Below are 71,142 nucleotides of genomic sequence, written 5' to 3'. Positions count from 1 at the left end.
TTTCACGCTTTTACGCGTCGAACTCTTCGATTGTTTTAAAAATATATTGAAGATTTTTCTTTTTCTGCTTTCTACATAACGATTTCCCCCCTAAGTTTGAAGAATTAGTGGCTATATTCAAAGGTTCGTACGTTCAACTGCATCAGTTCAATTTCATACGTACTTGTAATAAATTTTTTGGCAGTTTCAGACTTTTCAGAGATTGTAGGGATTGATAATACTTCTATGATCCTGTTATTAGATGAGACTTTTTTTTTTTTTTTGCTAATTGGAAATTTGTTTGTTAGAATTGGAAAAAGCAACTAAATGCTTTTGTGATTTAATTTTATGTTTATGAAGATCAAATCTTTGGTCTAGCATTTTGTCTGGCTATCGCATGAAGTGTTCTTCTTCCTGAAAAGAGAAGTCTTTTCTAATCGAGTATTAGTTTGGTTTTATTTAATTAGTTATAGAAAGTTAATGAATTACTTTCCAGGAAATTGAAGTAGTGATAACGTATGCCAATGTTATGCATGTATTTTAAATTGTTCTTTGAGTGAATCTGGTGAACGTTGATGTGCCATATTACTTGTGAGAAAGAGCTTCTAAGTAGTTCAATAAGTCTGTCATCATTGTGACTTTGCATTGAAGTTTGTTTATGTTCTTGGATTTTTATTATTGGGTCAATAAATCACTCATTTACTTCTTGAGAAATGTCATTGTTGTGACTTGTAAGTGGCAACTGTTAATGGTTAGTAACTTGGTATAAGTTGTACAGATATGTGAGGCTTGTCATCTTTGTGTGGTAGAAATTCGATAGTAGGTGCAACAAAATTTTATTCACTCCCTTTTGATGTTGCACATATATTTGAGTTGGAATTAAGAAGTAAATTAATTTTCTAGTGTTTTTATTTATTTTGCCACCACTTCCTAGAATGAAGGGGATCAGGGGAGCTTAACTCTTGCAAGATAATTGAATCTTTTAATGAGAATTCCTATAGGTATACTTTGTTGTTTAAATGTATTTGCAGCCAACTAGCTGTATATTGTTACCTTTGCTGCTAGATGAAGTGTGAAAAAACCCATATTTTTCCTGATATTCTCATACCTCAGTTGGCAGAAAAACGTGGTGCATTATCAGAGCTCTGATGTGTTTCCTGGGTGGGTGGAAATAACATACTGTAGGTTGTCTGGCACCATTGGCTCCCACCTGTTATGCCTTTCCATGCAATTATCCATATGCGGAATTAGAAATTTTACTTTGCTTATCTATTTTATATAATTCGATTTGTGGGTGGTTTGAAAGTAGAAGGATTTTGTATTTTGCATGATCTTCTTGACCTTTTAGCTTGTCTATCCTAAGCATTAAAAGATTCTATTTAGTGACTGACTTTCCTTTGGATGTCATTTATGTAAGTCCCACAAGTCAACCGTTTAAGTAAGTATTTATTTCAACAAAGCTAGTAGAATTCCTTTAGAACTGTCCTCCATAGGTCTGAAAAACGCAGGTAGATATGACCCTTTCGGGAAGGAAATTTACCAGAATACAATTACTCTGTAGCATATGTTGCAGGATTATAGGCAGAGCTTGAACCATTACTGAAATTTGTTGATTCATTGAATCAAGTCCTGTTTTGGGAAGTGTAAGTGACAATGGAAAAAAGCTCTTCTTCTACAATAAGCAGAGAGCACAAAAGTTTATGGAGGTAAAGGAACCATAAAGCTTTAGGATTTTACCTTTGATGTATTATGTCCTGACCTTCTTTTAAGATGCAGAAAGACTAGATGTCACCGCTATGGGCACAACTTTATTCGCAACGTTCTGACAGCTCCAATAAATGTCTGTGTCATGTGTCTCTGAATGTATGAATGTGTTTGTGTGAACTCATTTTTCCATTTTTTGTTTAAAATTTCTTCCAGAGGATATGGATGACTATTGAACGTGACTGATATTCTCATTATTGTCGTGATGCGTAAAACCTATTAGTGTAAAAACTTGTGGAAAGGGATGTGTTGACTCCATTTCTTGCTAATTCTTTGGGGACTGCAGGAATTTGTAAACATAAATGACTGTTTATGAGCTAGATCCTGACGTAGTGAGGTGGAATCTCCACCTTATAGATGTTTGTTCTATAAACAACGGTGGTTCTCTCGGAACTGTTACTCAGTATGACAGGGATTTTTCTCAAGATGGATACGTGAGAGAAGGTTATTGTGAGCCTACACATGTTAACGTGGAGAATGATGAGGTAATTGCCCGTGCCCTTCAGGAGGAACTATCACGACTTTCAGTCGTGGATTCTGTAGAATCTTCACACACCGAAGAAGAACATCGAAATGCGTCAGTTCTTGCTCAGGATTGGATTGCACCGTCAAGGAGAAATTACAATTTTGGTATAGAAGAGGCGTTAGTTTTATGTACATGGATTAGACAGCTCTGCTTTGCATACTTATGTTGATAATACTTTGGAATGTGCAGCACTTGATGGCAATGGGGAAGACACAGATAGTAACGGAATGATAACATTTTGCCCTCGCACAGCTGCATCATCCAATTGGGGGTATCAAGAAGTTTCACCGGAGATAGAGGATGAATCTCTTCTTGATGGTGAAGTTGGGAAACGGCTGAATCAGTTGGCTGCCATCCCTGTGAGTTTTACTTGTAGCTAAAAAATTTACTCTTACTGATTTTAGAGACAGTACTTACAAAATATTCAGGATTTCTGAATAACTGCATTGCTTGAATTATTTTCCGACGCCAATGATAATTTGGGGTTTCTGTATTTGGATATTGGGATTTCTGCTTGCTTTTTGCATTAGCTGTAAATGGGATGTGCTTTTGGAATTGCAATCGCGACTAGTCATAGTTGGACACTATCTTCTTATAGTTTCTGGAAAAGTAAAGTAGGGTTCCAGCTTTTTAGTAGTGTATGTTGACACAGAAACAGTTTATTAGTAAACAGGCATAGGGTGAGCAAGTCTGTTAAACATCAACTCACCTTAAGGTTAGCGTAATGCTCATGAATTCGCATCCACAGCTAGAAAATAAAAGCCAGATCAGCAGTAATGAACCAGTTCCTTGTTAACTTCAGCTAAAAGCCAGATCAGCAGTAATGAACCAGCTCATGAATTCGCATCCACAGCTAGAAAATAAAAGCCGGATCAGCAGTAATGAACCAGTTCCTTGTTAACTTCAGTTTTAGCTTTAAGAAGAATACAGGAGAGTGAAAGGGAGACTGCCATCATCTTCCCCTTGACCTAAGAAATTGCTAATCAGTTGAAAGCATTCTTTGTTGTCTGAAGAGGAAAAATATGTCTTCAGCTGTTGCCTTTCGGCATTTTATTTTAGAGGAAGGACATACCATTGCTTTTTTATTCTGTGGCATATAATCGACTCTTTCACTTCTCTGTTCTATTCTTTCCTCTTAAGATCTAGAAATCAGGCACTTGTTTGTTGCTGTTTTAATTCCTTGATGTAGTAGAGGAAGGATTTTCTCCATATTCCAATTTCCCAATTTCTTTTATTTAAAATATTTTACTTTGTGCAAAGTGAGGGAAATGGTAGACTAGATCAGAAGTACTAACAGGTTACATGTGATTAGGCCAATCTTAAGTCATCCCCAAGGTTGTGTTACTGATGTTCTTATACGGAAACCTAGAAATCTTATAGCTGTAACTCCTCATGCGCAGTATCCTTTTTGGGACCTGTGTGCTTGTCCTTGAAAGAAATGCTAAAAAGCTTTATCTATAGTTGGTCACTTCATTATGAGCTATAGTGGTTTTTTTTCATTTTTCTTTATTTTTATGCCATAAATTTCCAGCAGCCAAATACAAATCTATGGTTCATGCAGCTGCTGAGGGGTTGATGTGTGGGCCATTTCAATACTATGTGATATTCTGGCATCCATCTTTATTCTTTGATGCTGTTTATGTAGTTCCTTTCACCCCCCCCCCCACCCCCCTTTTTTTTTTCCTTGTGAGAAGGCGAAGTGGATAATTCTCAAACATCCATTTTTTCCCTTTCCTGTTTTAGTTCTATGCCATTAATTTCCGAACAACTGGAATTACTTTCAACTCTGATCCCTGGTTTTTTCAGCATGTTCCCAAAATCAATGGAGATATACCCTCAGTAGATGAAGCCACGTCAGATCATCAAAGGCTGATGGACAGGTAACTTTAACTTCTTTCCACTTATAGTTTTTTGCTAGCAAAAGGAGTTGTGGACTTGTCAGACTAAGTTATGTCAGGTACTCTTTATCTTTGTCTTCTCCAAGCTAGCTAGCGAGTGCCAATGAATACTCTATGAGATGAAGTTTCTGAGAGTTTCAAATGCACTTAACCTCTCCTTGAGACAGTGTTTTGTATGTCAATTGTGCATGCATATGCCACTTAAATGTAAAAAAGAATATCTTGCATACATATGCCACTTATATGTAAAAAAAATTATTTCTCCCTTCATTTGCCTTGCTTAGCATTTCCTCCCAAACTTCATTTCAAAGCATTCCTACAGACGGAACTCTTTTCCCAATTTAGCAAATTTGCTTGTTAAAATCCCATCTAATAGAATCAGGTACCATACTTTAGGGTACTTATTCATAGTCGTTAGGTGTTTTTTCTTATCATGGTGTGTTAATTTAGATACTGCTACCACTATTTTTATTCCACATTCTTTGTTTCTGGTAAGGAAACAGTATATTAATCCCTATACAAGTTATGCAATCCTTATTTTGTATTGGAAAAAAAATTGGTACTTTAACAAGGCATAGACGTGCAGCCCACGTGTCCGGGAACTGGCACACACACACACACACACATATATTTATATACACACACATACACATACATATGCATATACATATACATATACATATACATATACATATACATATACATATACATATACATATACATATACATATGTATGTATGTATAGGGAAATAGAGAAAAGCTTTCTTCTAATTGCTTTGTATAATGATGGATGTATTTTTTATAAGAACGTTTTTTCTGTAGGTTGGAAGTATATGATTTATTTGAGTTAAAAGTATCCGGAGATGGCAACTGTCAGGTTCGTTTATTTTCATCTTTTCTAATACCTCCTTCCTGATCACTAGAATATTACAATATATTAATTCCTTTTTTTGGGACTAAAATCACTTGCAATGGATTAATTCTATAGAGAATAAGATATCTTTCTTTCAAATCTCTATAAAATGCATTTTTCCGCTTTCTTTCTATTTTTCTCCTAGTTCTTAGAATTTTTGCATTTATCATGTCAGTAGATTTTATCCCTATTTATCGCACCATACTTCACATGGGTGAGATCCCCACTGCTCTCTGTTGCCTTCTGAAAATATTAATGTCCATTCTGTATTATCTTGCTAGGTTCCACATCCAATTTAATCCGGGGAAACTTGAAAAAGTGACCTTTTCTTTGATGCATGATACTTCTGGAGTTGCCTTTTTGCTCTTGATCTGTCCCTTCTTTTCTTTCTCTTTGTCCCTCTTCCCATCTCTTTTGGTGCTGTGAGTGACACATTCTTATCTATGTTAGTGTTTGGTTATACAAAGAAGGAGAATCAATCCCCTCACTTAATTCAACATAACTTTTACATTGTTTAGTTGCTTGAATAAGGAGAATTAACCTCCTCGGTAATTTTTCCTTTTTTATGAAAAATACCTGCATAAGTCATGCAGGAATCTATATGTCACGGGTTCGAGCCGTGAAACCAGCCATTAATGCTTGCATTAGGGTAGGCCTTGGAGTGCGGGATGCCTTGTGCACCGGTTGCCGTACAAAATAAGTCTCGCGGGAATATATGTATTATTTTATGCATGGTAGAATGTGGAATAAGAATACTGAATTGGCAATACATGAATTAAAACTACTTAAACCTCAAAGATGCCCTTATCTATTCAGACATATTATTTTAATACAATAAACCATACATCTAACAAGAATTAATCCCTGCACTGTAATCCCTACAATACTATCCCTGCATTTCTGCTCCTTGTACTACTAATCTTTGCTTAATATTGTCTGTATAACTAGTTTTTTAACCAAGCGACTCTTTAGTGAATTACTAGCTGGATTGTGTTGTTCTTTCTTTTTTTTTCTTTTTTTTTTTTTGGGGGGGGGGGTGGTTAAAGGATTGTTTCACCTTTAGTTTGGAAGTAAACTTGAGAGATCTACTTTTTAAATCCTCACCGCTGAGAGGATATTCTAGGGGATTGAAGAGGTAAAGCTTTTTTCTGCCTCCATTTCAGTTGTATCAGAGACGGGTCCTTCACAACCGTGTTTTTTCAAATCCTATCTTGTGCTCTATTACGCATGATATGATATATGAGGTAACACTTGTTAACTTCTTAATGCTTTATGACATTTTTGCAGTTCCGCTCATTGTCAGACCAAATATATCGCAGTACTGAGCATCACAAATTTGTGAGGGAACAAGTTGTTAAACAGGTTCTTCTCAAATTTTTTTGTTAGTTTCAACCTCGTTTAAATACTATATAAAGAAAAAAGGAAAAAGTTATCTGTCAGCAAAAGGACTGCTCCCTGCATCCAAAAAAAAAAAAAAAAACTAGGAAAGTATAGGCACAAAGAGGCAGTCAAGCAACCCAAAATTTACATATGCATACCTTTTCTAAGACAAAGTTACATTAAATCATTACTATGCATTGTGATCGTGTCCTTCTATTTACTTCTTCATAACTATTGATTACTTCTAATTGTTGTTATTATTAGCTCAAGTTCCGCAGGGAGTTGTATGAGGGTTATGTTCCGATGGTCTATGATGAATACTTGAAGAAAATGAGCAAGTAATTACTGAAGCTCCTTACACTTTTTTTCCCACTTTTTAATGATTACGCTCTTATTTAAGTACTCCTTCTAAACAGGGCTGGCGAATGGGGTGATCATATAACTTTGCAGGCTGCTGCAGATTCAGTATTGTCCTCTTGCCCTCTCCTTGTGTTCTGGTGTTTTGGGTTTCCATAGTAATTTGTTGAATGGATTTGTTTTTGTTTAGAAATTACTCTAGCATATATTGACAAAAATGATAGTTACTTGCAAGTTGATTGATTGGAGCACCACAATTTTGCTATTATGGTAGTTTTGAGGTCTGTTGAACTTAATTGGTAATTTGGCAGGGCATTAAGTGAATTATTTACCAGCTAGCCTTCAGCTCCATTTTAGATGTTTCAACAGGGGTCTGGTTCTTGCTTAGTCACCCGTGTTTGGATTAAACCGGCTTCAGTTCTTTCTTAAAGGATGGATCTTTTAAGTGGAGAAAACTCTTTTGGACTGGAAGGACAAAGCTCTGAAATCAAATAGTTGTATAAATCTCATTCTTAGTGTGTTCCTCAATACTATTGTTATGTTGAATCCTATTAAGACAATGAACAGGAGTAGTATGGCAGTAAAAGTTTATATCTTTTTAGAAATTTTTTAGGCAGCCTATATGTTAGATCAAATGTAGTGACTTTGTATTCAATGAGTCTACTCCACCAGTCTTCGTTCTTGATGCCAGCTGCTTTGATGGCTTAGATGTGTCTGAATGAGACGTTTATGGAATTCCGGTATAAATCCTCTTTTGAAATATTATAATATGAAGAGCTTACGTGGCGACATAAATATGCACTTAGGTTCTCGGGATTTCTAAAGTAAAACCCTTGGATTTTACACTAAATTGCTAGTGGCTTCTTGATTTTTTCCGACAGAGAGAGAGAGAGAGAGAGAGAGAGAGAGAGAATTGCCAGTAACTTGAGTTACTTTGGGCTTGTAGTCATTGACCAAAACCTTGTTGATGGATTTAGGTCTTCTTGATGTGAATGTTAGCTGTGACCTCTTCTGTTTTATGAAGTAGTCTCTCGACTAAGAATTTGTGAGTTCTGTTTTTATGACCTAATTATTCGAGCTAAGTAAACAAATAGTTTGAATATTTGAATTCGACAAATCATAGGTTTTCACAGAAGTTTATCTATAAATTCATAAGAAATGAGAAATGTATCCTAATAAGATCTGTTATTAGGAATTTCTTGGTGCTTGTTGAGGAATTTCAAAATGTATTTGCTTATCATCCCTTTTGCAATGTGGCCTTTGATTTTTATCTGCCTGTACAGAGCATAGAATCCACTACTATTTACAAAAAACAAACATAAGCTTGTTTTATGTATTGTGAGAGTTTTCTTTTGGACTTGTATCAACCAGAAGAAATGGAGTTGATTTGGTAATTCACTGGTATTTTCTGTATTCCACAAACAAGTGCAAGGAGGATGAAATTAAGGCTCTTGATGATTTCTGGATGAGATTAAGTTATTCACACTATGGCCCATGCATCAGATGTCAAAACTGCTAAGAACACATATAGTGGCAAGATGAACAAACCCTCTAAAGCGTGGGGACTCTTATTATCTATGGATTTTGATTACGGGGCTAACCTCTCAAAAAACTAAAGACTGGTTACTTTAGAATCAAGATGATGTTCCTTAATGATTCTAAAATGTAATACATCTTATTCCTTATTACCAAACTTTGGGGTTTCTTACCTATTTTTGTGAAAGATATAGTAACCGTTATTCCAGATTTTTAAATTCAGAAGCAATTCCGTTAAATTCATTTGCATCTTGAAAGCAGCTGTTATCCTTGCTATTATAATAATTACTGTATGGAAAACAAGCAGTATACCGCTTAGAGCACCATACAGCAGTTAAGAATAAAAATGTTGCTATTATAGGGTCTCATTATTCACTTTATTCTGGATAACAATGCATGTCACGGCTATGTTCTTTTATGCTCTCCCAAACCCCAATTTTTGCTAGAAGTAGCTGATTAGGCAGGGTCGTCGCCACTCTTCCATTTGATTCGTTTAGATTGATTATGAATTTTCTTTCAAGGAATCTCAGTGCTCAGACAATGGTTAGGAGTTCCTGAGTTGGCATCCTTAATGAAAGAGACCTTTGATTGGTTCCTGCCAACCATTTTCCTTTCTTTTCCTAACACAGAAAATCCTATTTTCTCTCTCTTTTGTTGTCTATTGTCATATGATGGCGATCTGCTATTCTCTCAATTCAGGTGTGTATTTTAAATTTTCAATTGGTGACTGACGTTTGTTCCAATGTTATTACAGTATGGTGTTAAGATATTTGTCATTACTTCATTTAAGGACACCTGCTACATTGAGATTCTTCCACAAATTCAAAAGTCAAAGAGAAGTAAGTTTTTTTTAATCAATTGAGTGTTTTTTCCTGTTGTACATTTTAGATATCCAAGTAAGCTTACTTTATTTATTTTTCCTTTTTTTTTGGGTGAGAGGGATCAAAGTTAGCGTTCTTCTTTCCTTTTCGTTTGTGCGCTTGTGTGTAGTCTTGTTGTATGGTAGATTTATTATACTTAAGAAGAAAAGAAAGCTATAAGAAAGGTAGGATCCTAAAATTGGCAACTACAGTAGTTTCTAGGTCGATTCACTTTCATCACTGTTGCATAGAGCTGCTGATGTAGGATGAAAAGGAGGAGAGAAAGACCAGGTCTAAGAAGTGAAAATTGAATCAGAGTAGATAGGGAGATCAGAATATGAGGATCCTTGCTGGGGCTATCCCCTTTAGTACTGTGAGTTGAGAAACCTTTTGTGACATGAATACAACTGTCTGAAGTACAAGATGACAAATAGTGAGAGAAGCTAGAAGCAGCACTAATTCTGGAAGGAGAAATCTACATGGGTATTGGTGTTGTAATAAGGGATGGCAATGGGGCGGTGCGGGTGGGGGGGGGGGATAATCTTATGCGGGGCGGTGTGGGTTTGATCTTATGCGGGGCGGGGTGGGTTTGATCTTGTGCGGGTGTGGGTTGAAACTGTTTTTTCAAAAACTAATGCGGGGCGGGGCGGTTGCTGGTTTCCTCGTAGCACTGAACTTGGACTTTGTATATAAGCTCCAATTCAAGCTTTCCTGTTTCCATTTTCAAGTGATGCCCCCTCGTTCTATTTCTTTATTTCATTCAATCTCTCGATTGTGGGAAATGAAAATTGTGAGAATCAAAGAATTTCTTTTTCAGTTATTGCTGATCACATTGCTCCAGATTATCAAAGAACATTATTGTCCACTCCTTTTCGCAGCATTTGCCTAACTCTATGATAAGTACGTTCAAAAGGGAAATTTTAAAAGACAAAGATTTATGTAAATATATGTCCTAAGAGTAATTAATTAGAAATGCATGCACAGATTTATAATCTCTGAAAATAAAAATATAATATTTGGATCCATATGAGGGGTTTAAAAAACTGAAAAAGGTGAAATATTAAACTTGTATTTTTTTAGCGGAAAAAAAAATTTGCGGGGGCGGGGCGGGGCGGGTTGAAATTTTGCGGGTTAAGCTCCAACCCGCCCCGCCCCATTGCCATTCCTAGACTTGTATATGGGAAGGAATTAACACTAGACCTTGGATTCTAGTATACATGGATATAACACTGAAGACTGAGGAAAATTTAACACATTATCTTCCTCTTGTGATAAACACACCTTCTTGTTCTATTTCTGTTCATTCTTTCTCAGAACCTATAACAGTTTGTCCGGTTCTAATTTCTTTTTTCGTGTGAGGGAAGCACCAATAACATTAGTGCTGCTAATTTAGCACATTATCTTCCTCCGGTGAAGAATATGTCTTGTTCTCTTTCTTTTCTCTCTCTCAGAAAGACCGAATAATATGTCTTTTTAATTTATGCAGTCATTTTTTTGAGCTTTTGGGCTGAAGTGCACTACAATTCAATCTATCCGCAAGGAGGTAAATGAGTATTGTCATTCTTTCCTTTTTGTGGTAGAGAATGCATTTAATATCTGCGCCATGCTCTTTTATTGAACGGATATTGTTTTTACATCTTATTCGTATCCAACATACTTTTGACCTAGTAAAAGAAATGTTCTAATTAGTCTCTGATGTATGTTTACAATTTTCTGAAAAGCTCCCATTATCTTGGACTCCACCACCCTCAACCCAAAAACTACTCTTCCACATTTGCCAAGGTTTGGAGAAAAGAAAAACCACTCTTCCACGTTTGTCGAGGTTTTGAGCTTTCCTCCTCAAACTAATTGTGAAGTACCATCATGTTTTGTCTAAAAAAAAAATTATTGGCTATATCTTCTGTTCTTAATTAGTGGCCTCGCATCTAGTTTTTCCCTATACTGTGGCTCGGAGTGCCTGCTGGGAAGTCCTATATAAAGACAATTAGCTGAGAATTCAGTGATCTTTTAGGATTCTTTTAACTGGTTTTGTCGGACCAGAAATTTAGGTTGAACCGGTATACTTCCAGTTTAAGGATTTGCTTTGACAGGACAAGTTTAACAAGATAGTTACATAGCGGATTTACCTGGCTAAGAGGGTTCATCTTTTTCAGTAGTAGCAGTAGGGATATAAAATGCAGTATTGGTTAAACGGTTTCCGTTTGTGCTAATTTATTACAGAGTTTCCTGCTGGAGAGACCCGAAAAAGAAAAAAATGGTGGTGGCTAGGCTGAGACTTGAGAATAGCATTCGCCAGCTTCTTTTGGATGATTAGAACTTAGAAGAGTTCTTTTCTGGAACAGAGCACCTTATCACGAGGATTAGGGGCACTGTGACAACACCTTCGGATTGTATATAATTTTTTTAATTCTTTCCCTTAGGTAGACAACAATTTTGCCATTTCACGGCCTTCATTCTTTGTGTATATATTATTTCTTATTTTCAGTTAGCTCTATCTATTATTGATTTATATATATATGCAATGCTACTTTACACCAGTTACCTGCAACTTGCAAGATTCAATTCTTGCTTCACTATCACCGCTTGATGTCTGCCGTATAAACTTTCTTAAAAAGATATAGATTGAAAAGGAAAATGTAAAGGTTTGGACTTGCAACTTAACGACTGTAGGTTCCCGCTACACTTTTAGCTAATAGGTTTTATTAATCTTATAAAAGATCCTTCATTCTATGTGTCACGATTCAAAACCCTTTCCTATCCCGCATTTGATGGGATAACAATCTCGAGAACAATAATTTCGAGATAAAATACTATTCTCTCCGGTTCACAATAAGTGATCATTTTACCTTTGGCACACCCATTAAGTAAATACGAACTCCTGGAGAGAAAAAAAAGATGTATTCACTAAATTAACCTTAATTACTTGTTATCTTGACACATTGGAATATGTAAATAAGGGCAAATTTTGAAAAAATAAAATTAACTTCTTGATTATGTAAATGAACACTTATTTTGAACTAAAATAAAACAGTAAAATGGTCGCTTATTGTGGACTGGAGGGAGTAAAAGGACAAAGATGTCTTTCTTCAATGGTCGTCTTCCAAAGTCCTTTGAAAATTTAGGGTTAAAATTCAAATAAAATTTATCTAATGTAAATCAAATATGTTTTGTGTTATATCCTGTATATCTCATTTCTAGTGCAATGAACCAAACATCTTATAACGATCCGACCAGTCGTTTTGAGAATTTACGTTCCGTTCGATGGCTTAAAGTCTTGAGCAGCTTTGTATTATGTGTTCTGACTTGCGGGTGTGACCGAATTCAGTTATCGGATGATTCGGAGTTAATTTGGAAGAATGATTTTGTTTTAGAAGCTTAAGCGGTAAGAGTTGACAAGAATTTTGACTTTGAGAAAATGACTCCAAAATGGTGTTTTGAAGATTTCAATAGCTTCGTATAGTGATTTTGGACTTAGGCGTGCGTCTGGATTTGGATTTGGAGGTCCGTAGGGTAATATAAAGCATTTCGGCGGAAGTTGGAAAAATTGAAGTTTTGGAAGGTTGAAAGGTTTGACCAAGAGTTGACTTTGGTGATATCGGGGTCGGAATGCGATTCTGAGGGTTGGAACAGCTCTGTTATGTCATTTGGGACTTGCCTACAAAATTTGACGTTATTCCGGGTTGATTTGTTAAGTTTCGGCGTGAGTTTTAGAAGTTGGAAGATTTGAAAGTTCATGAGCTCGATTCATGGTGCGATTCGTAGTGTCGACGTTGTTTGATGTGATATGAGGCCTCGAGCGAGTCCGTGATAGGTTACGGAACTTGTTGGTGTATTAAGACGAGGGCCCGGGGTCTCGGGTGTGTTTTGAATGGGCTACGACCTTTTCTCCATGATTTTGGATTGTTGTTCTACTGGTTGCTGGTTTCCTTCATCGTGATCGCACCAGCTCTTCCGCGATCGCGTAATGTGATTTTTGGAGGCAGATAATATTTGTTCTTCGCATTCGCATGTCTCTGTCCGCGATCGCGTGGTTGTGCATTTCCCTTCAACGCATTCGCGTTTAACCGTACGCATTCGCGTAGCACAACCCCAGTTGGTTCCCTTTCGCGAACGCATTCTCCCTTTCGCGGTCGTGTAGTGCAGTCCTTTGGTGTCATAAGCTTTCCCTCTTCACGATCGCACTCTTCTGTACGTGATCGCGTAGCATTAATTTTTGGACAGTGGTCATTTCCTCTTCGTGATCGCAGTTGAAATTTCGCGATCGCGATGTTTAATCACTAGGCAGAATATAAAAATACTCTATTCCGAGGGTTAGTCATTTTTAACATTTTTGGAGTTGTAGAGCTCGATTTTGAGCGATTCTTCGTGTTTTTTCAAGCAAATCATTGGGGTAAGTGTTCTTCACCTAGAATTTATTATATTTCATGATTCTATCTTATTTTTATCATTAAATTAGTGTTTTGAGTTGAGGAAAAATGGGGATTTTTGAAGAAAACTTTCAAAGTATAAAATGATGATTTGAGGGATAAATTGGTATCAGAATTTGATAATTTTGGTATAATTGAACTCGTATCGGAATGGGTGTTCGGATTTTGTAAAATTTGTCGGGTTTCGAGGTGCGGGCCCGGGGGTCGACTTTTGGGTTGATGTTTAGTTTTTGATAAAAATTGAAGCTTTATTATCCGTAATAGTTTCTTATGAGTTTTATTTATGCTTCGAAGTTATTTTGGCTAGATTTGAGCTGTCCGGATGTTATTTCACTCGAGAAGTTCATTTTAGAGTAACGGTCTATCTTCTTTGAGGTAAGTATCTTTTCTAACTTCGTGTGAGGGAACTACCCCTTAGGATTTGAGTCTTTTATGCTAATTATATCATGTAAAGTCCGTGTACGCGAGGCGACAAGTACGTGCTCGGGCTTATTTATGGAAAGTTGACCTTCTAGGGCTCTTAGGTTCTTATATTCATTAGATATGAAGTTGTTTGTTATGTTAAGTTCCTCATTTACTAGTTTCACATCCACATGTTTTAATTGGAATTAATTGCTTCATGTTCCACTTTTATTGCCTATTTGACTCTCGTGTGCCTTAACTGAAGTTGTTGCATCTTCAATTACCTTGCTACCTTTTCTGTTGCTTATCCTTAATTAAATTGTTGTATTGCTTCCGTAAGTTGCTCAAACCTAAATGAAGTTAGTTATCCTCTATCATAGTCGTCTCATCCTTATTTGGAATTAATGACTCATGTTATTGATAAGAAGAAAATATCATGCATATATAAGTATCACGTTTAATTTAAATACTAATATTTATATTTTATTTGCAAGAAATACCATAAATAAGTAAGAGAAAATAAATAAATCAAGAAGAAAAGAAAAAGAAAAATATAGAAAAGAAATCAGAAGCTTGAAACGTGACTCAAATTTGCCTTGTAAGCCCGTGAAGACTAATTGCAAGGAAAGGAAACCAAAGTTATGCAAATCCGAAGAAAACGTGATGTAAAATCACGTTTCCAAAAGCTTTCAAGTGCACCTATAAAATGGGAACTTGGAGCTAGTTTAAAGGATATGACGGAGGAGCAGAAACTATATCATACATTACTTTCTAATTATAAGATTTTTTTTAATATCAATTTCTTTAATTATCTAGGGTAGGAAATTACTCTAGTTCCTATTTTTAATTAAATAGGGAAATTATTCTTTTTGAATATTTCCTTCTATTTTCTTATTTAATGGGTAAGAATATTTCCGTTGTCACTAATAATTTCAATATGGAGTAACTTTTCTTGTGTTGGGAAAATGGAGAATCTTAATATTTCTATATAATAGTAGATATTATCCTTCAATTTCATGTGCTTGAGCTGAAGCTTTTCATTTAAATTTTATCTGTTTTATAGTTAGGTGTTATTTAATTTGTTAACATCTATCTATTTCGTACTACATATTAACTTATTATTAATTTTGTAATCGAAAGAGGCGGAAGAAGCAATATAGTAAATTTTGTTATTGATAGATGTTAAGTTTTATTTAATAACATCTAGCTCTTATATGTTAAAATTGATTCTATACTTATTTGTAATCGTAAGAGGCGAATATTGTAGGAATCAGTTATAATAAGTAGGGTAACCGAAATGGACCTACTAAAAAATGGGAACATGTTTCAGTTCAAGCATATATTTCTGGGTCTTTAATATTACTATTTTAACGATTAATTTGTATAACCGAGAGAAGTGCAATTAATTGTTCAACTTAAGTAATAAAATATAAATGTAATCGTGAGAGGCATTTATATATTTATGAGAAATAGAAATTGAAGGATAATTTTATCTATTATATAGTAGAAATATTAAGTGAAGTTATGATCCCAACACCTTATTATTATATTTGTGAAAAATAAAATATTTTCTATCACTTTATTCATATATTTTTAGTTAACTAATTCACAACTCAACTCTTCCTGATTTTCTCAAATAGTAATTAAAACAAGAAACGTCTGTAGAATAGATAAACCAATCTGTGTGGGTTCGACATCTTTCTATACTATTATTTGACAGAGTACGAGTTTAAATTTATACACGCTAGACACTCGTCAATTTTTTGGTGTCGTTGCCAGGGATTGGCAAAGTCTACTACAGATTAATTATTTTACTACTAATTTGAGTTTTTATTTTATTATCTTAATTTTTGTGCAACAATTTCAGGAAGTGTATGACCCGTTCCTCCTCAAGAGAACTAGTTGAATACGATCCTGAAATTGAAAAATCCTTGCGGTTGTTGCGAAAAGAGCAGGTTTCACGACCTCAAATTTCTTCACAAGAAGAAATGGAGAATGAAGAACTTAACAACAACCAATTTCCGCCACATCAAGCAAAAGAACAGTTTGATGAAGTGGCACCACGACGTGATAGAATACTTAGAGATTATGCAAGGCCAGATTATTTTGAAGGAGAATCAAGTGTAAGAAGACCGCCAATTGCAGCAAATAACTTTGAAATTCGTACAGGATTCAAACCATCCAACAGTCTTGTCAGTTTACTGGTGATTCAAGTGAAGATCCTCACAACCATCTAATTGATTTTCTTGAATTAGTTGAAACTTGTAGGTACAATGGAGTCACAACAGACGCTATCAGGTTGCGTCTTTTTCCTTTTTCATTAAAAGGTGAAGCCAAAATATGGTTACGAAGCTTACCAAGAGGTTCTATTACTACATGGGACCAAATGACCTTAAAATTCCTTAATAAATATTTTTCACCTACAAAGACTTTTAAAATGAAGCAAGAAATTAATAATTTTATATAGACAAATACGGAATCTGTATACCAAGCATGGGAAAGATTAAAAGTAATGTTAAGAAAATGCCCACATCATAGTATCCAAGATCCTAATATGTTATATATTTTTTATCATGGTCTTAAACCCTCTGTAGAAATGTGATTGATGCAGCATTAGAAGGATCTATAATGGGAAAAATCACTGCAGAAGCCATGCAATTGCTTAATGAAATTTCAGAAAATGTTGTTCAATTGCCTTCAGATAGAATGATCAACAAGAAATCATCAGGAGTAAATCAGGTTGAAGCCTTGAATTCATTAGCCCAACAAATTTCTACATTGTCACAAAAAGTTGAGGCTTTTCAATTAAATACTCAATCATCATCTCAACTTGATAAATGTGACGTCTGTGGAGGTAATCATCCCAATCATGAGTGTCAAACTTCAACACAAAATAAAGAACAAGTAAATGTAATTGGTTATAGAGTCAGTTACCCATTCGGTATTCCCAATGTACAAAAACATCCAGGATTTATGGAGTAACCCAAATGGTGCTGAAAACCCTCAAAGATTTTTCAATCAAAAGCAGCAGGTGCAAGGACTACCTGGTTTTCAAAATCAAAATAGAGGGAAATAAGACTTTCAGTAATATCAACAACAGCCCCAAAAAGCTCATCAGCAAAGCCATGAAGACATGATATACAAGTTCATTAAGGCTACTGATGAGAAGGTTGAAAGTCAAAATCCAGCAATCAAAAATTTGGAAATCCAGATAAGCCAATTAGCAACCCTCATGTCTGGACAAATAGACGATGCTCTACCAAGCAACACTGAGAAAAATCCAAAGGAACACCTCAAAGCCATCTCTCTGCGATCAGGTAAAACTTTTGATGATCCATATGCAGATAGACAAGGAAATCCACGAGAAATGGAACAGGTAAATGAAGGTAAGAATAAAAGAAACTCTGAACTTTTAAAAGAACAAAAAGACAAAGGGAAAAAGGTACAAGAAAATGAATTAGTAACAAATCCTCACTCTGTACCCCTCCCTTTTCCCCAAAAGTTGAAAAGAGAAAAACTTCACAAACAATTTTCAAAATTTCTAGAAATTTTGAAACAACTTTATATTAACATACCTTTCACAGATGCTTTAACGCAGATGCCCTCATATACTAAATTTCTTAAAGAAATTTCATCAAGTAAAAGAAAATTAGAAGTGGTTTTAGTAGTTAAGCTTACAGAGAAATGTAGCGCTATACTTCAAAACAAGTTTCCACCGAAACTTGGTGATCCATGCAGTTTTACAATTCCTTGTACTATGGGAGGTGCTCATTTTGAAAAGGCATTATGTGATTCAGGTGCTTCAATAAATGTAATGCCTTTTTCAATTTTCAGAAAATTAGAACTTGGTGAAATAAAAGACACTGGTGTGTCTCTTCAATTGGCTGATCAAAGTACTAAAAACGCGAAAGGAATCATTGAAAATGTTCTTGTTCGAGTTGACAAATTTATTTTCCCTGTAGATTTTATAGTACTTGAAATGGAAGAAAACACCGAGGTACCATTAATTTTGGGTAAACCATTTCTCGCAACGGAAGAGCAATCATTGATGTCCATCAAGGACAATTAATATTGCGCGTTGATGAAGAAAGAGTAATTTTTTATATGCACAAAATAATGAAATTTCCTGAGGACGAGCCATCATCTTCTTGTTTTCAAATAGATTTGCTAAATGACCTTGTATATGAATTGTCACGACCAAATACCTCGGCCATGATGGCGCCTATCACAGTACTAGGCCAGCCAGAAACAACACGAACAATACGGAGATCATTTATAAATTCACTTTTCTAAACAGATTAAGTCTCAAAGCTTTGATTTTTAAAATATTAAAGAAATACGCGGAATAAGTTCGAAAATACATCAACCCACAGGTCAAATCTGGTGTCACTAGTCATGAGCCATTACATATAACTCAACACTGTCTGCTCAATACGAAACAAGTCTAAAATATATAAAATATTAGGATAGGAAGGAGGAAGGCAGGGTTGTAAATGTCGTGCAACTACCTTGCGATCTCCGGATAAGACTCTAAGAGTGCTGGAAGATCTCACTCTGATTCTTGGGCACATGAATCTGCACACAAGGTGCAGGGAGTAACATGACTACGCCAACTTAGTAAGTAACTAAAGTAAATAAAGTGTGAGTGTAGTGACGAGCATTTTAAACCATTTGCATACTTATCAAGAAAACCTCAACAGGAATATCAAGTCAAAAATCTGTAGTTCAATAACCAATCTTCTCGTAAAACTCCAGTTTCAATTAAAATCCTTTAAAACATTTATTCAACTTTTTTTAATAGAGGCTCAATATAAAAGAAGAGTGAAAACAGAAAATCTCACAAACAAGACCCTCGGGCAAAGTATCACTCATAAATATAGCCTCTCGGGCAAGCCTTTCAGTCACTCGTGACTCAGCTCTCGTCAATCAGTACTCACACTCATCGCTCCAACTCAATAGATATCTCATAATAATAACCGTTGTGGCGTGCAGCTCGATCCATAATATATTGTCGACTACGTTCATTGGGGGTGTACAGACTCCGGAGGGGCTCCTACAACCCAAGCATCATATCGTTGCGGCGTGAAGCCCGATCCAATATATATATCATTACGGCGTGCAGCCCGATCCAGTATATATATCGCTACGACGTGCAGCCTGATCCATATATATATAAATATCGCTGCGGCATACAGCCCGATCCATTATATATATATATATATATATATATATAATCCTCACCATTAGGTCCTCAACCTCTCTCAGTCATTAACATCATGGCCACTCCGACATTTCAGTGAAAAATCAAGGAAACTCAACCCAAACGATTTTCATATATTAAAAAGTGGAGAAATGGAACCGGATTAACAATAAACAAGTAAAACATGACTGAGGATATGCTTTCAAATCAAAACAGCGTGAGGAAAGTAGTAAAATACCCCTAAGGGTCTAAACAGTTCGGCACGGGGCTCCAAACATGGCATTCAGCCCAAATTAACAATTTCATTTCTAAAACACATGGATATCATATACAATATATCAAATATGCAACTATACAGTCACCATGGGACGGACCAAGTCACAATCCCTACTGGTGCACACCTACACGCCCATCACCTAGCATGTGTGTCACCTCATTTATCAAAACAGTATGGAATTCCGGGGTTTCATACCCTCATGTCTAGATTTACAATCGTTACCTACCTCAAACTGAATGAAATCTTACTCCGCAATTCCCTTGCCTCTTGACTTGACCTCAACTCGCGTCGAATCTATCCAAAATCAGAATCATAATATCAATATATGCTAAGGAAACGAAGCTCATGCGAAAATAATCAAATTACATCAAGAATCCCGAAATTGGTCAAACCTGACCCCTGTTCCCACATCTCGGAATCCAATAAAAATCACATTAATAGAATACTTATCCTCCCACGACTCTATTCATACCAAAAGCATCGAAATCGGACCTCAAATGGTCCCTCAAATCCCCACTCAAAGCTCTCAAATTTCAAGCCCTAATCCCCCCAATTTTCTTCCCTAATTTCCACTAATACCATGATTAAACAATAGAAAAATGGTCATAAACACAAGTAATGAAGCTTAAGTGGCTTACCCAACTGATAACCTTCAATTTCCCTTGAAAAATCATTGCTCTAGCTCACTTCCCGTCTTCAAAAATGGAGAACTTAGCACAAATTTGCGAAGAGGACCTTTTTATACCTTCTGCCCAGCGATCTCGCAACAACGGTCCATTTCCTACATCTGCGGACTGTTTCTGCGACAAAATAGACGCACCTGCGATTTTTCACTTAAGGGCCAAACACCCGCACCTGCACCCTAGGATTCTCACCTGCGGGCTCGCAAGTGCGGCAAATCTTCCGCTCCTGCGGCTGCCCCCACACACCTGCGGTCCCCACTCCGTAGGTGCGGAAACAACAGAAGCAGCAAATTTTCTGTAGCACAACTCTAAGTCCAACTTTTCGACAACCATCCAAAACCATCCCGAGGCCCTCGGGACCTCAACCAAATACGCCAACAAGTCACTTATCACCATTCAAACTCATACCAACCCTCGGAACACTTAAAACAATTCCAAAACACCAAATCACCCTCGGATTTAAGCCTAAGGATTCCAAAACTTCCGAATTCCGAATTTGATCAAAAGGATATCAAACCTCGTCCGAATGACCTGAAATTTTGCACACATGTCACCAATAACACAACGGACCTACTCCAATTCTGGAATTCCATTCCGACCCCGATATCCAAATTTTCACAACCAACCGGAAAACGCCAAAATTTCATTTTCGCCAATTCAAGCCTAAATCTACCACGGACCTCCAAAATACCTTCCAATCACGCTCATGGTCATGACAAGTTGGTATCAGAGCACTAGGTTACTCAGGTCTCACAACTCACGGACAAGCTCAGTAGAGTCTGAGGGATCGGTACGGAGACGTCTGTATTTATCCCACAGAGGCTACTGAGTTAGGAAAACTTCACCTTGTTCATTCTTGTCGTGCGATTATGTGCCCGTTGTTCGGGAGTTTCCTAAGGTTTTCCCTTCAGACTTGCCGGGTATGCCGCCCGACAGGGATATCGACTTTTGTATTGATTTGGCCCCGGGCACTCAGCCCATTTCTATCCCGCCATATCGTATGGCCCCGCCGGAGTTGAAAGAGTTAAAGAAACAGCTGCAGGATTTGCTTGAGAAAGGTTTCATTAGACCCAGTGTTTCGCCTTGGGGTGCGCCGATGTTGTTTGTTAAGAAAAAGGATGGTTCGATGAGAATGTGCATCGATTACCGGCAATTGAACAAGGTTACAATTAAGAATAAGTATCCACTGCCGAGGATCGACGATTTATTTGACCAGCTTCAGGGTGCGAGAGTGTTTTCAAAGATAGATTTGAGATCTGGCTACCACCAGCTAAGGATTAGGGCGTCTCATGTCCCTAAGACAACATTTCGCACTCGGTATGGGCACTATGAGTTTTTGGTCATGTCATTTGGATTGACTAATGCCCCAGCAGCGTTCATGGAGTTGATGAACCGAGTGTTCAGACCTTATTTGGACTTGTTCGTGATAGTCTTCATTGACGATATTCTTATATACTCCCGCAGTCAGGAGGAGCATGAGCAGCACCTCAGAGTGGTCCTTCAGACCCTAAAGGATAGTCAGTTGTATGCTAAGTTCTCAAAGTGCGAGTTTTGGTTGAGTTCGGTCGCATTCCTGGGTCATGTCGTATCAGCAGCAGGTATTCAGGTAGACCCGAAGAAGATAAAGGTAGTCAAGAACTGGCCTCGACCAGCTTCAGCTACGGATATTCGGAGTTTCCTAGGGTTAGCAGGTTACTACTGTCGGTTCGTGGAGGGGTTTTCATCCATTGCAGCCCCTATGACCAGATTGACCCAGAAGGGTACCCAGTTCAGGTGGTCGGACGAGTGTGAGGCGAGCTTCCAGAAGCTCAAGACGGCTCTGACTACGGCACCGGTATTGGTTCTGCCCACAGGTTCAGGGCCATATACGATCTATTGTGATGCATCTCGTATTGGGCTTGGTGCAGTGTTGATGCAGGAAGGCAAGGTCATTGCTTATGCTTCGAGGCAGTGGAATATCCACGAGAAGAATTATCCGGTTCATGATCTCGGGTTGGCAGCCATTGTTCATGCCCTGAAGATCTGGAGGCATTACTTATATGGCGTGACGTGTGAGGTTTACACTGATCACAAGAGTCTTCAGTATCTGTTCAAGCAGAAAGAGTTGAATTTGAGGCAGATGAGGTGGTTAGAGTTGCTAAAGGATTATGATGTTACTATCTTATACCAGCCGGGGAAGGCCAATGTGGTGGCCGATGCATTGAGCAGGAAGTCCGCCAGCATGGGTAGTATTGCTTATATTCCAGTCAGCCAGAGATCGCTTGCTTTGGATGTTCAGGCCTTGGCCAATCGTCTTGTGAGGTTGGATATTTCTGAGCCTAGAAGAGTGTTAGCTTGCACGGTTGCTCGTTCCTCACTATTATAGCATATCCGCGAGCGGCAGTTTGAGGATCCCCATTTGTGTGTCTTGAGAGACACGGTGCAGCGTGGAGGTGCCAATAAAGTAACCTTAGATGATGATGGTGTATTGAGATTGCAGGGGCGAGTTTGTGTGCCCAATGTTGATGGGATTCGAGAGTTGATCTTAGCGGAGGCTCACAGTTCTCGATATTCTATTCACCTGGGCGCCGCGAAGATGTATCAGGATCTGAGGCAGCACTATTGGTGGCGTAAGATGAAGAAAGACATCATTGCGCACGTGGCTCGGTGTTTGAATTGTCAGCAGGTTAAGTACGAGCATCAAAGACCCGATGGTCTATTTCAGAGGATTGCACTTCACGAGTGGAAGTGGGTGAGGATTACGATGGATTTCGTTACTAGACTCCCGATGACTCGGAAAAAGTTTGATGCAGTTTGGGTCATTGTTGATAGGCTGACCAAGTCAGCGCATTTTGTTCCTGTTGCAGCCACCTATTCGTCCGAAAGGTTAGCCGAGATTTATATCAGGGAGATTGTTCGCCTTCATGGGGTGCCGCTATCTATCATTTCGGATCGGGGTACGCAGTTTACCTCGCATTTCTGGAGAGCAGTTCAGCGAGAGTTGGGCACCCAGGTTGAGTTGAGTACAGCATTTCATCCCCAGACGGACGGTCAGTCCGAGAGGACTATTCAGATTCTTGAGGACATGCTCCGAGCCTGTGTCATTGATTTTGGAGGCTCGTGGGACCAGTTTTTGCCTTTAGCAGAGTTCGCCTACAACAACAGCTACCAGTCCAGCATTCAGATGGCTCCGTATGAGGCGTTGTATGGTAGGCGATGTCGGTCTCCAGTTGGATGGTTTGAGCCGGGAGATGCTCGATTATTGGGTACGGATCTGGTTCAGGAGGCCTTGGACAAGGTCAGGATTATTTAGGATAGACTTCGTACAGCTCAGTCCAGACAGAAGAGTTATGCAGACCGCAAGGTCAGAGATGTTGCTTTCATGGTCGGTGAGCGGGTATTGCTCCGTGTATCGCCTATGAAGGGCGTGATGAGATTTGGGAAGAAGGGCAAGCTCAGCCCTAGGTTCATCGGTCCATTTGAGATTCTTGATCGTGTGGGAGAGGTGGCTTATAGACTTGCCTTGCCACCTAGCTTGTCAGCTGTGCATCCCGTGTTTCATGTATCTATGCTCCGGATGTATCGCGGAGATCCATCGCACGTGTTGGATTTCAGCACTGTCCAATTGGACAAGGATCTGTCATATGAGGAGGAGCCGGTGGCTATTCTAGATCGGCAAGTTCGACAGTTAAGGTCGAAGAGTTTTCCTTCGGTGCGTGTTCAGTGGAGAGGTCATCCTCCTGAGGCATCGACCTGGGAGTCCGAGTCCGATATGCGGAGCCGTTATCCTCATTTATTTCCCGACTCAGGTACTTCTTTCCTTTGTCCGTTCGAGGACGAACGGTTGTTTTAGAGGTGGAGAATGTGACGACCCAAGGGGTCATCACCGTAATTCTTCCTTGTTCCATGCTCCCGAGGCCTTGAAAACCTCGCTTTTAGTTGCCTCGATTGGCGTGCGTAGTTCGGGCGCGTAGCCGGAAAGTTTTTATGTTAGAATATGTGAATTATGTGAAACATTTGATGAATTTTGGTATTAATATGCATAATGTTGACTACGGTCAACATTTTGGGTAAACGGACCCGGACCTGTGATTCGACGGTCCTGGAGGGTTCGTAGAAAAATATGGGACTTGGGCGTGTGCCCGGAATCAATTCTGAGGTCCTAAGCCCAAGAAATGAATTTTTGAAAGAAATTATTTTTCTGAAATTTGATATGAAAATTTGAAATGAAAAGGAGTTAGAAAATATAGGTATCGGGCTCGTATTTTGGTTCCGACGCCCGGTACAAGTCTTAAATATGTGTTAAGCACTATCTGTAAAGTTTGGCTAAAAACGGACGTCATATGACGTGTTTCGGACTAAAAATGGAGAGTTTGAGTTATGAAAGTTGAAGAAAGAAAATCATGTGTTTGAGGCTTGATCCTATGTATATGATGTTATTTTGGCGATTTGATCGCACGAGTAAGTCCGTAAGATGTTTTTAAGGTTGTGTGCATGTTTGGTTTGGAGCCCCGAGGGCTCGGGTGAGTTTTGAATGGGGCCCGGGAGGTCTTGGACTTAATAAAATGCAGGTTCGGGTGTTGCAGACACCAGCGCGGCCGCGGTCATTTCCGCGCGGTCCGCGCTGGAGCCGCGCGGCCGCGATGCATTTTTGTGCGGTCCGCGTGGCTGAGTCTGAGGGCTAGGGTTTCAGGTTAGCCAGCGCGGCCGCGCACCAAAACAGTGCGGTCCGCGCTGGAAGGGTTCAGAGAAGCCCCACTTTTCTCCCACTTGGCGCGGCCGTAACACATTTTTGTGCGGTCCGCGCCAGGTCCTCGAAAGGTATACAAGTTCGGAAAATCTCAGTCCATTTTCACTTTTCAAAAACCCAAATTCTAAGAGGCGATTTTCCAAACAACTTTTTTTCTCCAAAATTGGTAAGTGATTTCTAACTTAATATCTTTATTCCTTAACATCTTTTAACATAATTTCAACTTCAAATCAAAGATTTTCATGGGGAAAATTGGGTGTTTTGGGTAGAACCTAGGTTTTTTACAAATTGAGAAGTTGGACCTCAATTTGGGGTCCGATTTAAAAACAAATCATCTATTGGGATTCATGGGGGAATGGGGAACCGGATTTTGGTCCGAACCTCGAGTTTCGACCACGTGGGTCTGGGGGTATTTTTGACCTTTTTGGGAAAAACCTTGAAAAATCTATTTTCATGCATTGGGGATGATTCATTTAGTAATTATTAATGTGATTAAGTAACTTATGACTAGATTCGAGCGGATTGGTGGTGGAATCAAGAGGTAAAGCTATACTAGAAGCGTGAGTTGAGTTTGGAGCATTCGAGGTAAGTGTTTGTTCTAACTTTGGCTTGAGGGAATAGGATTAGGATGATATTTGCTACTTGCTAATGTGGAGTACGGTGTATAGGCATGGTGACGGTTATCTATGCACCGGAGTCTAGCATGACCGTGAGTCTTGATTGCTTTTAATTCGAATAATCAAGCCAAAGTTAGAACAAACACTTACCTCGAATGCTCCAAACTCAACTCACGCTTCTAGTATAGCTTTACCTCTTGATTCTACCACCAATCCGCTCGAATCTAGTCATAAGTTACTTAATCACATTAATAATTACTAAATGAATCATCCCCAATGCATGAAAATAGATTTTCAAGGTTTTTCCCAAAAAGGTCAAAAATACCCCGGACCCACGTGGTCGAAACTCGAGGTTCGGACCAAAACCCGATTACCCATTCCCCCATGAATCCCAATAGATGATTTGTTTTTAAATCGGACCCCAAATTGAGGTCCAACTTCTCAATTTGTAGAAAACCTAGGTTCTATCCAAAACACCCAATTTTCCCCATGAAAATCTTTGATTTGAAGTTAAAATTATGTTAAAAGATGTTAAGGAATAAACAAAATTAATTAGAAATCACTTACCAATCGTTTTGGAGAAAAAAAGTTGTTTGGAAAATCGCCTCTTAGGTTTTGGGTTTTTGAAAAGTGAAAATGGACTGAGATTTTCCGAACTTGTATACCTTTCTGAGGACCTGGCGCGGACCGCACAAAAATGTGTTGCGGCCGCGCCGAGTGGGAGAAAAGTGGGGCTTCTCTGAACCCTTCCAGCGCGGACCGCACTGTTTTGGTGCGCGGCCGCGCTGGCTAACCTGAAACCCTAGCCCTCAGACTCAGCCACGCGGACCGCACAAAAATGCATCGCGGCCGCGCGGCTCCAGCGCGGACCGCGCGGAAATGACCGCGGCCGCGCTGGTGTCTGCAACACCTGAACCTGCATTTTCTTAAGTCCAAGACCTCCCGGGCCCCATTCAAAACTCACCCGAGCCCTCGGGGCTCCAAACCAAACATGCACACAACCTTAAAAACATCTTACGGACTTACTCGTGCGATCGCTTTAATTCGAATAATGTGACACAAGCTCCTTGTTTATTTGATAAGTTTCATATAATGTGAACGGTTGAGGAAGAATGATTTAAAAGGAGAATGTGTTGTGAATACTCCCTTGCCGGGATGTGTAGACTGATATATATATTCTCCCTTGTCGGGATATTTTGGGTTGTTAGCTGTACCCTTGCCGGGTTAAAGGTATTGAGTTGTTATTCTCCCCTGAAGGGGTCTACTATATGAAGTCAGATATTATGAACTATAATTGGGATCGTGTGGCACGCCGTCCACTTATATATGATATTATGGGATCGTGTGGCACGCCGTCCACTTATATATGATATTATGGGATCGTGTGGCACGTCGTCCACTTATATATGATATTATGGGATCGTGTGGCACGCCGTCCACTTATATATGATATTATGGGATCGTGTGGCACGCCGTCCACTTATATATGATATTATGGGATCGTGTGGCACGCCGTCCACTATATATATATATATATCATGGAAACCGGAGTTTCTTCTATTTATTTTCGATATTTCATTTTTATCTGTTACTCCTCGATAGCATGTCCCCTCCCAGTTTTACTTTGTATTATCTTGTTATTGTTTTCTTGCACTTGTTGTATATACATCTGTACAGGTTAATTATGGTAGGTACTGTCTAGCCTCGTCACTACTTCGCCGGGGTTAGGCCAGGCACTTACCAGCATATGGGGTCGGTTGTGCTGATGCTACACTCTGTACATTTTTGGTGCACAGATCAGGGAGCAACTTATGGACCGCAACAGTCGGACTTCTGGGAGCTATCTTCAGTCCAGGGACTCTCGAGGTAGCCTAGCTGGCGTTCGCAGGCCGAAGTCCCTTTCCATGTTTTTTTTGTTTGTTTATCTTGTATCAGACAAACATGATGTATTTTCCCTTCAGACATTGATTGTAGTATTCTGTAGTAGTCCGTGAGCTAGTGACACCAGACTCTGGGTAGCATTTTGGTTCAAACTTCCGCACTTTTGGTTTTCAGTCGCTTTAGATTTAAAGTCTTCCGCTTAGATTTTGTCTCGTTTATTTATTGTTTGAAAGAAAGCAGGAAAGGTGTTTTACATATTTGGCTTGCCTAGCTCCGATAGTAGGCGCCATCACGACACCCGATGGTGGGAAATCCAGATCGTGACACTCATAAGTGCCAAACCACCTAATGAAGCTATCTGAATCGCAAAAATCAAATTTCGAGATCGTTTACTCACAAGTCAACTTCTGATTGACTTATCCAACTAAATGGCCAATTTGAGGGACTAAGTGTCTCATATCACTCCAAATCTACTCCGAACCCGAACCAACCAATGCGACAAGATGAAATGAAGCTGAACAACACATAAAGAAGCATAAATGGGGGGAAACAAAGCGGTAACTTATGAAATGACCGGTCGGGTCGTTAAATCCTCCCCCTCTTAAACAAACGCTCGTCCTCAAACGGGTCAAGAAACATACCTAAATCCTCAAATAGGTGAGGATATCTGCTCTGCATCTCTCGCTCGGTCTCCCAAGTAGCCTCCTCCCCAGGACGACTTCTCCACTGCACTTTCACTGAAGTTATATCCTTTGATCTCAACTTTCGGACCTGCGGCTCCAAAATAGTCACTGACTCCACATCATAAGCCAAATCACTGTCCAACTGAATCGAGGTGAAATCCAAAACATGGGACGGATCACCAGTATACTTTCGGAGCATAGAAACATGAAATACCGGATGCACACTCGATAAGCTGGGTGGCAAAACAAGCTCATAAACCACCTCCCCAATCCTCCGAAGCACCTCAAAAGGCCCAATGAACCGAGGACTCAATTTACCCTTCTTTCCAAATCTTATAACACCCTTCATGAATGAAACCTTCAGTAGAACCTTCTCCTCAACCATGTAAGACACATCACGGACCTTCCTGTTAGCATAACTCTTTTGTCTGGACTGCACCATACGAAGCCGCTCCTGAATTACCTTCACCTTGTCCAAAACATCATGCACTAAGTCTGTACCCAAAAGCCTAGCCTCACCCGGCTCAAACCAACCAACTAGAGATCTACACTGTCTCCCATATAAAGCCTCATATGGAGCTATTTGAATACTCGACTGATGACTGTTGTTATAAGCAAACTCCGCAAGCGGTAGAAAATGATCCCATGACCCTCCAAAATCAATGATACAAGCGCGCAACATGTCCTCCAATATCTGAATAGTGCGCTCGGACTGCTCGTTTGTCTGAGGGTGAAAAGATGTGCTTAACTCAACCTGAGTACCCAACTCTCACTGAACGGCCCTCCAGAAATGCAAAGTGAACTGAGTACCTCTATCTAAAAATAATGGAAACTAGGACACCATGCAAGCGAACAATCTCTCGGATATAGATCTATGCTAACCGCTCTGAAGAATAAGTAGTACACACGGGAATGAAGTGCGCGGACTTGGTTAGCTGATCCACAATCACTCAAGTAGCATCGAACTTCTTCAAAGTCCGTGGGAGTCCAACTACAAAGTCCATGGTGATCTGCTCCCACTTCCACTCTGGAATATCTATCTACTGAAGCAAACCACCCGGTCTCTGATGCTCATATTTCACCTACTGACAATTGAGACACCGAGCTACAAATCCTACAATATCCTTCTTCATTCTTCTCCACCAATAATGCTACCTCAAATCCTGATACATCTTCGTGGCACCCGGATGGATGGAATATCGCGAGCTATGGACCTCATCCAGAATCAACTCCCGAAGCCCACCTACATTGGGCACGCATATCCGGCCCTGCATCCTTAATACTCCGTCATCACCAATAGTCACATCTCTGGCATCGTCGTGCTGAACCATGTCCTTAAGGACAAGCAAATGAGGATCATTATATTGACGCTCTCTGGTGCAATCAAACAAGGAAGACCGAGAAACCACACAAGCTAAGACCCAATTGGGCTCCGAAATATCCAACCTCACAAACCGATTGTCCAAGGCCTGAACATCAACTACAAGAGGTCTCTCCCCAACAATAATAAATGCAAGGCTACTTATACTCACCGCCTTCCTACTCAAAGCGTCGGCCACTACATTGGCCTTTCCAGATGGTACAAGATAGTGATATCATGGAACACTTGCACAAGTATACATGTGGTTAGTCACCCTCTGTCGGTTTAAGAAGATGAATCCTGATGTTATTGATCATTTCTATACTCCTTCCCCTATTTGCCTCCTATGTGAGAAGGGTTCTATTAGCACGTGCGTCGTCCGTGCAATTACTAGTTGAAATGAGGGCACAAGATACCAAGTGTTTAGGGTTTACAAAGTGAGACCTTGTGAGTATTTTGAGGTATTTTACCTCGGGGAGATTATTGGATAAATCTGGTGTGAAAGCGGTTATTCTTGCCAAGTTGCTACTTGTCCCTCCTTTGTCTGTTTTCATCGGATTTAGACTGCGATCAGCTTACCCTACTGTGTTATTACTTGTTGTGTTTTACCGCTAATTGTTGCTTCTGTTTCTCATTGTAAGCATTGTATCATTATTGTCATTATGCGTAGTTTTGTAGAGATATCATACTCTGGTTGTTCTCCACTTATACTTGTTCAGGTTATCTAGTACAATAGGTGTCTTGACTGTCCCTTATCACTACTCCACTAAGGTTAGTCTTGATACTTACTGGGTACCATTGTGGTGTACTCATACTACGCTTTTGCACATTTTTGTGCAGATCCAGGTATTTCGGAGTCAGTCGATCGCTAGCTAGCTATACAGATTTTGCTGTGGAGACTCAAGGTAAACCTGTTGCTGCGTTTGCGGTCTTCAGATTCACCTTCTAATATTGTACTTGCACTATTTTATCTCTATTTCAAAACATTTGTATTTGTAGACCTCCTAGTAACTCAGTAGAACTTATGACTTATACTACCGATTTTAGGATTGTAAATCTTGTATAAAGATTTCTAATTTGCATTTGTCAGTCGTTATTTAATACTGTTATTATTTTAGTGAATGTTAGGTTTACCTAGTCCTTAAGACTAGGTATCATCACGATCTCCTACGGAGGGGGATTTGGGTTGTGACAAGTTGGTATCAGAGCTCTAGGTTCATAGGTGCTACGAGTCATAAGTGAGTTTAGTAGAGTCCTACGGATTGGTACAGAGATATCTGTACTTATATTCGAGTGGCTACGGGACTATTAGGATAGTTTCACTTCCTTCATTCATATCGTGTGAGTTTATTGTTCTCGAAGTTTGAGCTTTTATCATTTTATTCTCGCACAAATGGTGAGGACACGAGCTGGAGTTACTAATAACGCTGCCCCCGGAGCAGGTGTCGTTAGAGGCAGGGGAAGAGGCTGAAGAGGGGCACGTGCCGCAGCTAGGGCACCTACTAGAGCAGCAGTTGAGGAGCCGCAAGTAGCTCCAGCTAGGGGATAGGTACCGGAGGCACCTACTGTTATCCCCAGAATTCATGAGACTTTAGCGCAATTTCTGAGCATGTTTGGTATATTGTCTCAAGCGGTATTGATTCCACTTGCCTCAGCTACTTCACAGATCAGGGGAGGAGCTCAAACTCCCGCCGCCCGTACTCTAGAGCAACGATTTCCCGTTAGTCAGGTTGCAGGTGTCATGGCGACGTAGCCTGTGGTTCCAGTTCAGCCTGTGGCTGGGGCAACAATATTTGAGGAAGAACAACTTAGACTTGCAAAGTTTAAGAAGTATGACCCTCCTACTTTCAGTGGTCTGGCTTTAGAGGGTGCACAGGGTTTTCTAGAGGAGTGCCACCGCATACTCTGCACTATGGGTATTGTGGAGACGAGTAGGGTTGCTTTTAATACGTTTCACCTTAGGGAGTGGCTTATTAGTGGTGGCGAGCATATGCGCTGGGCAACCCGACAAATGCAGCTTCACTTTCATGGATTCAGTTTTTAGAGATGTTCTTGAGAGATTTTGTTCCTTAGTCCCTTCGGGATGCATGGCACGCAGAGTTTGAGCAGCTGCACCCGGGCACTATGTGAGTGTTAGAGCATGCCGTTAGATTCAGTGATTTGGCCAGACATGCACCTGCTTTGGTTGCTACAGTTAGAGAGCATGTTTGTAGATTCATTAAGGGGCTCAAACATGATATTCGATTTAGCATGGCTCGGGAGTTGGAGTTAGATTTTTCATTTCAGTAGGTGGTAGAGATCGCTCACTAATTAGAGGGTATGTTGGACCAGGAGAGAGAGGACATGTGGGGCCAAGAGAGAGAGGGCAGGCGAGGTCAGGAGAGAGAGAACATGGAGACTAAGAGGCCTTGCAGACCGGAGAAATCAACTGGTCCTTATTTTGGAGGCAAGGTACGACATGGTAGAGGTTTTGTGGGCCAACCAATTTAGTTTGCACTTAAGGCTTCGTACGGTATTTCATGTGCTTATAGGTCTTAGAGTACCAGTATCGTACAGTTTCCACAACAACATTAGCCGAGAGTTTGCTTCGAGTGTGGAGATACAAGCTATATGGTGAGAGATTATCCCAAACTCCAGACAAATGTGTGACAACAGGTTATTAAAGAAGGTAGAGGGTGCCCAAAAGGGGGAGACCCGATCCGTTGATGTGATTCCTATAGTAGGTATCAAGCCACTGCACCAGATGATGTCATGCATGTATGATTTTGATTTGTTATAGAGGATCACCATTCGCATCATATCAGGCCACTCCTATTTTGCTTCACATGTGGGTGAGTTTTGTGATTTAGTATTCTGCTTATATGTTTGCCCCTATTGGAAGATTCTATAAGTGGTAGCCCGTGTCTATCATTTTATTTTTTATTTATTATTGAGAGTTACGGGACTAGAAGTGAATTCCGATTGTCCATTACGGTAGGTTTTGATGTGATTTCTAAGTAATTTGGTTACGGCTTGTGATTTAGATGCTCTACCGGAATCAGAGTTCAGTAAGTGTTGTGATTTTTTTGGCGGAGTTGAATTAGTGGAAGGTTTCAGTTGTTATGATGTGTATTCTACTTGTGATTCAGAGTTGAGGGTGAGACCCCACAGTTTTATGTGATTTGATGTGTTTGAACCAGACTACGTGCAGTTATGGAAGTTGTATCAGGATGAGATCCTTGTGATTTGTTCATATACCTTGATTCTTCCTAGTAAATTGATTCGTAGAATGGTAAGATAGGGAGTTGTTTATGTCGAGCTTGTTTGATATTTCTCTTATGTGTTTCTCCTTACATATTCAGTCATTTTTGTGATGTGCTTATTAAGTTTTAGCTTGCGTAGTGTGTGCCCGGTAGTGTTAGATATGACTTGTTGATTCAGGTGAATAGTTATGAGGTCTTCATGTTTCTTGCATCGTTGTTAATATTGTGGAGGTTTGAAATAGGGTTTTAATGGATATAAGGCTAATTGTCAGTGCAGAATTTGATTACAGATAGTTATTGTGATCACAAATGTTATTATGGGCCTATGTGTGATGTATCACGTTATGTGGTTGTACTTTGTGGGTGTATGCATAAGTTGTTACGGCTGGTTGAGGCTGATACCGGGTGTGGATATAGGAATCGGGACTTTAAGAGATGGACAAATGGTGAAAATTCTAGTTCTAAGGCTTATTGGTTTGGTGGAAAGGATAAATGTCAGTTGAGGTGGTGACGTCAGGATTATATAGATTGCAGTGACGTGGGGTCACCTATGGGTATATGTAGGATGGATGCATTCAGTGATTTGATGGCTTGTAGATGATTCTTGGCACGTTCGAGGATGAACGTTTGTTTAAAAGGGGGAGGATGTAACGACCTAGTCGGCCGTTTTGAGAATTTACATCCCGTTTGGCGTCTTAAGGTCTTGAGCAGATTCATGTTATGTGTTCTGACCTACAGGAGTGGCCGAGTTCAGTTATCGAATGATTCGAAGTTAATTTGGAAGAAAGATTCTATTTTAGAAACTTAAGCGGTAAGAGTTGACGGGAGTTATGCTTTAAGAAAATGACTCCGAAATGGTGTTTTGAAGATTCCAATAACTTCGTATGGTGATTTTGGACTTAGGTGTGCATCCGTATTTGGATTTGGACGTCCGTAGGGTAATTTGAAGCATTTCGTTGGAAGTTGGAAAAATTAAAGTTTTGGAAAGTTGAAAGGTTTGACCAAGAGTTGACTTTGGTGATATTGAGGTCGGAATGCATTTTCGAGGGTTGTAATAGCTCCGTTATGTCATTTGGGACTTGCCTGCAAGATATGATGTCATTCTGGGGTGATTTGATAGGTTTCGGCGTGAGTTTTAGAAGTTGGAAGATTTGAAAGTTCATGAGTTTGATTCATGGTGCGATTCATAGTGTCGACGTTATTTGATGTGATTTGAGGCCTCGAGCGAGTCCGTGTTAGATTATGGAACTTGTTGGTGTGTTTAGATGGGGTCCCGGGGGTCTCGAATGTGTTTCGGATGGGCTACGAACCTTTTCTCCATGATTTTGGATTGTTGTTCTGGTAGTTGCTAGTTTCCTTCATCTCGATCGCACTAGCTCTTCTGCGATCGCGTAGTGTGATTTTTGGAGGCATATAATATTTATTCTTCGCGTTTGCATGCCTCCATCCGCGATCGCGTAGTTGTGCATTTCCCTTCAATGCATTCGCATTTAACCGTACGCGTTCGCGTAGCATAACCCCAGTTGGTTCCCTTTCAGGATCGCATTCTCCCTTTCACAGTCGCGTAGTGCATTCCTTTGGCGTCAGATGCTTTCCCTCTTCATGATCGCACTCTTCTGTACGCGATCGCCTAACATTAATTTTTGGACAGTGGTCATTTCCTCTTCACAATCGCAGTTGAAATTCCGCGATCGCGATGTATTAATCACCGGACAGAATATAAAAGTACTCTATTCCGAGGGTTAGCCATTTTAAACATTTTTAGAGTTGTAGAGCTCGGTTTTAAGCGATTCTTCGTGGGTTTTTCAAGCAAATCATTGGGATAAGTGTTCTTCATCTAGAATTTATTGCATTCCATGATTTTATCTATATTTTTATCATTAAATTAGTGTTTTGAGTTGAGGGAAAATGGGGATTTTTGAAGAAAACTTTCAAAGTGTAAAATGATGATTTGAGGGATGAATTGATATCTTAATTTGATAATTTTGGTATGGTTGAACTCGTATCGGAATGGATGTTCGGGTTTTGTGAAATTTATCGGGTTTCGAGGTGCCGGCCCAGGAGTCAACTTTTGGGTTGATTTTTAGTTTTCGATAAAGATTGAAGCTTTATTAGCCAGAAAAGTTTCTTATGAGTTTTATTTAAACTTTGAAGTTATTTTGGCTATATTTGAGCCGCCAGAGGTTATTTCACTCGAAAAGTTCATATTAGAGTAACAGTGTATCTTCTTTGAGATAAGTATTTTGCCTAACTTCGTGGGGGGGGGGGAACTACCCCTTAGGATTTGAGTCTTTTATGCTAATGTATCATGTAACGTCCGTGTACGCGAGGTGACGAGTACATACTCGGGCTTATTTATGGAAAGTTAACCTTCTAGAGTTCTTAGGTTCTTGTGTTCATTAGATATGAAGTTGTTTTCTTATGTTAAGTCACCCATTTACTAGTTTCACCTCCATGTGTTTTAATTGGAATTAATTGCTTCATGTTCCACTCTTATTGCCTATTTGATTCTCGTGTGCCTTAACTGAGTTGTTGCCTCTTCAATTACCATGCTATCTTTTCCGTTGCTTATTCTTAATTAAGTTGTTGTATTGCTTCCGTAATTTTCTCAAACCTAAATGAAGTTAGTTATCCTTTATCATAGTTGCCTCATCCTTATTTGAAATTAATGACTCATGTTCTCTCCTTTGTTGTCGAATTGTTGCTTTGTGAAGTTATTGTTACATATTAATTCTCCCTTGTTGAGCTATTCTTATTGTGACTAGTATTATCTATTGTGTTTATTCTTTGTGAGCCCGTTCTATAGTTTCTTTGCGTTCTAAACCTCTTGAGTTGATTTACTTGTCGTATTCTCGTATATTGTTGTTGTTGTTGTTATTGTTGGTGGTGGTATTGTTGTTGTACTCAGTTTGTTGAGTCGAGGGCTATGCGCAATTGTGGTATTGAAACTGTTTAGAGGAAGTGTCGTGGAATAAGGGTACATATTATGAAGATCATTCTATTGTGTTGCTGTGTTCTTGATACGTGAGATGGCTGGGAGGATCTGTTCGGGTGTTTGCATGAGATTTCTGCCGTGCTATTGTTACTATTGATGTCACACATGCGGCATGACAAGGCGGGCTATATGTGTGTATTTTGCGCATGTGGTGAGACAAGGTGGAGCTATTCTTATTGTGACTAGTATTGAAATCTTTCCTTAAGTGGGAATGGTAAAGAGTGAGCCCATTATCCATTGTGTTTTGAACCTTGCGACATTTGTCTCGGGGATTTCTTAGTTAAAAAAGACGAGACACAAAAGAACTTGCTTTCTGGTGTATGGATCAATGAAATGTGACAAAAAGGAATAGTTAATTAAGAGAATTTGAGTTAAAATTAGAAAGTAAAATTGTGAGAACCATGAAAAAAACTATACATAAAGGAAGAAAAATAAAATTGATGAGAAGGTAAATATATTATTTAATTTAGTGAAAAAAATTTATCCAATTAACTCACTCGATCTTACATATACCAAATATTAAAAATTATTAAAATTTAAAATCTTTTATTAATAATTATATAAATATAAATTATGAAGTATATATTAAGTAATAATATATAATAATATTTCGTATTTTGGGGCCTTAAATATTTGGGGCCTAAGGCAATGTGTTCACTTCCTTACCCTAGAATCGCCCTTGAGTCGATGGCTAAAGAATCCGAAGTGTAACCATACAAATAATAAGCAGCATCCACTTCTTATTATATATAACAACTTTCTTTTGCTGTCTATTCATAGCAAAAAAATCAAAAAACCTGCAGCTTTGTGCGAAAACCTAACAGAAACTCTCAATCAACGATGGCCTCGGATTCAGAAGAAGGCAGCAATCAAGGTAAAAAACTTTCCAAAAAAGAAGCCGCAAAGCTCGAACGCCAGCGCAAACGTCAAGAGGCTGCTGCAGCTGCTGCCACCACTGCCTTATCCGCTGTCTCCGTTGATGAAGGACCGGACCCGCTTGCCAGCAACTACGGCGACGTTCTGCTCAACGACCTGCAATCCAAGGTGTTGTCGGGTCGCCAATGGACCAAAGTCGAGTTACTTGCTCCGGTAATGAGGGACCAGGTGGTCCTGATTCGGGGTAGGGTTCAGACGATCCGTCCCGTTGGGAAGAAGATAGCTTTCGTTGTCGTGAGGGAACGAGGTTTCACAGTGCAGTGCGTGTTGACGGTAAAGCCAGAGTTGGTGAGTGCGCAGATGGTGAAATTCGCAACTAGTCTGAGCAAAGAGTCCATTGTTGATGTTGAAGGTGTTGTTACTGTCCCCGAGAAGCCAATTACGGGTGCTACTCAACAACAGGTATGTACAGTACATGTGTATATGTTGCATTATTGTTTGTTCTTTTTGTTTACGGATTGTAAATTTGACCCCTTTTTGAACTGAATCGATATAGATTTAATTCATGTTTTTTTACCATAGTAAGTTAAAGTTGAGCACTTAGGGGTGTTTGGTACCGCGAAAATATTTTCCTTCATATTATTGTGCAGCAGTGTTTTGCTACTTGCTCCATAGACTATTTTCCACCATTAGGGAAAATGACTTGTGTCACTTGCGGACGTCGTTTCCCTTTACAAATGGCTCAATTCTTAACTGCATAAAATTTGATTCATTCAACATCTCGGCTATGTTCTCAACTCGTAATACAACTACAACTTCAGCTCAGTTGCAAACAAGTAGGGATGGGCTATATGAATACTTATCGTCCATGTTTCTCCATTTAAATTCATTTCAGACAAATAGTTTACAAAATAAAAATAAAAATAAAATGTACTAGAAGCTCTCTATATTTCCGTCGAGCATATAAATCTCTAACAACACTAAAGGGCTCCAGATATGTCATGTTTTCACAACTACACATAATTATTGTTGTGAGCTTTTAATACTTATAAATATCATCAAAACTATCTCTATAGAGTACATTTTCTACTCCTTGTAGGATTACCATATATTACATTTCTTTAATACCTAACCGAACAATAGAAAATCTTCCAGAAAAAGGCTTCACAAGGTAAAATATTTTCCACGAAAACCATTTCCCATGGGGAAAAAAGTACCTCTATAACAAATGGACTAGTGTAACTTTCGGAAGGTTAGACAACTATTTTGGGATAAGAGGGAGTCATATGCTTAATTTGATTTTTGAATTTGAATAGTGTCCAATTTAAGTAGGTAAATCATAGTTCTATCTTTTTATGTTCTTAGCTTACAATTTCTGGTATATTGTCTAAACAATAGAAAATTCTTATTGTTGTGATGCACGAAGTCTTTTAATTTTTATATATGTTCATTGTTGTTTTATGGTTCTCAACTTATTATAACTTCTGTGGTTGTTCTAGGTGGAAGTTCAGATAAGCAAACTTTATTGTGTCAACAAGGCTGTGCCAACACTGCCAATTAATATCGAGGATGCTGCTAGAAGCGAGGTGGAGATAGAACAAGCTTTAGAGGTATTATGTTCTTTTTCTCCTGTAATGTGTCATGTTTGGTTAATGAACTTTCACCATTCATGTCTTTTAGAAAGATCTTGTTCGGAAAAGGTCATTAGTATATTTTAGCATGCAACAAATTCTAAAAATGGAAGACGGTCTCTGTGGGTAGTGGAATTATTTTCTGCTAACTTCTCTATATGAAATGCAGAAAGGAGAGCAGCTTGTTCGTGTAAATCAGGATACTCGTTTGAACTACAGAATTCTAGATATGCGCACACCTGCAAATCAAGGGATCTTCCGCATCCAATGTCAAGTTGAAAATGTTCGTTACGGAATCCTTTTGTGTTTATTTCCTTAGAAAAAGAGGAAAATGTTATCCTGTATTGACATCCACACATATTCAACAAAAAAAAAGGGACACTCACACGCATCCTATTCTGTTTATATGACTAATTTGCTTTGTGCTTGCTTGTGTCACGTCCTTTTTACATATTCTCATGTTTTGCTTCTTTTTAAAGGTCTTATGATAATTTGAGATTGAAAACTAGTAACCTAATTTTTTCTTTGAGTTGGATCTACAAAAAAATATGTAGGTTTTTTACGAACCTGTCTCCATTCTATTCAAAAATATTTTCTCTGTAATTTCTGGAGACAATGTGCTCCAGTTCGAATTTCCTTTGTCTGTACATTTTGATCATCTTTTTAATATTCTTTGGATATAAGCAAGTCAGAACCTCTATAATTGCAGTTAGAAACTGTTGTAAGACTTGATTTCAGCTCCTTTCTGGAGTGAATAGAGAAACACTTGATAAATAAAGCAAAGTAGTTCAGTAGATTATTTTGTACATTTATGTTGAGTCCATCACCAAACATAGCATGAAGAGCTAATCTCTCTCCTGCGGAAGTGCAGATATTTAGGCAGTTTTTGCTGTCTGAAGGTTTTGTTGGAATCCATACCCCAAAATTGATTGGAGGGTCTAGTGAAGGTGGTTCAGCTGTATTCAGACTGGATTACAAAGGGCAACCTGCATGTCTGGCACAGTCACCTCAGCTTCACAAACAAATGGCAATATGTGGTGATTTTGGCCGTGTGTTTGAAATTGGTCCCGTTTTTAGAGCAGAAGATTCTTTCACACACAGACATCTGTGTGAGTTTACAGGTCTTGATGTCGAAATGGAGATTAAAGAGCACTATTCAGAGGTATGATGTTCTGGATTTATATGTTCTAAAGTTGCTAGTAGCTTGACCTTAGTGTTTACTTGTGCAGGTCATGGATATTGTTGACCGCTTATTTGTGACAATTTTTGATAGTTTGAATGACAAATGCAAAAAGGAACTGGAAGCCATTGGAAGGCAATATCCTTTTGAACCTTTGAGGGTAATTGAGATGGATTTGAATGATTATTATGCTGCTTATGGTTAGTTAAGCTTCCACAAATAGGAGTGTCCAATGGAATTCCCTTGTTTATTTGTGGCGAAAGGGACTTTCTTCCGTTAGCTTTTAGTTATCTTATTTCACTATCACTTTCTTCAGAGGGACTAACTACTTATTATTGAAAGTGCAGTATTTTCGGGGAGATAAAAAGACCTTACGGCTTACATTTGAAGAGGGAGTTCAAATGTTGAAGGTAAATGTTTGTTGCAGAAATTGGTTGTCTGGCAATGCGAAGGATATTTACTTTTGACCAGTGATGTAATGTTTAAGACAACAGTCAAGCATGCTATTATTATTGTTTTGGTGCTAAAGGTCCTCTAGATGAAGAGTTTGTGCACCAGAGGTGCAGTAGCAAAATAAAGTAGGAAATTGCATAGAATCCTCAGAATAAAGCTATGGACAATGGACTATCACTAAGAAAGAGTTAGAAAGTTTAAAGTAAATACTTGGATACACCTGCATGCACTTAGTTCCCATGTCAATTGCATGTCATATTGTCACAATGGGGAAAACATAGTTCCAGAGAATCTAGGAAACTTCAAAGTGGAGAGAAGGAGATGATATTCTGTCTATTTCCTTTTTTTTTTCCTGCAACTCATTGACATCTGCGGATGTAGGAAAAGTTTTCTTCAAGAGGAGAATGTATCTGTTTGGTTTTGCCTTGAAAATTTCTGTCCTTTTCAGCCTCGTCTGTTGAACATTCGTTTGCTTTAAATTTCATAAGCTCCATATTTGCTGGTTAGCTACTATAATGAATTGCAAGTAGTTGTGGGTGGATCGCTTGTCCATGTCTGCTTCCTATCTCCATAACCACCTAAGTTGTTCTGACTCTTCACTTTCGGTGCAACCATGTCGACACAACATGGGTGTGCGTGGGGGTGTGAGATTCGTACCGGATCTGGTCAACTGATTTTGGGTATTTTGACCAAAATTAATGAAGAAACTCGGGATAGATACAATGATTTCTAAAATCAAAATAAAAGCTAGGGTGAAATTGAAAAAAATTGGAATACCTTGTATATGAAATTTTTTATGTCAGTCCTTTTCCCTTTTATCTCCTCGGATCTCCTCTTGATCATTATTTCTCCTCCTTGGAATATACATTGTAATTTTTCACATGATGTCTAATAATTTAGACATTTTTTATAACTATTTAGATATTTGATATTTGAATTATTTTTAGCCGAATCCGTGCACCCGTATCTATACATGGATCCATACCCCTGTATTTTAAAATTTGGATCATGACGGATCGGACCTCTAGATACGCACTCGTATCGGGCACCTGTTTCAAGTCCGAGTAACTTAAATAACCACCAAGAGGAAGGTGCTTGTGCTCTCTTAGATCCCTATCCTCCCATTCCTAGTTCCCTATATTATAGAGGCATAGGTCCATTTTCTAGTCGATAAGGATTTTGAATGGACCATCCTCTTCCTCCTAGCAGGAAACTACAGCTGCATTTGGAAAATATTATGACCGCTAATTTGTGCAGTATGAACTGATAACTTGTATGTAGGGATGCTGTTGAGTAAACATACATGTTACTTTAAATTTGATTGACATGCATTGTCTCTTCAATGTAACTATCCTTCTTTTAAGGGTGTAATAAATATGTAGATGACAGTTAATTCACCATAAGTTTGGGGTTCTGGTAAAAGAAGTAACATCCCCCAATTTAGTGTAACAAATGTGTGAGGGCAGTTAATCCACAGAATTTAGGGTTCTGGCTGAAGAAATAAAAGTTGGTACATCTTCAACTAAGAAATTCTTGCTCTTCGCAAGGTGTATTTGGATATCTTAGATTGCTATCCTTCAATTTTGATATTGATTTTCTGTTGCATCGGCAGAAAATAATAGCAATTTGGAGATCTTAGATTGCTATCCTTCAATTTTGATATTGATTTTCTGTTGCATCGGCCGAAAATAATAGTATCTCTGGCAATCGATAATGTGAAGAAATCATTGGAGTATTCAAGATTTATTGGCCTGAAACAATAAGAAACCCCAATTGCTAATCTCTAAGAAAATTAAGAAAGAACGATAAGGAACCCCGATATACTGATCTGGGCGTGCAAATACTCGGGCATTCTTCTAGTAAAAGTGGAAGAATTGCAGCTTTTCCTTCCCTCAACCCTTTTTGTGAAGGAAGATGCCTTCAGTCAATTGAATGCTATTGTGGCTGTCACAAAAATGTTTTGACAGTATTGTAGTCACGCCATACAGCCTGTATGTGGGTCAGTATAACATCACTTGGTGCTTCTTTTAATGGGTTAGGATTTCATTATTCGCTGTGTTTCTGTGTTCATCAGTAAGAAGTTGAATGATTAGTCATATGAAAAGAGAAAGTTCAATCACCTAGCAAGCGTTAGGAGCTTGTGCATACTGCATAGAGAAATCCTATCACATAAGTGAAAATTGAACTTTTGTATTCTTTGCTTTCCTTTCTTTTGGATATTTGGTTGAACTGGAACTGAAGAAGCTTCACGAGATCTCATGTCTGCTTATGCCTCAGGCATGCAATCAAGAGTATTTATTAGTCATTACTTAACCTTTTAATGATGTTCTGCTATTACAGGAAGCTGGTATTGAAGTCGATCCGTTTGGGGACCTAAATACAGAATCAGAAAGAAAGCTGGGCCAGCTTGTTGCAAAGAAGTATTTATCATTTCCATCTCCCAAAACCTAAACCTCCTTCTTCACCTTTTTCTGTTCTTAATTCTCTGCATGATATTCGTGTTGGTATTGGTCTAATTTTCTGTTTTTCCTTGTTGCTCTAGGTATGGAACTGAATTTTATATACTTCACAAATATCCCTTGGCAGTTCGTCCATTCTATACTATGCCATGTTATGATAATCCAGCTTACAGTAATTCTTTTGATGTCTTCATTAGAGGTATGTTAACTTTTTATTTCAGTATTTTGCCAAGATGAATTCTTTTTTCCTTCCAAAAATAATCTAGTTTGGTATGGTGTGTTTTATTTTCTTCTTTCCTAAAAATGGAAACAGATTTCACATTTCCAGTTTTTCTCTAGTTCTTTATGTTGACAGGATGAGCTTCTTTATTCCATTTCTATTTTGGTTATAGTTTACATTTTGTTTTTCTTTGTTGAGGACATAATTGAGTAAATAAAAGTGTGCTTTGACTAACAACTGAAGCTTTTATATGAGATGGTCACACAATTTCTACATGGTATCAGAGCATGATCAACCGTACTTTTTATTTATTAATTGACATTGATATTTTTCCTCGAGGGAAAATGATTTTCACACATCGTCTGACATCTCCACACACGGTTTGTGGGGCTTCCTTTTCGTGATTCTGTTAGCTTCTTATCTGCAAATGCCTCAATTTATGCTAGCTGTCTAGTTCTATGTTTTGTGAATTCACTAGGTGTTTGGATGTACGTATTATTTGCAAATAATGAAATATTATTTGCAACTTAGTGTTTGTTTTACAATTCTGTACATTATTTATTACAACTTCAACTTGAATAGAGAATATTGAAGTTGAAAAACTTATACTCCCTCCGGTCCAAAATAAGTGATTTTTTGGTTGTTTTCACACATATTAAGAAATTCATCTTTTAACATTAATTAGCAATGAAATTGACCATATTAACCTTTACTATCTCTTCACATAAACACTCCTAACACATACTCCAACATTAATTACTCCAAGGGCAATGTAGGAAAAAAATAATTAATTCATTCTTGAAATCTGAAGAAATCACTTATTTTGGACCACAAGAAAAAAGCCAAACAATCACTTATTTTGGACCGGAGGGAGTATGAGGAGTATTTCAAGTGAGATAATGGTTCATTCACAAAATTTTGGCTTCTTTTCCTAGTGAAGTTTTATGTCCAAGTACAATTTCAACTTCCAAATATTCTGTTTCAATTTCAACTTTAAATACTCGTTTTATCTACTTCAACCAAATATTGTCCAAATGAGCCTCAGTTAGAAAATTAAAGAAAATGACTGCAATTTCTGATGTGGAGATGGGTTTCCTGCTAAAACACAAGCTACTTGCAGTGTGCTTTGAGAGTTTGATGACATTTTTCCATTGTCTTTTATCAGGAGAAGAAATTATCTCCGGAGCTCAGCGTGTCCATGTACCTGAGTTCTTGGCAAAACGTGCTGAAGAATGTGGAATTGATGTGAAGACAATATCAACATATATTGATTCTTTCCGGTACTTTTCTTGGCTTATCAATTTTCCCCATAATATTAGATTTCTTTCATAACTGGTTTAGTCAACTCACGTTAAATCTTATTTTGCTAAACTTCTTGGAATTGTTGTCATCTGGTAAATTCAAGCTGTAACTAACTGCTCTATTTGTTCTCTAAATTTTGACATCCGCCCTAATTACACTTGATAAGCTCATTCTCAGTTAACTGAAATTTAGTGACTATTTTTTTTTCCGCATGTTAAAGATATGGTGCTCCTCCTCACGGTGGATTTGGAGTCGGACTGGAGCGTGTGGTGATGCTTTTCTGCGCGCTCAACAATATTCGCAAGACATCACTTTTCCCTCGTGACCCACAAAGGATTGCCCCCTGATTCCTATATTCGTCGCTAGACATGCTTTAAGTTTACCTTAATGTATGAGGCATGAACATTGTAGTTCGATGAGAATTGACAAATGTCATGATTGTTCATGAACCCCTAACCTGGTTTTGTGGCTACGGGAAAATAATGAATCAACTTATATCCACTGTACTACTTGAAGTACTTGATTTTGATCTTGCTTACTTTTGATTTTGCGTATCAGTTAATACGTTTTGAATAATTTGTTTTAACTTGGTTATCACCTTGCTTTCTGGGATGACGCAAGATTCTGTCTTGTTGATGCACAGACAACTATAATTGTGGGGGAGGGAGAAAGGGAAAGAGTAAAACAATTGATTTACCCAGCAATGTTTATTTTTTAAGGCATTTGGTATCAAAAGCTCCCATATTTAGTGGGCGTTTGGACATAAGATTGTAAAATTTCAAAGAAGGGTGAAATTTGAAATTTAGAGTTGTGTTTGGACATGAATATATCTTGGGTTGTTTTTGAAGGTTTGTGAGTGATTTGAGTGAATTTTGAAAAATAGGTTTTATGGAATTTTTCAAATTTTTGAAAATTTACAAAATGCATCTTCAAGTTAAAATTGAATTTGTTTTATAAACAAACGTTGATTTCGGAAAAAAAGTGAAATTTTTTGAAAAAAAAGAAAAAAATTTCTTATGTCCAAACGGGCTCTTAATTAATTCAAATTAGCACGGTATACTGAAGTTTATGTACTTTTTAAAATGATTTTTTTGGTAAATTAGATTTATACCAAATTTTATAACAAGTTATCTATTTATATTATAAATGATTTTTTTGGTAATACACCAAATTAAAAGTGAGCAGGTTTACGGCTCAAAAAGAACAAAATTAGCTGGACTAATCCGAGCATACTCTATATAACCTCACCTAACAAATTTCTGAGTACTATTAACCAACTAGGTTAGAATTTCATTTCTCTATGTAGTCGATAAAGAATGTTATAAATAGAATAATGCAATATTTTTTAAATTATAAATTATTCTATTAATGATAATCAAAACTCTTTTATTATATAGACGATAAAGAATAAGAGAGAAATGGAACATATACACACGCACACATATACATAATATATAGTTAATGCACGTAATATTAAAATAATTATAAAAAATAGCATTAGATTTAAAAATATTTATAAAAAGATCTTCTACTTATAACGCTATTAACTTAAATAAAAATTAATAATAAAATATCAAATCATTTAAACTATAGGTAAATACTTGGTTAAAAAGTATTATATATAATATAAAAAGGTGTGAAAGGCAAAATAGATATTGCAAAAAATAAGAAAGGAGAATGACTATTGTTTAAAGTATGAGTGTTCAAACTGAACCGGAAAATCGCACCAAACTGAAAAATCAAACCAAATCGATTAAAAAATCCGACTAGGTTTGTTTGACTTGGTTTGGTATTGAGTTAAAAAACCCGAACTAAACCGATATATAAATATATAAATTTTATCTATATTTTTAAGACTTTATAGTGAATTTTCTTTAGAAAATATAGAAATATTTGGGATCCTCTCATGTATTAACCTTGAAAGTGTAAATTAACGAAAAATTATTGTTATACGACTAAGAAAATAACTATAATGTGTTACTAAAACAATTCTTGTATTAGAATATTTTAAAAGATCATATGTTTGTCAATTTTTTTCATATTTACTAAACATATATTCACTTATCAAAACTTTATCTATAATTTTAATAAAGTAAGATTGAAATAATATTCATGTAATAAAAAGACCTGAAAAACGTGATAAAATCGAACTAATGCGGTACATGTACACCCCTAGCTTAAAGTAAAGTTGAGGAAAGAGTTTGATTACTAAAAGGTGTAAATAATATTTACCCGCAAACACAGCCGCGAAAAAAAGAGCATAAGTTTTGGAAATTATAGATTAGTCCCAAGTTCTACAAGAATTGGAGACTTCTTATCCTTTTGCTACGCAAACAGACACAGCTTAGCCATGGAGGGTATGGTTCAAAGTTCAGTGCCTCAATATTCGAAGCCATTCCACAGCTTAACCAGAAGAAACCCAACAGTGGTAACATCAGTTCGAATTACAGCAATACATAGCGGGAGAAGACTGAGAATTCCACAACAGACTCACTTATTTCTGCCTTCCATTTCCTCTCCAAAGGGTATCTACTTCTTTCTTCTGCTTGTTACTCCATTAAGGGCACTGCAATTAGTGGGTCTTCCTTCTTTTTTTATTTTCTTCTCCTTTTGCTATTTAATTTAATAGTAATTGTAATTGTCAGTCTTGAATTGTTAGGCTGTCACCTTGTTTCTGACAATATACTTGTTTTGGGGCCTTTAATTTGGTTAGTATTTTGTACTTATCCGGAAAAAGGAAAATAATTTTTTGCTTACTGTTTGGTGTTTTCATGAATTCAGTCGAAGGTGGAACAGTTTCTTTTGCAACGCCTGAGGTGGGAGTTAGCAATACTGAAACGCGTGAATGGGCCATGCAAGGTAAAGTTGTACTACTTACCCATGATGCTAAAATGTTGTCTTTTGTGCCTTGAAGAAATAGTATAATGAATGGTTGAGTTTTTCTTTCAATAAATTTGATAAGAAATTCTGGTTATATTGGGTTGTTATAGTGACATTAATGATTTAGGTGTATTCTGAACTTTGTTAGATCTTCTTGCAGTTTGTTTTTATGTATCTTGTCTGCATTTTGACCGAACTACTAAGTTGAGATGTAATGTTTGTACTATGAAAACAAAAGATTATGTGTTATATGAAGTATTTATGCCTAGCTGATTCTATCAGTTTACTTCTGCAGTATCTTCTGCAATGTAATGATTGCATGGCTGTGCATTTGTAACATCATGAGAATATGGCCTAGAAGAAATTAAAAACTTGAAACCTTAACTATTAGCAGGACATTACGTATTCACTCATACTATGCTACTTTAAAACTTGAGATTTTTCCTCAGTTGAAATATGATTAATAAGCTCTCTTGAAGTATCTGTAGACAAGAATCCTTCAAACTTACCCGAACAAACATATCCAGTAATGCCAACCAGAGAAGTATATCCTGACCCCTTGTTTTGTTTCTTAATTTCCGAAGCCTGTTTCAATTCCCCCCCCCCCCCCCCCCCCACACACACACACATAATAATCTTATACTCAACACCTTACTGGAAAAAGGAAGTGAGGGTTAAAAGGTCGTATATGGAGAATGAGGCAAGCTGTAATCCATGAAACCTGTGCAAAAAAGTTCAACATCAAGGAAATGGACGGTTCTATTGTCATAATTGTAATCAGTTTTACGTTTCTTTGACATTATAAGTATCAAAATTTGGTGGATTCATAAGAAAATTTGGTGGATTCATAAGCTTTCTTTGGTAAAAAAGTTTGCAACTGTAATATTGCTTTGGAACCGTTGCCATATTCCCAGCAAACCTTCACAGGAAGAAAGGGAATTGTTAACTAATTGAAAGAAATTGAATGCAAGGGACCTTAATAATACTAATCTGAAGGTGGCAGCGTAGGGGGTGCTAAAGCTAGATTCTGGGGCTCATTTATAACAGACAAGATGTCACACATGAATTTAATTAATGTAGGAGGATTACGATTGGCGAGGGTGGCAAAACGAGAAAGTGTCTGAAAATTGAAATGGATTAAGGAGGTGGAGATGAATAATGGAGAGTCGAATCTACAACAACAACAACAACAGACCCAGTGTAATCCGCTTGGGGAGGGTAGTGTGTAAGCAGCCTTACCCCTATCTTGTGAAGGTAGAGAGGGTGTTTCCGATAGACCTTGGCTCAGGAGAAGCAGAGAGTCGAATCTCTGTTTTCTTTGTTTTTGATAGGGTCAGGTGTCTGTATTTTGGCGTATGGATGCACCGCGCTGGTCTGATTGTAGTTCTTTTTGTATTTAGAATCCAACTAGGTTTTTTATTTTTCTAAATGAAATTTAGTTTGACATTTAAAATATCTCCACTGGAACTTCCTTCTGAATCGCATGTAGGGAAGGGGCTCTTTTTAGTCATCTTTGAATGAAATTCACTTTTATCGAAATTCGAAGTTCAAATTTTGTGGATGGGAAGTAGCTTTCTGTAGTCACAATTTTCTGACTAGCACTCAAAATCTTTGTGCTATCTTCTGCTGAAGTGTGAATGTTTTGTGGAGTATTTGGCTCATTATATGTCGTTTGCAATAGTATGAAGTTGGACTGTTCTCACTGTTTATTTGCTTACAGATTTCTATACTTTAAGGAAGGATGTAGAGACCGCCTTAGAGCGCGTTGAAGAGATTAGAGCTGCTGCTGGTCTGAAGCAACTTCAACATGATCTTGCAGCTTTAGAAGCAGCAGCAGCTGATAGCTCTCTCTGGGATAATCGAGCTAAAGCTCAGGAAACACTTCAAGCTTTAACTGATTGCAAAGACAAATTAAAGCTTCTCCATGACTTCAAGACACAGGTACCTACACTTTTCCCACAAAGAGCGCGCACTGGTTTGAAGTTGTTATTTTTTGTTTTTGGTGAAGTATCTTTTGTACTAGATTAATCTTACACTGGAGTTCCCATTTTATCTTGCGAGGTGCATGCCAACTTTAACTTTGGTTTGTCCTGTCCGTAAATGGTCAATGGTTCAAGGACATTTAACAATCCAGTGGTTACCAATCTTATGATGTACTTGTAGAATATCCTTTCATTTCTTGTTAATACCTCCTTGTTTCTGTCCAAAGTTTGGAAGGTAAACTAAAAATCAAAGAGGAAGGTATAGTGCATACAGTTGTCTACTTTTGCTTCCCTTTGATACCCATTTCAACAATTTGCAAATCTTCGATCTGTTTGTTGCTCTTTTAGAATTTCTCCCGGTCATCTAAAACATCTCAGGTATCTCACCACTTGTTTGGATATACATGCATAATCCAGAGTGTCAATGCGACAGACTATGACAAATTCAGGAATTCACACTTCCACAGGCTGATGATGCAGAAACAATTATTAAGCTCACTGAGGAGATGGATTCTATTGACTCAGGGCTTCTTCAGGAGGCTGCTGGTATCATAAAGGAATTGAACAAGGCACTGGATCGTTATGAGTTGACTCAACTTCTTTCAGGCCCGTATGACAAAGAAGCAGCTGTGGTTACTATCACAGCTGGTGCAGGGGGCACTGATGCACAGGTAATGCTGGATCTGATTTCTAGGGACTACATTTATTGATTGCATATGGACCCCAATGATTAAAATTTCATATTCGTTCACATTTTTCATGAATATCATCATGGGTTTTCACTCGAAGGGGTGAGGCAGTATCCCATATACTTCCTGCTATGTGGCAGGGTTCTTTTTCATTTTAGCTGATACTGATCACGATAATGCAGTAATGGTCATTTATAAAAACCAGAATACAGTCTTAGGTGCCTTGCTGCAATGTAGAAATTCATTCTTTGCTGTGAGCATTAACTGTCGTTGTCCATATAGATTTCAACTCAGTGTGTCTTCTCTGTTTAAAAGACTTCATATATGGTTGAACAGGTGGCTTAAACGTTTTGGAGTTGCATTTTGATCAGAGGGAGATTCTCAAATAAAGCATGATATGACTTATATTATTAATCTTCACTTGTAAAAAAAAAATAGCACGATAAGATATGATGTAAAGTACACATGATTGGTGCTCTATTTTTGCTTTAAGACCTTGTCCTGCTCCTTCTCATTATACGTCACTGGTCCTTATATTTTCTGTTAGTCCTCCTGTTTTATCATAGTTTCACGTCTTTAAAACTTGCGAAATCACTGTGTTACAGTTTTCTTTACTTTTTTTGTGGCTCTTTTACATTAGAATATTTTTGATTAATTCCAGTGCAGGATTGGGCTGACATGCTTCTCAGGATGTATGTGAGATGGGGAGAAAAGCAGCGGTATAAGACAAAAGTTGTTGAGAAGTCTATGGGAGAAGAAGCTGGGATCAAGTCAGCCACTATTGAAATTGAAGGACGGTATGCATATGGTTACTTGTCAGGGGAGAAAGGAACTCACAGAATTGTTCGACAGTCTCCTTTCAACTCTAAAGGCCTTCGTCAGGTTATAAATCTTTATGTTTTCATAATACTTCTCTGGGATTCCTTATATTCTCTACTTTCTAGATTCTCACATAGATATGGAAGACTTACTATGAGTTTGAGTGTGCTACTTCAAAATAAAAGCACCTAGGAATGGTAATCATAGAAATCTTGTTGCTTCACAAATGAGTTATGGAATATAAAATTATTTCCTTTATACTTAATTATTGCACCCTAGTTTGCTATCATTACATATCTTGCACTATTATTACTTGCTATCAATACTTCTTTCATATTCTCTTTTGCTATCTTAGATTTAGTTTTCTAATTATCCTGTATTGTTATTACTTGCTATCGGTGCTTCTTCAATCTTTTCTCTAGCCGAGGGTCTACCGGAAACAGTCTCTTTGCCCTTCCGGAGTAGGGGTAGGGGTAGGGTTGCGTACATTCTATTCTCCCCGGACCCCACTTGTGGGAATACACTGGGTTGTTGTTGTTGTTACTTAATTTTAGCACCAAGTGAGCTTACCTTGAGCTGTTTTTATTAAATTCAACGTGACCCAACAGTCCAAGCATATACTATCCTTTTGGTTTGCTCCATTTTAGAATAATTCTCCTTTTTCCTAAAGTGTAAGTATCAATTTGCCAAGTGGATACTTTCTGAGCATAACTTCTAAGAGTTAGTTGTGAAAAAAGAGAAAGGGTGATTCTCCATATCTGATATCTTCCTAGAAATCAGACTACTAGTCTTGAAACCATTTGATAGTTGGTATTACAGAGAAAAAGAAAACATAGTGATCTTTTTCTTTGATATTGAATTGTTAGTTCAGTCAAAAGTGAAATCCGAGAATAAACTCTAGATCATAATAGCATTCTATAAAAGATACCAACAGAATCGGAATAAGCATTTAAGCATGTTTAAGAAGTCCCATTCGGTAATTGTTTTCTGATGGAATAATACTTAAGGTGTTAATTTGACATATATACATATATATTAGTAGTAGTAGTGAAATAAAATTATCAAAGTAATGGTTGGAAGGTATTGAACTATTGGTAGGGAAATAATTACATCAAAGTTTAAAAGTTGAATGATTTGATAAATTTGAATTCTTGAAAGTTGTAGATGGTGCCAAACATTTTGGAACGTTCTAAAGAAAGTTTCATATGAATAGGAACGGTGGGAGTATATCAAGAGTAAATTATCTGCATAAGCTTGAGCAAAGTTGCTGCATCTGAGAATTAGGAAGCCATCTCTAATGGGAGAAAATGGTTATGCTTGCTTCTTTATGGTACTAGTTATCTCACTGTATAATAAGATGATGTTTTCTACATACAGTTGAGAGAAAAATTTCAGAGCATGATAAAAAAACAAAGAGAATTCTGATGAATCTGGAGTGGGAGAAAATGCTTTTGTTTGATCTTTATGGTTCGAAGCAAGAGCATGTACGGATTTTTCGAAAAAAGAAAAGAAAATTCTCTTACGCTTCTGGAGTGGGAGAAAATGGTTCCATTTGCTCTTTTATGGTCCAAAGAGCAAGAGCATGTATGGGGTAATTCCGTAATTGTATTAATAGAGCTAAAGTACAAAGTAGAAAGTATTGGTGGTTCGATCAACTCGTTTCATGATTGTTTTCCAGTTTTTGTATTTTTATTTTATGAGGACATCTTCCTGTACTGTGGTAGCCTAATGGTCATTCTGTGGTCACTTTGGAGCTTTTCCCCCTCCCCTCGCTTGTGTGTTGAGGTTCATTGCTAAAAGTAGTGATTTGTGTTGAAAAGTCGAAATCCCGTCTTTACCTTAAATGGTCACATAATGATGCACATTTTTTCCTGAAATTGACCTCCTCTTATCTATTTGAAAATATCTCTTATTTTTCTTGGGAAAAGGATCCAAAAAAGAAGTCATCCCTGATGGAGTGAAATGAGCTTTGATATTATTCAAAATAGGCTCATGTTGATTTTGTCATGCCCCAAATCCAGAGGGCCGCATGATCGGCACCTGGCGTCTCCATCCCCTGCCGAGCGAACAATTAGCATTTCCGTCCGAATGCACCGAGCAATATATGGTCCAGTTATCCCAGTATCCTCGTAATAAATTAGCATGAACAAAATATGCATTTATACTGAAATACCGCCCATTGGGTTTAAATAATACGGACGACCATCAATACTTCCATCAATACTTATACATAACATCCACAGTGTGTCATGAGCCTCTATGGACAACAAAAGAAAAAGATTGATGCTGGGGATGCTTCCTGGCTAGATAGACCACCATCAAACATGAAGTGTAGCTCACCAAAAGAAGTCTGGGATGGGCAATGATTCTAACTTTCTCCTAGTCACGAATGATCCTATCCTTGTAAGAGAAAAATAGACAAAAGTCTCCAATCATGGAGGAATGAGTTTCCTGGCATGCGCTTAGGGCGAAGACATCAAGGTCTCTTTTAATTTCCTCATACTTTTTTCCCATGAGCATGGTTTTGGGCTAGCTTACCAACCTCAAGAGGAAGATTCCTTTTTATTTTGAGAAATGGTTCCATTTGCGCTAAAGATGCAGCATACTTTCAAGGCTGAATTCTATGGTAGGACTAATGATATTTCTTTTGCTTAAGGCTAGGTGTATAAATAGGTTTCTGGATCTCGAGATTTGTTTAGTTTCTCTGATTCTCCGTCATGTACTCAGTAAGTCTCATACCTCCCTCCCCAAAAGGTAGGACAAGTTTTCGAGAAAACATGCATACAGTTTTACAAATCATAATCATATATGTTTCAAATATTTCATAAGTTTTGATATTCATGATTGAAATTGTTCTTTGAAATCAGAGTTGGTTCTTAGGCATAACAATTCATATTCTTCAGCAACTTCACCTAAGCTTTTCATTCTGGTTCGCCACCCAACCACCCGATCGACAAAGCTCAAACTCAAATCAATTTAGTTTCAGCACATCTTTCTCATGGTGGACAAGCTAGCCTCCCTCTTGCCTTGGCGTATCACAATCTTTCTTACCATGTCCTTTGCACAGCAGACGAGCCAAACTCCCCTTTGCCAGGTCCTTCATCTGGCGGTTTCACCATAATCTCTTTACGTCGAACGATCCATCCTCCTGCCCATCAGGGCTTATATCAGTCTATCTCACATCGCACCAGCACATAGGGCAGCAGTTTTTACAGTAATTCACTGATCATGATAGATTTTTTTTATAACGGTGGTTTCCAGGCTAGCTTGCGCGCACCTCGACTAATTCCATCGGTTACCTGCTACCTCCTACCAGCAGGCATAAAGAAGTCTAAAATCTACCCCGAATATGATATAATATTGGTGTCCACATATACGCCCGTCACCTCGTATATACGTCACACCCCCAAACACATACATGTAGCATATAATTTCATTTTTAGAAAACATTCCCTCAAGTCGTGGTTAAGCAAGTTCTTACCTTATCCGGGCTAGTCTTCTACCCCAAATTACGCTTTTTCCTTTGTTATTGACCTCCAATTGCCCAAAACCTAGCCAAGTAGCATCAAGGAAGTCAAACAATGCTAAAGGAAACAATCCCAGTCAATAGCCAACTTCCATAACTCTGTCCCCCCCCCCCCAAAAGTTTAGACATATTGGAAGAAATAACCTTGTAATTTTTGTCTCCGCTGGATTCGAACCCGAGACTTCACAGTTTTCTACCCGCAAAGATTTATATTTCATGAATATCATTGCTAACTGTGTAATATCATCGACAGTTTGTATTCCATTTCAGAATATATCATAGAGTCCTAAAGTAGCTCGATCAATGCATAGTCACAAACCTGGTGAGACGCAATCTCGCTTGTCTGGACGAGCGTACGTCCACTTTTGAAACCATACCTTTAAAATGTCTGTAACATGTACTTCTGGGAAAAGCCTTAAAGAAAGATTAGGTCTCCACTTACCTCAATCTTGACGCGTTTCTGACTTTCAATCGACCCAACTTGTCTTCAACAGATAAATCTACACATTTACAGTAAACATGTCATTCACAGACCTCCATAAATGGTCTTGGGCGATATCTCAAGTCACCCACACCATTTCCATGTTATCTATAGGGTATTCGTGCCACTTATGGTCTTACAAGACTGATTAACATACCCATACATTGTTCATCATATTTCAACACGCAGCTACCACCATTAATTGTTTCTAATTTCAATAAAATCATAGATACGCTTTGCAAATGCTATACTCATACTCCAATACATTATCTATTCGAGATTCAGACAAGTGTTACCTTTTTGGTAGTCAATCTCGCTTTTGCTCCTTTTTAGAAGATATTCTTGAACCTTGAGATTCTAAGCAAACCCTAGTGTTTGCTTATTAGATCCTCATTTATGGGTCATAAATAGGCCGAATGCTCATAAATGTACGACGGGAACTCTCCGACAGATGCCTAGATTCTCGGCTTTTTGTCTTTGGGAACAAGAATCCCATTCTTTTCTATTTATGGTCCAGACTTCTAGGTCTTGGTCACTGTATCACTAGTTACATATTCACTTGTAGACCATTCCTTTAAATTTTCACTCTATAGCGCTATTGTCACATCAAGGAATCACATTTCCCGCTTGTCTCACGCGTCCGACTGCAACCTACATTAATTTGTTACCTAGTTTCCTGATCGTCCGAGCCTGATGCTCACCTAGAGTCGTCCGCTCATGATACACCCACATCACCCATGGTCAAGTGCCACTGAGACTCGAGCTTGCTCGAAATTTCGCGGGCATTACAGATTTTAACAAAATACTCCCTCCTCCGATTTTGTTTGACTGGATATGGATTTTATAATAAAAATTTGAATTGGTGAAAGTTATGAAGTTGCATTGAATATTTTTATTAGTGAATGGTTTCAAATATATTGGGGTGTGCCAAAATGGAAAGATGCTGTATAAATCTGAATGAGGGGGCTTTTTTAATAGATTGTTTGAATTATTCTTGTTTCTCTGTTTGTGAAAGTTCCCAATATATCATTATGTGAAAAATGAGCAATGTATCATTGTTTCATTGACCTCTTTATCTGATTTCACCGTGCATCTTAGTCTATCTTCGTACCAAATATTTCTTCTCATTGACATACATTGGACAATATGTAAATCTTTGAACTGGCCACTGTGCAGACAAGCTTCTCAGGCATTGAGATTATGCCTCTTCTTCCTGAAGACTCATTGGATGTTGAAATTCCTGAAGAAGACTTGGATATCAGCTTTACAAGAGCAGGTGGAAAAGGAGGTCAAAATGTTAACAAGGTTGAGACTGCAGTTCGCATCACTCATATTCCCACTGGCGTAGCTGTTCGCTGTACAGGTTCTTCTTTGAAACCCTGTTTCTCTATATATTATGTGCACATCTGTAGCGAAAAATTTGTTCCGACTTTCAGAGAGGGTACCTTTTTTGGGTCTGGTGGATAAATGTTTGATCTTTGTGGCGTACATTGACAGATGGACTCAGAGAGATCAGAGTAGTAAAGTAGTTATACACGACGCTACCTTTGATCTTAGCTCGTTGTCTTTTTGTTCACTTCCCATCTTTTTGCCTCTTTCCCTTGCAAGATTTAAAAACTATGGGCAAAGATCATTTTTCTTGTCTGAGTTTCTCGCTGTCAAGTAGTTTCTGAAGTACTATTAATTGCAAAACTCTATTATAATATTCTAGCTGCTACTGGAGTAGACATGGCATATTGGTGGAACTCGTAGCGTAGTTATATAGCGTGTACTGATTTTTATGTCACCATTACAGAGGAGAGGTCACAGCTAGCAAATAAGATCAAAGCGTTAAGCCGATTGAAGGCTAAACTGTTGGTGATTGCTGAGGAGCAAAGGGCATCTGAAATAAAGCAAATAAGAGGAGATGCAGTGAAGGCTGAATGGGGCCAGCAAATAAGAAACTATGTCTTTCATCCTTACAAGCTAGTGAAAGATGTAAGGACTGGTTATGAAACTTCTGACATCACTTCTGTCATGGATGGCGACTTAGATCCTTTTATTAAGTCCTACCTTAAGCACAAGTACAGTTTGGCAGCAAACACTAGTGTAGTCAATTGATTTTTATTGTACTCTTAATACAATATGTAAAAGAAAAGTTGGAAAGAAAATTCTGTAAATTTAACTAGCTAGGCTCTCCCGGGTAGGGGTAAGGCTGCGTACATCTTGCCTTTCCCAGACCCCACTTGTGGGAATACTGGGTTTGTTGTTGTTGTAACTAGCTAGGCTCCAAATGCTACATGATCTTTTTTTTTCTTTTTCCTATTTTGGTTTCAAAAGAAGATCCTTTATGGTATATTATAGCTTATATTGGTGTATGGTGTGTCTGTTGAAATAAATTAATACGGATGCCTTCAAAAAGGTGCAAATTCTTCCCCGTTCTGCTTTTGGTTTTTCCAGAGTAAAATCTATTCGTAGGGTTTAACATAATAAATGGGGTATGCATTTTCGCAAGAGCTTATGGTTATATTATTGTTTATTCTCAATTACTTTCAAAATTTGGTGTATCATAAGTTAATATTATTTACGTTTCTTCAGCGAACTATAATGAAAACGCATTTCCTCATAAAGGGAAGCTCCTCAAATAGGTGAGTCCTTTGGGTGGTCAAACACTCGAATGGATAGCCTATTAGCTTGGTCTTAGCATTTTCTCATAAATCCTTTAAAGGTTTTCAATGATTTGGTATGGGGAGATTGTTTACTTATTCCCTCTGGTCATTTTTATCCGTAGTTTAATGTTTTGATCTTCATTTTGGAGAAGAAAAATCATTATTTGCTTTGACTTTAATGAAAAAATTCAGTTAAATGGATCCACCCATTTAAAAATATTAAATAATAGTGGTAATCATAAAAAATATTTGACTAAATTATTCTTCTCTCTTTCTTAATTGAGTAATTAAAATTATATCTTAATTTTGAGTGACAAATATTTTGAACCAAAATCATTTAAGAAGAACCGGAGGAGTACCATTTATAGGAATTCTGCAAGTTACTTTCATGTGTAAATGCTATGACAAGACTAGGATTGTTATTAACTCCCACGATCAATTGCAAAGAGGAGCCACATCTCAAAATGATTACACATTGGACTTAATGAATATGGCGTTTGAACAATTAAGCATAAAATAATCTCATTCTTTCGAACATTTGCATATAGTCTGTTGACTGACCAAGAGAAGTAAAGCTTTTAGATGCATTTCTCTAAGTCCCAAATCAACTCCTTCAACGAGGAACATATGTGGTTTGGTGGGGGGGGGGGGGGGTTGTATTGAGAAAAAGGAGAAAGAACGGTTGAAAACATGGTTCTCATTGCCAACATAACTTTTAGCTTTCCTTCTTTTTGTCGAAGAGCAAGTTGACGGAGTATGTGTTGCCTTTCTGTGCAGCAGCTTCCACACGTTTTGCACCAATCTGGATAACAAACACAATATTAGAGTTCTAATAACGACTGATGAGCTAATGCACTGACAGTGTAAAAAAAGAATTCACACAATCAATTACTTAAAAAGAAATTACAGGTAACTCCATATAATAAGCATTGATTTGCAAAAGAATGATAAGTAACCTGCTATAACATGTCAAAGTACACTGATAGTGTAAAAATTCTTTTCGCTGTCAAATGTATGTAACTTAAAGGCGAAATGGCGTAAGGGCCACCTAAACTTGCACCTGTTTATCATCCGGTATATAAACTTACAACTTTTATTAACCTGTGCCTCTCTATCCCTTAGGGGTAGGGGTAAGGTCTGCGTACACACTACCCTCCCCAGACCCCACTAGTGGAATTTTACTGGGTTGTTGTTGTTGTTTTATTAACCTGTTATAATAGTGTAAATATTACTTAACACTATCAGTCTATAACTTAAATGCATAATCCATTGGTCTCGAGACAGTTCCAAATTGGAAATAACCAAAGTTCTGCGCAATAACCATATAGTACCTTGTCCATAAGCCAATAGCCAACCGTTGGCATATACTGCACCAAATACATAACAGCAAGCACAGGCTGCAACAGCACCCAAAATGTTAGTGCTACTAGTTGCTATTTGCATATATGCAAGAGAAATTAGTATTAAAGAAAAAAATAGTACAGAACGGATTAAGAGTGTAATGTGAAGTAGTGAGAGTAGGAGTCCCACTTCTGTGAATTGGATGGGACAACTAGATACTCGATCAATTTAGCAGATAGAGTGTTATTAGACATTTCATGTTATATATTGCTAAAAGACATTGGACACTGTAACAGGACAAACCTTCAACCAACTAAACAAAGAGGTGATGCTGGCAGTAAGTTTACTTGAAAGTAATCACAGGAATATGAAAACACGAAAGGACAAATAAACAATAAATGTGTAAACGATATTATTGCCACATACTCTTTACAAGAGAAATGTAACTACACATCATGACTAATTTTATAGCATCGGCATTTTGTCACATAATCTTTATGCTAAATTGCTAGTCCCACATATACACCCTTGTAGCAATTTAAAATTATGATGAATGTGCCAGAACCTCGATGATTAACGAAATTCTGAAAAGACAACTGCTAAAGCAAATGTCTTGATCAAACCTGATAAGATATCCAAGCTTCCTTGATACCATGGCTAGCAGCGATAATTGTCAGCTCTGCACACCTCTCTGATGATACACGCCGCTATAATTTTAAGATAAAGAGTTAACAGGACAATTTGTGAAAATTATCCACATGCTTCACATGCTATGAATGTATCAAAAGAAGCGAGGAAAAGGAAACTTGATACTGAAAGCATGTGCATAGTCAAGGGAAGAGATTTATCTGGTCCAAATCAGATGAATTGTTCTTTCCGTCAAAGAGTGCCATTGTAGCAAAATATTGTTGCAGAGATTTCATCTGAGAGTGATGAAAGCTTTAATGCATTATGTGCTACGTTCAAATAATACTCCTAGTTCCAGTAGCATGTGTTGGCAGAATTATGATTATCACATATACTAACATCAGCATAGGCTTCGGGTTCTTATCCTATGAAGGACTGCTTTAGTACCAAGAGAGAGATTTTACTGTGCTAACAAGACAGGAGAGAAGAAAAAAAAGATTGGAGAAGTAGACAATATTAAATCAGAGGGGGAGAGATTGAGAACATATGATTCTCAAAGTAAGTGAATTTGTCTATCATCCTCCAAGCTACGCTTTACAGCAAATAACCATTATGAACAGAGAGGAAGCCAACAATATAGCTTCTCTAAAATGGATTTGAACAACTAAACATAAATTAACCATTTTTTCGAAAGCTAAAGGAAAAGTACATCCTCATAAGAGTTCCTTAATAATTTTTGAATTTTGACTCCATCTTTAAAATGACAGGATCAGAAACCTAAAATGAAAGGTCCAATGGGCAAGGACAAATTTTACCATCATTTCATCACATTATGCTTCAAAACATTGTCACAAGCACTGAGAGAACAAATATCACAACTAAGCCCAACTTTTAGATAGGAGTTGCACTTCACATTTATGTCCCATTTATAAGGTAGGGAAACAAGCTCTCTATAGGGGTAAGGTCTGCGTACACACCCCTCCCCAGACCCCATTTATGGGAATACACTGGGTTCGTTGTTGTTGTTTTATGACAACAGATGTATGGGAAATTCCACTCAGTATATGGTTCATCTCCTTGGAAAATCTAAAGATAGATCCCTCATTCTGTCTAGAAGTTCCAGAAGATGGAATACTAGCATTGCTCAGCCTGAGTGGGATTACTGTAGACATTCGGCAACAAAAACATCTAATCTATATTAAGAGAAAGATAATCACCTCAGTTGAACCAGTTCTTGAATTGGGAGTTTCTACAGGCCCTGGGCAAACTACCGTGACCTTGATTCCTTTACGACAGAGCTGCAAAGGGAAAAGAAAAAAAATTAATGCTAAGATAAGTAAAAGCAATAAGATGATAATAACAAGGGTTCTGGAACATAGATGAAGGTATTGACGAAGCCTAGAATAATAATGATAATAATGTGGGTGTGGGAATCAAACACCATACTGGCCCAAATTCAGCTACCAGCTTAAAAGGACATTGTTTGTTATGCACATATGAAATTTTCATACTCAAATAATTTCATTGATTAAGAAAGGAAAAGAAAAGTGATGAGGAGAAGTACATAGCTTCAACGAGTCCATAAAGCATTAAGAAGAATGATGGTATCAATCAAAAATTTAAACCTTGCACCATCCAAGAAAGATAGGATACACATAAGCTTAAGAAATGTTTATATGTAGAGAAGGCATAGCTAGGAAGTAATCCTTCCTCATTTCTCTAAGAACAGAGTATTTGCTGGACTCAATGAAGATCAATAAGATGAGGACGCCAGAGATCTTTAACTAGTTTGAGTACACAAGGGAGGATAGATGCAAAAGGATGCAACCTTTTGTGCGCAATATGATGTAGCTTAAGTAATGCGACTGTAGACCCAGCATGTTTTTAAATCAGTCTTCTTTAAGTTAGGTCATGGAAAGTGATTGCTAGACCCCAAAAACAAATGTTAGGCCATGGGAGAAAGTATATTTCATGTTTATCTTTTTCCAAGCACATAACATTCCACATTCTTGGACGGGCCCCTATCACTTCACACCTATAATTAAAAGCATACAATTGTGGCATTAGAAATGTTTAGACATATTATCAAATTCAGCCATTATCCAAATAGATCTTGCAGCCTAGAAGAAAGCAACTAAAAATTTTGTATTAATGCATAGAAAGGCACTGTCAGATGATTTATGATGTATACCTCGGAACGCAAGGTGTGGAAATACCCATTTACTGCAAATTTGGAAGCTGAGTACACTGCCTGACCTGGTGCAGGAGTCTTTCCTGCTGCACTGCTCATCTGGGTATAAAATGAATCAAATGAATCTTTTCTACCCTCCCCTCATCCAGGGGTATATAAAGTACAGAGAACTAACTCTTGGGCACATAATTACAACGAAATTGAAATACAAAGGAGGACAAATTATCCATTATCCTGCCATGAGGGTATACAAAAAAGCAACCACCTGATTCACATAAGAAAATGATAAATCACAGTTTTTCCCTGAGAATTATGATGTCAGGCATATTAATTTTAGATCAAGGACGTAGTCGAGTTTCACTTGCATGTCCCCAAGAGAATTTTGCCTAGAAAAAAAGGATGTATAACTCTTGGTGAACTATTTATGAGATTGCAAAGTTTTATTTTGCCTATTTGATCAATTTTTAGATTTTTGGCCGGAACAAATTTCCTATCAGGTTATGGCATCAAGAAAACTGTAGTCACCAAAATGCACAGCACCTCTGATCATTCTACTTACCACAACAAGATGTCCTCTTCCCCGCTTCAGCATGTAAGGTACAAGCATCCGCGTCAGCGATATGGGGCCCACAACATTCACATCTAACGTTGCCTACTAACAGATCAGATACAATATGAGTATTTGAAGTAACACAATGAGGACATAAATGCATAACCAAATGTCATATATTATCAAGTTGCAGTAGGTAGATGGATATCCACAAGGACAGGAAATTCAGAACAGAAAACACTAATATAAGAATAGTTCAAACACAAAAACTGAACCAATGCCAGCCAGTTCAAAGAAACTAAAACAAGAGTCATAAGAGCCTCGGGACTCTTTTTCTGATAATTCACTCTGTACAGATAAAAACAACAAAAGATGCTCATACGTTAGATGACGAAAGTCTCTACCAGGAGATAAAAAAAAGCTCCCCTTTTGAAGAAAAAAGTTAATATATTAAGAACTGCACCAGGAAAGGCCTGCAATAAGAAAATAACACTTTTGCACCTAGCTAACTATACCCAAAACTGGCAACTCTTACAAGCTAGACATCTAGAAAACTATGAGGCCCACACGAGGTATATTTAGAGACCAAATGAACTTGAAGTGATATCTATAATTTCTTCGTTGTTGCTTGAATTCCGTTTGCACTCCATTCTCCTGCTTTTGTGGTAGTTGTGAACTCTGTGATCAAGCCTCCTCAGTTCTCTTTGCTCTTAGCCTCCAAGTTTCGCCTCTCCCTTCATTTCATTAACCAAGTCTTTGTAGCATGTTATATGAATTTGCACGAGTAAAAGACAACCCCCTCTTTTGAAATAAAAGAGACTCCTTAAAATTACTCGTACCCGCTATAGGGATGACATGGCAACAAAAGATATTTACATGTTTGAATGATGAGCCACCACAGGAAACAGTTCCTTCCTTACAGGAATATATATATAAGTTGTGCACTGAGACCGGGGTGTCAGCAAATTCAGAAGAAAAAAAATCAGTTTAGTATCTAGCTAATTACACCTCAAATTGACATCTCTTACAAGCTAGATTCTATAAATCCTACAAGAACGGCACGAGCAACGTATATTCAGAAATCAAAACAGTGAGTGACAATTACAATTTTCTTCCTGCTATTGCTTTGAAATCTTCGGCTTTCCATCTTCCTGCTATTACTGTACTAGTTCAATCTGTCCTCAAGCCTCCTAAGCTCTCTTTTTATTTTATTTTTTTATGACGGTGGTGTCCAGTCCTGGCCTTCAATCTCGCATTGCAGAATATCTCCAGAACTCCAAAGCTAAGCCCTCCAATAGAGTATCCTAAATTTTTGCAAACTAAGGATACACAGCCCATTCTTTTTATAGATAATTAACTTAGGAGATATATCTTCTTTCCTTAAGTCAATTGCTTATGAAAGTCACTGAAAGGCAAAATAGTCTTGCAAGAACATATTACTAGCTGAAACTATCTTTGGAAACCAACAGATAAACAATAATAGCTGAAGACTATTCTTCTTGTGGACATAGTATAGCAGTTGACAAACATTTTCTTGTGTTTTAACATCTTCTGTTAGAACAAATTAGTTGTGATTGTGGGTGCATATTTACTGAATTACGAGGCTGCTAGCTCTGATTGAAATGATTAAGAAAAAAACCCATGAACAGACTAGCATATTGGATTTATATAGGCTAGGCATGGATATGGACCTTATCTGCACAACAAGCTTTATAAAAGATGATACCTTGAGACTTTCTTCTGTCACATCCAATGCTGTAGATTTCTGGAATAAAGAAGAACGGTAACTTTTAACTACATCTTCGTAACATTAACAATGGTCTAAAATCAATTCAAACAAAAACTCAATGAAAACCCAGATGCAAGCTACAAAGAGAAAGTTGCAAATTTCAATTGATCCTTTATAGTCATTTCTCTCTCTCTTCTCCCACCCTTCCACGTGTACTCCAGTAGTAGTTATAGTTAGTATAAAAGATTTAGCACAAAGGAATTTAAAAGAGAACTCAAGGTTAAATTTACTAGCTTACATTGGAACCAGCCAGAATGAACAATAATTGAAGTTTTAATTCAACATCCTAAGAAAGTGTCAACCCTCAACCTTAAAAGAATTTCCACAAATTTGAAGTTTTCTTTTCTTTAGGAAACTTTTAAGTGTGAAAGTGGTGTTGCTTCTATATTTGCTTCCTCTGTGACCTCATAAAATTATATAACAAACTGGACTGATTATCTTTTTGCTTCATGCCCAGCTAAAAAGGAGGCACAAAAGTTAAACATAAAGACCGATAAGTACCCATATCAGAAGTTCCCAATTTCTCTAGATTGAAATGCTAAATAGAACTAGCAAAAGAATTGAATATCCTTGACGTTCACAGATTTACTAATAATATATTTATTAAATGTTGAAATGTTTCTGAGTAAGAGAACTCCATGAGATGAGCTAGTTCACAACGTGCCCTTCCGACCATAAGGAATAATGTCGAAATTAATGAACTGAATCCAAATGAAAGCACAAAAGAATATCTGGTTCGAAAAATGAGTCAGATTCAAGGGAATTAAATGGCCAATAGTGAAAGTTCAATTAATTGTGGCTTTTTTTTATCATAAGTATTGTCTACTTACTGGCCGCTCATAGGCTGCGTTGTGAATCATATAATCCACTCCAGCTGCATCGAAAAATGATTCAGCTTTCTCTACAGCGACTCTCAGACTTTCCTCCCCGGATGTCAAGTCCAGTGGTAAAATCATCACATTTCTTGGTGCATTTTTTCCTGATTTTAATAGACACAATAACGCCGAAATAAAAACCGGGATTTAAAGATCAGTAAGCACTCAAGTAAGAAATTGATGCTTATTCTGCATCATTGAGAACGCATTACCCGTGAGTTGTTGCTTGACACGCTGGAGCTCAGCTTCATTTCTAGCAGATATAATGAGTTTAGCCCCTAAACTTGCAAGTTGTTTGGCAAGAATCTCCCCTTTTCACCAATATACAAACGAATTAGTTTCTTGAGAGAGTGACACTAACTTGAGTGACAGCATTAACACGAGATGACAAACTTATGACAGCTTTCTTGGCCAATGAGCATAGTATAAAGATGAGAAGTTCTATGCATGTAGTAAGTTCAAATGTTATGTATGCAGTAAGCACCAGTTCCATACAAATAAATAAATAAGATAAAATACTTTAAATCACCATAAACTGAAAGAGGACATCCTAAAAACCAAATACCTATTCCGCGACTAGCTCCGGTAACCCAAATAACCTGCACTTCAATTCAAAATTAAGAAAATAAATAAATAATTAGAAAAACACATAAAAAGTATCGGCTCAAAATTTGAGAGTAAACTAGAGGCATCAACACAATAGTACTCCAAACCAAGCTATTTTTCCCCAAAAAACAGAAACTCAGACGTATGAGGTGAAAGGGCAAAAATGAGGTAACCTTATCTTCGATTTCTTCGCGTTTGACTTTCCCTTTGGAAAGTAATGTAAAGTCCGCTGATAAGATAATAAAATTTTGAAATTTCAATCCTTTGCTCCACAATCAGATCCAAATAGAAGTATGTATCCATATGAAATGAGTAGTTACCATCAGCAGTGAGGAACTTGATGAAGAAGGCTATGAAGATAGCAAGGAATATCAAAAACAAGATCATCATGTTTCTCTTCCTCTTCAGCTTATAGTGTCGTTAATGCTCGAGCAAAGCACGCCAATGTATAGCGAGTTTCCTGCTAAATGCCTGCCACACTGCGCATTCGGCTCCAAAAGGGCGATATATGCCTTGGCGTTTTTACAAAAAAATCAAATGTACTTTCTTTTTTCAGTTTCATATTGCAGGTAACTTTTTAGGGGTAGGGTGGTTCAAAGACAGTTTTATGTGGAGATTATATTAACAGGAATTAGTAACACAGAAATTATTTGGGAAAATATCACCTCTATCCATTTATAAGTAGCTTATTATAAAAATTGATCAATTCATAAAATATTACTAATATTAGCCGATTAGCTATTTGTAGCCAAAAAGGTCAATTTTTTGCTTTCTTTTGAGTTGGTGTTATTATAATAGATTGGGTACATATTAAGGAGCTTGAATCTCAGTTTTGCGATGATTTGGTGGAGTTTTGAGATGGTTTGAATTGAAAATTCGAAGTAGAAGATGAACATGATAAGTGTATCATATTGTGTATCACATATGTATCAAATATGTATCACATGTATACCTGCGTGTGAGATTATACATGTTCGCTACATGTGTCGCAGAAGAATTTTTTTAACTCGATTTTAACTAAAACAATTTGATACTAAATCAGTTCAAATCACCTCCAATCTTTCTTAAATTTTGTATATTGACTCATCTATATGTTTTTAGTGAATCTCAATTATACCCATTGAAAAAGGCCTCTTTTTACGTAGATTTTTGGAATCTTGTATATATTTTTTTGTATTTTATCACTTTATTTGCTATCTCATCCATGAAATTTCATTTTCGTCTTGCATCTAATGTTGCTAATCACACTTGAAAATATGGAAGGAGATATTTTTGTATGATTCTTGGAGAGAAAGAACCTTATTTCATTGGGTTTTATGATTCTTGGAGAGAAAGAACCTTATTTCTTTGGGTTTTCAATTTTTATATGTGCTTGGCTAGTTTAGGTAAGTTTATGATTAATGGCCAAAGGTTGGTAAGTTCAGACTTTTTTAGGACATTTCTGTAAGTTTCCCAAATTATTACTATCTCCGGTCCACTTTAAGTGATTTTTTGGCCTTTTTGTGGTCTATACTCCACATTATTTAATTTTTCAAATATCAAGAAAGAATTAACTTCTTTTTTCCAAAGTAACTCTTAGAGTAAAGAGCTCAGGAGTATTTGTTGTATTTCCAATGAACAAATTAAGATTAATATGATCAATTATATTATTAGTTAAGGCTAAAAGGCGAATCCCTTAATATATGTGAAAACAGCCAAAGAAATCACTTAAAGTGGATTGGAGGTAGTATGTCAAAATTAATAATGCAGCAATGGGGTTAATTTTGTTATTTTGCTGTTTTAATCTTTGTATTATTCTTATTCTATATTTTTCTCGTGTAAACTACGGCCTTGTCCGAGCCCCGTTCATTCCAATCTGGGTTTAGGGTAGCGGGGACGGTATAGAAGGGAGGGAGACCGAGAACGAGTCATGAGATGGGTCCCAGTATCCCGAATCGATGCCGATCCGGTATCCTACCAAATTATTTTAAAAATTAGTCATTAGCAAAGTGCTGATTTCAAAATTAGCTGTTGGCGTCAACGGCTGATTTCAAAATTGGTCGTTAGCAACAACTAAAAACGGCTAAAACAGTCCTCTACCCCCCCCCCCCCAAATTTTTATTTTAATTCTCAAGCTTATTAAATTACATTTTAGCCGTAATTCTAAATAATAAACACCTTCCATCATTCTTCATTTTTACTCACACTTCTCTAATTCTCTCTCTCTCTAAATTTGCTAACCATCTAAACTTCAAGTATTTGGGCAAATATTTGGAGCAAATTTCAAGCTTCAAGTTTCAGAATTTATTTAGAGCTAACGGTTATAATCGTCTGCTTTTATGTAGACGTTTGGTACACTCAGTCCATCTCTTAATTTCATTAATTTTTGTAATTAATTTATTATATTTCAGTTAATTTAAAGTTTTATTCTTAATATTTTTTTTAAATTATGGATCCTAAAAAGATATTAGGCATATCCAACTCATTTTCTGGAAAAAAAAAAGTAGGATTATACTCATGTTGATAAAACTTATTTTAGTCAACTCGTCGGCTTTTATGATATTAATTCGGAGGAGCTATAAGATAATGAAACTTTAGACTGATATTTTGACAATGATTTTGGTAATATTAATGAGAAAGAAGAAGATGAATTAGATGAAACACTATCTAGTCCAATTATAGAAGCTCCAACTTAAGACTAAATCTCAGTTTGAAGCTTGACCTTCCCATGTACCTCATACTAGGGGTAAGGTTAAGGCAACATGTCAGAGAAAATTACTTATGTTACTGCTTTTTACTCTCTATATCGATGCATATGTTGCTAATTATAACAAATGTGGATCACAATTTGCACATGGATCCAACGGAGGAGCAAATGGCGGGGGAAGAGGGGGGGTTAAGGAGACGGTTGGAGCAAAAAACACAAAGCTGCATAATTACAAGCTCGAATAGATGTCGGCCTAGTACTGGATCCTAGCGGCGTTATTGGCACCCCTATGAACTGTCGAGGGTTCTAATTGTGTCCAACAATAGTTAAAACCTGCCACTGATGATTTACAACATCCATATAACAATGACAGAAATATAGGAAAAATAGTTGTTATCTATGGCTTACCTTTTAGTTTTCCTTCTCACCAAGATTTTGTGCATTATATACAAGAAATGTATAATTATACTTTTCAAGGTTTCCCTGGAACATAGTTAGAAAAGATATTTTTAGATTTTATTATGACTATCTTCAGTATATATATTGTGTATTTTACTACTTAATCGTGAAATGTCTTATCACTTCTCATATATGTCATAGTCCTAATGATAATGATTATTTAATTGTTACATATCATTGGATTTGATTATAACTAAATTTCCAAAAGCATACTATTTGTTATAAATTTATTGATGAAAAAATAAATGAAGCAGCATTTGCATATATACCCAATTTTGGGGTCATAATTAAACTTATACTCACTTTGCACAAAATTTTGCAAGCCTGCCCACTTTAAAATTAATTTCAGATTTATCGCGTCTTAAGATTAAAAAAAAAATTAGTCGACAGTGCAATGCACTTAAGGCCATTTAAGTCTAAAGTACAAAAATTCCACTTAAGATGCACTTAAAGACAAATACAATCTGAAGTGCAATAAATATTTTCATGCACTTAAGGTCAAATAGGTCTGAAGTGAAAAAAATTGAACTTCGAATGCACTTAAGGCCAAATAAGTGTGAAGTACAACCAATATTTTTATCCACTTAAGGCCAAATAGGTCTGAAATGCAACCAATATTTTCACTCACTTAAGACCAAATAGGTCGGAAGTAAAAAAATTACATTTCGGATGTATGTAACGATCCGACCGGGTCGTTTTGCTTTCTAGATCTATGTTCTCCTAATTAAGACTCCTCGTATATATCTTAACTATTTTATGAGTTGTTGGGATGGTCAGTTTGGGTTTGGAAGAGTTCGGGTTAAAATAGGACCACTTGGTTCCTTAATAGTGGCCTAAGATGGCCAAGTTTGACGTGAGTCAACTTTTTTAGTAAATGACCTCGTAACTGGGATTTGATGGTTCTAATAGGTTCATATTATGATTTTAGACTTGATTGTATGTTCGGATTGAGTTTCGGATGATCCAGGAACGTTTCGACGCTTAATGTTGAAAGTTGGCGCATTGAAGGTTTTCAAGTTCTTTAAATTTGGTTTGAAGTAGACTTCAGTGTTATTGAGGTATGTTTGGGATTTCGAGCCTAAGAATAGGTCCGTAAGGTGATTTATGACTTGTACACAAAATTTGGCGTCATTCCGAGTTGTCTAAGTAAGATTCGACTCGTTCAGAGCTAGTTGAAAAGTTTGAAGTTCATAAATTGATTCAATTTTGTTTTGGGGTGTGATTCTTAGTATCAATATTATTTTGTGTATTCCGAGGGTTCGAGCAGGTCCGTATTATGTTTATGGACTTGTTGGTGCAGTTGGACGGGGTCCCGAATGGCGTAGGTGAGTTTCAGAACACTCGGAGTTAAGTTCAAATTTCTGATATCTGCTGTTTCGATTTTCTTCTTCGCGAACGCGGAGAAGGACTCGCGTTTCATGATGAAGGAATTGGGTGAGGGAGATTTTGTTCAACGCATTCGAGAAAAAGATCTCGCGATCGCGATACTCTGGGCCACTAGCCATCGCGTTCACGTGAGGAGGCTCGCGTTCGCAAAGAAGGCTTCGCATGGGGGCTAGACAGGTGAAATGCCTTTCGCGTTCGTGAAGGGATGGTCACGTTCACGTAGATTGGCAGGGCATGTGCTTCGCATTCGCGGAGGCTTTCTCGCGATCGCGTAAGAGGTTTTTAGGGGCTTGGGCAGTTTTGCCCTCGCGATTGCCAGGGCTTGTTCGCGATCACGAAGAAGATAGGCCTGGGTAGTGTTTTAATTTAAAACGGGACTTAGGTCATTTATTTCATTTCCACACATCTCTTGGCCGATTTTGGAGATTTTTAGAGAGTGATTTTCACCTAGCATCTTGATAAGTGTATTCTACACAATGTGAGTTTAATACATAGATTATGGATAGATTTTAACATAAAAATTATAAAAATTTAGTACTTTGTTGAAAAACCTAGGGTTTGATAAAAATGAGATTAGACCATGAATATGATTATGTGTAATGACCCGACCGGTCGTTTTGAGTTTTTGTACTTTGCTCGCCAGTTCTCGGGCATGGCTTGTCCCGTGTGATGTATTATGACTTATGTAAATCATTGGTTTTGATTTTCAGGGTAATCAGAATGAATTTTTTGAAAGAACAGTTCTCAGTTTGAAGCTTGAAATTTGAAAGGTTTGACCAAAATTTGACTTGTTTGTATATGATCTCGAATCGGAATTTTTATGATTTGGTTAGCTCCGTTAGGTGATTTGGGACTTAGAAGCGTGAGCGGAATGCATTTCGGAAGTCCGTGGAAGGTTTAGGTTTGAATTGGCGAAATTGAGATTTTGGCGTTTTTCGGTTGATAGGTGAGATTTTGATATAGGGGTCGGAATGAAATTTCGAAAGTTGCAGTAGCTTCGTTGATTCATTTGTGACGTGTGTGCAAAATTTCAGGTCATTTGAACGTGGATTGGTTGGGATTTTTTATCAAAAGCATAATTCGGAAGATTTTAGAATTCTTAGGCTTGAATTCGATGCAAATTTGTGTTTTAATGTTGTTTTGAGCGTTCCGAAGGTTGGAACAAGTTTGAATGATGTTATGGGATATGTTGGCATGTTTGGTTGAGGTACTAAGGGCCTCGGGTGAGTTTCGGGTGGTCCATCGGGCCACTTCATGTTTTGAAAAGTTGTAGAAATTGTTGATCAGTGTTGCAGAGACAATGGCCTTCGCGTTCGCGAGTAGGCCCTCGCGTTCGCGAAGGGTTAGCTGGTGAAGGCTGGAATTTAGCCTTCATGTTTGTGAGGCAGGCTCTGCGTTCGCGAAGGGCTGTGCAATAGGTCATCGCGTTCGCGAGAGAGTTTACGCGATCACGAAGGTTTTGTCTGTGGAAGCATCGCATTCGCGAGTGGCAAGACGCGATCACGAAGAAGAATTTTTGGTCAAAGCTGGATTGTGCTTAGCGAACGTGAGGCTTTGACCGCGTTCGCGAAGAAGGTTTTTGAGGCCTGGGCAGAATGTTTAAATAGCCATTGTCCGCGATTTTGGGGATATCTTTCACCATTTTTGGGTGATTTTGAAGCTTTTAAAGAGGATTTGAAGAGGGATTCAAGATATAACACATGAAGGTAAGATTTGTGAACTCAATACTCAATCTTATGTTGATTCTTACTTGTTTAATCATGAAATATGTGGAAAT

The 71,142-nt window shown here is 37.7% G+C and overlaps 5 protein-coding genes and 1 non-coding gene across 7 annotated transcripts in view; 4 read left to right on the top strand and 2 right to left on the bottom strand.

Annotated features, from left to right (window-relative positions):
* The window catches only part of LOC104217438 (OVARIAN TUMOR DOMAIN-containing deubiquitinating enzyme 12-like), an 11,886-nt gene extending 136 nt beyond the window's left edge, over positions 1 to 11,750 (top strand). Inside the window, exons 1-11 of one of the 2 annotated variants that reach the window (XM_009767692.2) lie at positions 1 to 123; positions 2,030 to 2,373; positions 2,459 to 2,628; positions 4,076 to 4,149; positions 4,990 to 5,044; positions 6,368 to 6,442; positions 6,725 to 6,798; positions 6,877 to 6,925; positions 9,108 to 9,192; positions 10,700 to 10,756; positions 11,434 to 11,750. The exon at positions 1 to 123 is cut by the window's left edge and continues 136 nt beyond it. In XM_009767692.2, the coding sequence (XP_009765994.1) occupies positions 2,046 to 2,373; positions 2,459 to 2,628; positions 4,076 to 4,149; positions 4,990 to 5,044; positions 6,368 to 6,442; positions 6,725 to 6,798; positions 6,877 to 6,925; positions 9,108 to 9,192; positions 10,700 to 10,756; positions 11,434 to 11,486 (1,020 nt within the window). In that variant the 5' untranslated portion in view covers positions 1 to 123; positions 2,030 to 2,045 and the 3' untranslated portion in view covers positions 11,487 to 11,750. Of the gene's footprint in view, positions 124 to 2,029; positions 2,374 to 2,458; positions 2,629 to 4,075; positions 4,150 to 4,989; positions 5,045 to 6,367; positions 6,443 to 6,724; positions 6,799 to 6,876; positions 6,926 to 8,188; positions 8,572 to 9,107; positions 9,193 to 10,699; positions 10,757 to 11,433 lie in introns of those variants that run through there. The other variant, XM_070174550.1, reaches the window with a different exon arrangement.
* Positions 11,751 to 16,476: 4,726 nt separating this feature from the next.
* LOC138869847 (small nucleolar RNA R71) lies at positions 16,477 to 16,583 on the bottom strand. Its single transcript, XR_011400098.1, has one exon. It is a non-coding gene; the product is annotated as a small nucleolar RNA R71 (small nucleolar RNA).
* Positions 16,584 to 17,175: 592 nt separating this feature from the next.
* On the top strand, positions 17,176 to 18,111 carry LOC138869035 (uncharacterized). Its single transcript, XM_070146623.1, has one exon. The coding sequence runs from the start codon at positions 17,176 to 17,178 to the stop codon at positions 18,109 to 18,111; it is 936 nt and encodes a 311-aa protein (XP_070002724.1).
* Positions 18,112 to 36,453: 18,342 nt separating this feature from the next.
* Positions 36,454 to 44,375, top strand: LOC104238567 (aspartate--tRNA ligase 2, cytoplasmic-like). The gene is made up of 10 exons (XM_009792966.2): positions 36,454 to 37,047; positions 38,085 to 38,195; positions 38,386 to 38,499; positions 39,088 to 39,378; positions 39,446 to 39,556; positions 39,744 to 39,806; positions 42,190 to 42,269; positions 42,392 to 42,507; positions 43,694 to 43,808; positions 44,051 to 44,375. Exons 1-10 carry the CDS (start codon positions 36,550 to 36,552, stop codon positions 44,175 to 44,177), a joined length of 1,626 nt encoding a protein of 541 aa, XP_009791268.1. The 5' UTR covers positions 36,454 to 36,549; the 3' UTR covers positions 44,178 to 44,375.
* Positions 44,376 to 46,105: 1,730 nt separating this feature from the next.
* LOC104238568 (peptide chain release factor PrfB1, chloroplastic) lies at positions 46,106 to 56,564 on the top strand. The gene is made up of 7 exons (XM_070174549.1): positions 46,106 to 46,355; positions 46,612 to 46,689; positions 48,431 to 48,651; positions 49,160 to 49,363; positions 50,048 to 50,263; positions 55,384 to 55,570; positions 56,003 to 56,564. Exons 1-7 carry the CDS (start codon positions 46,181 to 46,183, stop codon positions 56,305 to 56,307), a joined length of 1,386 nt encoding a protein of 461 aa, XP_070030650.1. The 5' UTR covers positions 46,106 to 46,180; the 3' UTR covers positions 56,308 to 56,564.
* Positions 56,565 to 57,312: 748 nt separating this feature from the next.
* LOC104238569 (uncharacterized) lies at positions 57,313 to 65,341 on the bottom strand. The gene is made up of 12 exons (XM_009792969.2): positions 65,155 to 65,341; positions 65,008 to 65,063; positions 64,794 to 64,827; positions 64,441 to 64,539; positions 64,184 to 64,332; positions 63,291 to 63,329; positions 61,574 to 61,666; positions 61,015 to 61,113; positions 60,041 to 60,121; positions 58,820 to 58,903; positions 58,187 to 58,252; positions 57,313 to 57,657 (listed from the first exon to the last, which is right to left on the bottom strand). The coding sequence occupies exons 1-12, from the start codon at positions 65,222 to 65,224 to the stop codon at positions 57,571 to 57,573; spliced, it is 957 nt and encodes a 318-aa protein (XP_009791271.1). The 5' UTR covers positions 65,225 to 65,341; the 3' UTR covers positions 57,313 to 57,570.
* Between the last annotated feature and the right edge of the window lie 5,801 nt (positions 65,342 to 71,142).

Source organism: Nicotiana sylvestris, chromosome 5, assembly GCF_000393655.2.
Source record: "Nicotiana sylvestris chromosome 5, ASM39365v2, whole genome shotgun sequence".
Lineage (NCBI taxonomy): Eukaryota > Viridiplantae > Streptophyta > Magnoliopsida > Solanales > Solanaceae > Nicotiana > Nicotiana sylvestris.
The sequence above is the reverse complement of the archived record's forward strand: the minus strand, read 5'-3'. Positions and strand labels throughout refer to the sequence as shown.

Excerpts from the sequence above, each read along its gene's own strand:
- LOC138869035 (XM_070146623.1), top strand. The coding sequence starts at position 17,176 with ATGATATACAAGTTCATTAAGGCTACTGATGAGAAGGTTGAAAGTCAA.
- LOC104238567 (XM_009792966.2), top strand. The coding sequence starts at position 36,550 with ATGGCCTCGGATTCAGAAGAAGGCAGCAATCAAGGTAAAAAACTTTCC. Across the intron at positions 39,379-39,445 it reads TTAAAGAGCACTATTCAGAG|GTCATGGATATTGTTGACCG; the intron begins GTATGATGTTCT and ends TTACTTGTGCAG. Across the intron at positions 42,508-43,693 it reads TTTTGATGTCTTCATTAGAG|GAGAAGAAATTATCTCCGGA; the intron begins GTATGTTAACTT and ends GTCTTTTATCAG.
- LOC104238568 (XM_070174549.1), top strand. The coding sequence starts at position 46,181 with ATGGAGGGTATGGTTCAAAGTTCAGTGCCTCAATATTCGAAGCCATTC. Across the intron at positions 46,690-48,430 it reads GCGTGAATGGGCCATGCAAG|ATTTCTATACTTTAAGGAAG; the intron begins GTAAAGTTGTAC and ends ATTTGCTTACAG. Across the intron at positions 49,364-50,047 it reads CAGGGGGCACTGATGCACAG|GATTGGGCTGACATGCTTCT; the intron begins GTAATGCTGGAT and ends ATTCCAGTGCAG.
- LOC104238569 (XM_009792969.2), bottom strand. The coding sequence starts at position 65,224 with ATGATGATCTTGTTTTTGATATTCCTTGCTATCTTCATAGCCTTCTTC. Across the intron at positions 64,333-64,440 it reads TGTCAAGCAACAACTCACGG|GAAAAAATGCACCAAGAAAT; the intron begins GTAATGCGTTCT and ends TATTAAAATCAG. Across the intron at positions 58,904-60,040 it reads CAAGAACTGGTTCAACTGAG|CGGCGTGTATCATCAGAGAG; the intron begins GTGATTATCTTT and ends TTAAAATTATAG.